Below are 69,074 nucleotides of genomic sequence, written 5' to 3'. Positions count from 1 at the left end.
ACGTTTCGCAGCTCGCATAGACCAGAAATGATGGGAACACTGAGAAACAGTTCGACTGTTCGAGCTCGACTGCTGCTCTTACACGTTCGCAAGGTTGGGCAGTTCGGACAGCTCCCTGGGGATCGGTCCCGTCAGGCGGTTGTGGTCGATGCGCCTGTCGAAGGACACGGCCAGGCATTCGGCGATTTCACGTCAGTTCGCATGTTACAGAAAATTGGAAGGGTACTGCATGGGTTCAGAAAATTGTGGTTCGATCTGAGACTTACAGGAACCGCAGGGACTTGAGGTTCCCGAGCGTCCTGGGCAGGTGCCCTGAGATGTCGTTGTTGTACAGGTCCATGCTGATCAGGTTCTTCAGGTCGCCGAACTCTTCCGGGATCGGGCCCTGGAGATTGTTACCGCTCATTTCCCTGGTCATGCGCCCCCAAAAATTGTTACTATACTGCATTCACTGACATGGATCAGGATTCAGAAAGATTTACATGTACTGCAGCTGCTCCAGTTTCCCAAGCTCCGCCGGCAGAGGACCCGACAGTCTCATGTTGGCGAGCTCTCTGTCCAACAAGCAATTTCGAGAGAAACATTAGACGAACACATCTTGTTGAAATTTAAATCCAAAACAAATCTAAGCTCCCTCCGTCCAGAAAAAAAACTAAGCTCCGTCCAAAATCTGCACACTCAGCGTTGTTTGTTCGCTGAGTGGGCCGTGTTTGCCAGAAGGCCCGATCCATACAAAGTATAAGCCCAGCCCATTCATCCCCTCGTAAACCATCACAGTTGCCTACAGCAGCGAAGTGGCTAGATCACACTCACATGCGGTTGACGCGGTTGTCGTCGTTGCAACCGACGTGAACCCACGTGCACGGGTTCACCAGATTGGGGTCCCAGCTCGCGAGCACGCCGTCGGGGTCCTCTACGCTATGGCGCAGGGCCATCAGCGCGTCTCCTTCCTCGTTCGCCGCCACCGGTGCCAAGGACACCGCCATGAGGACGGCGGCGCACGCCGCCAGGGACAGGGTTCTTTTGGCTACAGGCGCCGCCATGGCCGTCGACGATGTAGCTAGTGTGAGGAGTGGGGTGAACAATGAGTGTTGCAAGGCAGGCGTGCTGTGGCCTGTGGTGACTGTGTGCTCTTAAGGCGTGGTCTTAGGTGGCTTTTATAGTGGGAGGAAGGCTTAAGAGTCAGGGTAGATGGTTGCGAACTGTGCTTTGAACTGCGGGTCTTAGGTGGTTCGTAAAGCCGGAAGGCGTGGCTTGGAGCCACGGTGGGTGGCTTCAGTTACGACTCTAGCGGGAATGCTACACTTACCGAGAAACATACGTGGTTTATATGGTGTGGGTTTCCGTTGCGTCACTGGCAGTGGGCCTTCGACCGGAGTTACGATACACCGATAGGTTGTTGAGCACTGTGTGGTAAAATTATATGTGCGTTTTATTCATCGTGTAGTAGCTTCCATTCTCTACCATCCAGACCCCACCTGATTTGATCAAAAACCACCAGTAGAAAAACAACATTCCATCCTCAACAAAAGTTTCAGTTATTTTTATCCGAAACTAAAGAGGTTTTAGTTCTGGAGCTAAATTTTTTAATCCGTAGAGACACCTTTAGTCCTGGTTGTTAACGTTAACAACCAGGACTAAAGGATCCCCACGAGTTACTACAAAAAGATTGCATCCCCTACTTAGTTAGATGTGCTGTGTATGTGAGATGGTAAGAAAGCTACACGTGAGGCTTTAGATCGTGGGTTCGAATCCCACGCACCGCATATGCACATATTTCACGTGAAAAATCACATGATTTATGACTTGCGATGTGCGAGTGTGAGGGGCCTCCTAGGAATTTAGCATATTTTTTTGACGCAAAACTTTACCAACTAGAAGGTCTTTAGTCCCGGGTGAAAGACCCGGGATTAAAGATGGGAACCTTTAGTCCCGATTTATTAGTCTCCCAATTCGATTTTCCCAACCGGAGCTATGCTCGTTTTTCTACCAGTGAACTTAGGCGACAGGTGCACTCCAGGTCATATATAGTGCGTGGCAATCGATACACACCAAAACGTTAGTTGTTCAATGTCGGGATGATGTTCGCCAATCAATTAGTTTGGAAGAACTACATAAATAACTAAAAAAAATAAGCTACAAACATACGTATTTAAAGAAATTTGTTTCGTGACATTAGACGGCTAGCAGTTCTATAACTAGTCTAATGAATTTTGGACGTTATTAGCATGATTTGTGTACACGCTTAACAACTCTGGTTTTCTTTGACAACTACATTCAAATATTAGATTTTGTGCTATAAGATTGACGCAATGGATTTGCGTTATCTCACGATTGTATTGCAATGCAAGAGAGATTAATATCCAAAAGTGTAATACTTTTGCTATAAATTTTAGTTGCAACCTATTAGTACCTACCGTAAACAAAAATGATGAACCATTAGTAAATGGTTGTCAAGATTTATCTTGGATGCCCTTCTTCGTCTGTGATGTTAACTCTATGTTGCATTATACAAGTAACATCTCTGAGCCCTGGGTGAGTCGGCCAGATCCTTCCCTTTTGTTCTATTTCCGCTACGATAAAGATCCTCTGTTAATTAAGTGTACAAACTTAGCATGCAAATTCGGACTTGCCATATGCTTGTTGTTGCGTGGTTTGATTTGCGGTTTTAGTTTTTTTTTCAAGTGAGAGGCAGGCTTTGAAGCCAAGGTGGGTTGCTTCAGTAGTTCAGTTACTACTCTAGTAGAAAATACTTTACTTGTAGAGAAACATATATGGCATAAGTGATATAGATTTCCGCTGTATCACTGACCGTGGGCCCTCAACCAAGGTTGTACTATACCAATAGTAGGTTGTCAAGAACTATGGCAGAATGGTATGTCCATTTGGATTTATCTTTGTGGTTGATCCCATTTCCCTACCGTCCGAGATCCACCCGTTTTTGTTAGAAACTATGGGCTACAGTTGTACTCGGCATACATACCAAAATATATGTTGTCCGGTGTAGAAGTGGCGTTCCCAGGCATTAGGTTTGGAAGAACAACATAAATGACATATATTTTTAAGCTTTAATTTGTTGCTGCATCTAGCCGGCTAGTTCTATAACTAGCAGAAACTTATATGGAATCAATGGGTTGACAAGAACTATGAGGCAGAATTGTATGTACATTTTGTTCGTCTTTGTGGTGGCTCTCATTTCCTACCATCTAAAACCCACACCTCTTCTCTTATCTATCTCTATCTCTATCTCTTCGCCTTTCGGTCCGTTCGGTCCGCCCCCGATCGATCAGCACCCCTCCGTTCCTGCAAACGCGCTCGCGCTAATCGCTTACGCCGTTGATCCATTCTACCCCCTCCGAGACGTCCCTTGCCTCCTACTATGATCGCGCCTCCATCTCTGGCCCTCCGATCGAACCCTAGGTGCCCTCCCTCATCACCTCACGCAGACATTCGAGGCCGTATCGCCTCCGTCATCAACCCCATGCCACCATCACCTCCACCCTGCGCCACCATCATATCCACCTTGCCCCGTCATTTCATCCAACCAGCACCCATGACTCCGTCAAGCCACACCGCCACAGCCCTTTCTAACATTCAAAATGAGATCCCCGCTGCATCCTTTTTCGTTTTCTGTATTTTCCATCGAAATCCGTCGCTCGTACATCATTCTAGCTTTTCTCCGGCAAACTCCGGCCATGCACGGCACATGGCCCCACCGTTTGGTCGTCGTCAGTTTGGATGGGAGGAAGAAGATGAACCTGCGACCTTTAGATCGAAAATCAACGGATTACGCTAGATGAAGGCCATACCCTTTCGCGTGGACATGGTGCACCGTAGACCATACACTAACACACGGGTAGCATCTGGCCACCTCCGGTCGGTCCACGCTGACAAGTGGGCCACGCGCACGTCATCGTCCCCCCATCCCCAATCCCCATCTACAATGCACAGGTGCTGCCCCTACATCCTCGCTTCGCTTGCCGCCGCAGCCTCCCCTCACGCCAGCCCCGCGACGCGGGATCCTGCACCGTGAGGCTCGGGTCGAGCACGTGGCACGAGAAGGGCCTGCCCCTCGCCAGGAGTTGGCGCCGACGCCAACGTAGGAGATGGCGACAGAGTGGCAGCCGTGGTGGAATGCGAGGAAGATCTCACCGAGCACCCTCCCTGCGATCTTGCCGTGGTGGAGGAGGAGGTGGAGGTCCATGGCGAGCTTGCACCCGGATGGCAGGCCCCGCCGCAGCATGTCCAGCACGTCGCTTACCACCCGCCACAGCCGCCATGCCACACCTGGCTCTGCCGCCGCCATCATGCCCTGCTGCTGCAACTTGCTGCTGCTTCCCAGCAGCCATTCCTTGCTTCTACTCTTCTCTCGCTCCCTCTCTCCGCTCCGACTTCGTCGGCGAGTGCTTGAAGCTGAGCCCTTGATTTGATCCATGGCAAGTAGGGTAAGCACCAGAAACATCCGCTCGATTTGATTTGATTCGATTCACAAGAAGCCGAGAAGACAATCACCAACGATGCCTCTGTCAATCCTTGAGAATGTGACTCCGTGCATTTTGGGCAATATCTTTACCTCTTTCTTTCTTTGATCAACTGATCTAATCAGTATAATCCTAATTATACTACCATATATATTTCTTTAGAGAGTACAGCAAGGGGAGGAGACTAGGGAATCAGTCAATCCAATCACCTATTCGGGAATCAGCCAATTAGAACCAAGGTGCCCATTGAAGTTCATACTTTAGTATATAGCTAAGACATTTTGCCCTACCTCACTGAATTGTGTCATTATGTTTTCTTTATTTTTCAAGCACATGGCATGGTCATATCATCTAGAAAATATCCATTTGGTAGTGAGAAAAGAAGAAGAGGAAATGAATAGATATGTTTATAGAGCACAGAGAGGAGCCAAATACATATCAGTTCAAAACCAAAGGAAGTTATTTGGGTAATGATGTACCTGAATCTTTGCCTCTATCAATCTTGTGCACTGAAGATCGTAATGGTGGCATGAATTAATTTCTTTTGGTTAACATTGTATGCCAGAGATAAATTGTGTTACTGTTCAAGTTAGTTTGAATAATTCATGTTGTAATCTTCAAAATTTCTACATCTCACACTAGATGCTTTAGTTTTTATCTGCTTCTTGTTTGTCGGTCACACTAGATTGTAATATAGCTTCAGTTTGCTTATGGTAAGTCAAGGTATATCTTTCTCACTAATCAATCACTGATTCCATATATCTAAAAGGTGAACTAATTTGAGACTTATTTGTTCAATTGAAGGGACAAACCAGCTTTTGGCCATTCAATTACCATTTGTGAGATAGTGAGAGCATCACTGCGGTAGGCGAAAACCTTTGAGATATTAGGTGAGGCCATTCACTCATATATATGCTGTCTGGTCACACTATTCGTGAGCTCCATGATCCTAATATTTTAATTTTCTGAGTTTGATCATTGGTAACTTAGGCACACTGGTTGACTGTGTCTCATTGGCATCATTTGGGAGGCCATTTTGTTGGTCAGTGCCAGCTTTGGTATCGTGCTTGTTTATTCTTTAGCATTATTATGTTTTGAGGGTAATTATGAAGAGGAAGAAAACCCTCATGATCTAGGTATTGAATCAAAACAATTTCTACCGTATAAGGTTGCCATGTATATTTTCCTACCAGCTGGGCATATGAGGTCTTGCTATGTGTTCCTTCTTCATCACAATTCACAAGTATTACTTTAGAAAATAGTTGCATGAACAATGCTGGCTATTTTGTTCCTCTGATAATTTGTGGAGTTAATTTGGTGCATCTCATAGTTCGTTGAAATGCATTCGTGAAAATTCTGTCTTTATGTGTGTACAATGCAGTTTGATTAATATTTATGATTGCATTATGGTGTCTCATTTTGTGCTCATGCCCAATGCACTTCCTGTTAGTGCATTGTTAACACCTTTAGACTGACCTATGCATTGTTCAGGCTCGGCTATATATTAAATTATTCTTCTAATGATAAATTGAATATATTTTCCTTAGGTGAATCTTCTGCCAAAAATGAGGGCTGCCAGTCTGGCATGATCCGGTGGATCTACATAAGGTATCGTGATATCTGATTTTCTAGTTGATCAATTCAATCCAATCAAAATCCTGTGGTTCTCCTTGTTGATCCAATTTTTTGGCATGCATACATTCAAAAGTTCTCTAGTTAAACTTTCTGGCTGATCCAAATGAGATGCTATGCATTCTTTCAAAAGGTTCAGGTTAAAACTGATCGAAATGAGATGCTATGCATTCTTTCAAAAGGTTCAAGTTAAAACTTTTTAGTATATTTGAATTAGCATATTGTCATGTTTAATCTATCAGAGTTGACTTCATTTTGTAAATGAAGCTAAAGGGTAGAGCAATCCATGTTGAAGGTAGTGTGCATGAAAGTGTTCTGTCAGAAGACTTGTGGCGTCCAATAGAAATGAATTATGATGTTTTGATTCAAATGTGTTTTATCAAAGTCTTTTGTATGGTTTGGCAATATCTTCTGGATATATTCTAACAAGATTTGGTCAGAAAGGACTAGCTGGTAATTCATTTGCAATAATAAGAAAGTGAAGAAATTTGGTCCAGTTAGTAAGAACCAGTACAGAATAATTTGTTATATGTGCAGGGAGGTGTAACCACAAGAATGTCTATTTGTAACTGACCCATGTGGGGGCCGAATCCAACGCCATAGGAACACACCATGTAACTCCTCATGGTTGACCTGCCCTTGGATTCCTTCAATTTGTTCATGTAAAATCTAACAATTTTGATTAGTTCGCTTGCATAGCTTATCTTTTTTGAAACAAACAGTGATATCCTTTGTTTGCTCTGCTCAACACACCAATATGATATCAAAGATATGGAAATGTAGGTAGTTAGCTATATGAATGTAAGGTTCTCAATTTTGTGATCTGATTTGCAGTGATAAGATCATTTAATGGAGTTTGTGAAGAACTTGGGGATATTTGATTAAATGTTCAACTAATCGCTGAACAACTTGCAATGTTATGGTATTGGTTATACACATCTTCTGTTAAATTTATGTTAGATTTCTCTATTTTTGTGAATTTAAAGACATGTGTGATAATGTGTGAAAAAACTATTGAAGGGCAGGAGAATTCAAATAGACTGTTGTTACTAATTTGTGATGAGCTCGTCCATTCATGCTTGCATTTTATTAAACGAAGTAGCCATGAGAATTTTAAAAAATGTGCATTCATATGTTGCCTTAGATTGATTAATTTAATTTTTTCACGTCCTTTCGCATAACATGATGAAATGCTATACTTATTTTGCCCGTCGCAACACACGGGCACAAACTTAGTTTTTCTCAAAAACCGGGGGCGACAACTGAACTCATTCTTTCAAAAAAAAAACTATACTCGTGCACAATGCATACACAGATATCAAAGTATGTGTTGTTCAATGTAGAAGTGGCGGTGCCAGTCAAACAACAGAAATGACTAAATACTTTTTAGCTACAAACATAAGCATTTTATAGAAATCTGTTGGTGCACCTAGGCAACTAGTTCTATAACTAGATGAAAAATGCTTCTCTCCTATGGAATTGCAGTTGTTATGCGCATGATTCGTTTATATGGATTTCATTTTCCATTATCATGATTATATTGCCGTGAACATTATATGTAAGAGAGATTAATGGCCAAAAAGTGTAATTCCTTTTTCTATTAATTTTGGTTGTAATCGTAACCTATTGCTACCTAATCCAGAGACAAAAATGTTGGTAAATGGTTTTCCATGACTTCTCTAATAATTTGATCCTGGATGCCACTTCTTCGTCTGTGTGATACAACTCTACGTGACATTTATACATGTGAATGGGGACTTGTCATATACTTGGCTATGCACTGCTTACCAATCGCAGATTTGATGTTTCAGGTCAACAAATCATTGGTTAATACCTGGGAAAAACCATCGTGAAATAATATTCCCGCAGGGTGATTTCTTTTAGGTTGATATCATCCAATGCTATTTTCTAGGCATTAACCAATGATTTGTTGACCAAATAATCCAAATGTGAAGAATGTGAAGCATCACACCCCCAAGGCCCCAACACAACTCACTGTTACACAAAGTACTTCCTCTCTGTTTCAAAAGGCACCGTTTCAAAACATAAAGCATGGTTTTACCTGTAATGGTCTCTGACACTACAATATTGGCTTTTGATCTCTCTTGGATTATAATGCTCACGGCATAGGAAATTCAAATCCATTGCATCAATTTTCTATCACGAAATCTAATGTCGAACTAGTTGTCAATCAAAGATAATGAAGTTTGAGTCTTGGAAATTGGAATACGCCCACGCCTTCAAGAAAAGGAGATGATGGGAAAAGGGAGTGCCAATTCAACAAAGGTTGTTCCTTTCTCTGCAAGCATAAGGTAAAATAACTCCCAGAAGGGGAAATTCACTTCCTAATTCACAATGGGGGTTTTGGTTTGCAGAATATGTCATGCCAGTGGACCACCTTTGGATGTTTCAGCGATTCTTGCCTAGCTGAGCCCAGTGTGCAGGTCTTTGTCCTCACATATGCTAATTTTTTTTAGCAACTTAGGGAGTCTGTACAAGTTATTTTTGAGATTTAGCTTCAATATGAACTAGATTATAAATCTGAATCCAAACCCCCCCAATCAAGTAATCCCTTAGTGTGCAGCATCAATGCTTGTCTGAAAGCATTTTACTGGCATGAGAAAGTGAAAACGTTTGAGCAAAAGAAACGATTATTCTTTGCCAATTGCCACTTGCTAGTTGCTCCATGTTGCAACGACGCAAAAATTATTTCGGCGCTCCTGTGAAAAATGTCAAAAAGGTAGAATATATGCTTTCCCTTTGTTCTGCTGCAACTCCTTGAAAGATTCTCTCAAACAAGTTCTTTTGATTGCAGGCAGCACTACAACTGAAATTTTATGAACGACCTAACATGGGAACCTTCCAAACAGCCGAATGCCAAATTGAAGGGAGCATTGTACAGTGCTCAGTGCATGACACCGAAACCTTCACCAGTAAACAGTAAGAAACAAGTCAATCATCTGGTCCAGCGTAATGCAGAGTTGCTCAGGCTTCCAGCTGACTGACTACTTGGAATGTTGCTGGCTGCCTGGCTGCATCTTGAGACATGAAACAAAGTCGATATAAGTAACAGCGATTTTGGAAATGGTTCAACATAGAAAACCAACATCACACACCTCTTCACAGCAAATGTATTGCGTGTAAACATGTTCTCTTTCTTGCTACATGGTTCAACTCAGGGCCAAGGAAATGCTTGCTACAAACTCTGTAACACCATCCTCATAATCACAGGAGTTGTATGATGAATACTACATTGACAACAACAACTGGCCGTGGCTCCAGGGATCAGGTGCAGGTCCGGAAGATCCGAACAACATTCTGTTGTTAAGATGATATATATTCACATGCGAGTGAGATCATCCAGTGGAGAGGTCAACTATGAAGAATTCCTGTCAAGGAAGGCTTTGCTTTTATGACTTGCTCATACCAGGGTCTGCTTTGAACTCCTCTACTGGGAATGCAACGCCGCATATGTTTTTCCCACAGATTTCTTGATCCCATGGACCGATCAGATGGGATTCAAATTCTGGTTGAATCGTATCACGCTCTGAATCCGGTGACAGTGCATCCATTCTTGGTTTCTTGGGAGAAGGCTGCGTGCTCTCAGGGTACTCATCTAAGCTTGGAGGTGAATGCAAAAGCTTCTGATCCTCAGAAGCTTTGATTGATCCACCAAGCTTTTGTTGCTCCTCTATGATCATTTGCAGGTATCTTCCTTGAGCTTCAATTCTCAGCTGCAATTGCCTTTGAACCTGAAAATATAACGTGTGGTGAAATTGATCTGACCGAAAAGAGACTTCCCAAGGAAAATTCAGATTGATATTGAAGCTAAAAGAATTCACAAACTACAAAAAATAAGAAAATAAAATAACTGACAGCAATAAGTAATTGACAACTAAACAGTACAGCCATGATAAGGAAACACCCTAAGGTGTAACTTGAAAATAATAAGTAAATGAACCGAAACATCGGCTTGTAGAAGTAAGCCCCAGCTAAGTAGGATTGGCTGGCAAATTAGACGATATAAAAACAAACGTTATGATGTAAATTCGCTAACATCTCAACAGACCTCAAGTTGCTCGTGTAGCCGCTTCTGAACCTCCATTTGCATCTTTAACGCTTCATTGATTTGTAATCCTCTGAAACATGTCAGAATATTTGGTTAACTACGTAATTCCTAAGAACTTGGCACACACAAGACACAACTGAGTAAAAAGATAACTTACGGTGCAGAATCCGTGTTAGAGAGGGAATCACTCGAATCCTTTTTTTCATCCTTGGAACCTACATGAGATTCCATCATAACATAAAATTAATAACTGTTTAGTTCCTGGGTTTGATATTAGGGAAGAGGAACAGGCAGCAGAAGAAAAATTGGACAGAAGAAGTTCACCTTCAGCAGGAGATTCTGGTATATACTTTGCAAGGCGATACTTCTACACACCACCAAGGAAAGAGCAAGTATTAGTTGCAATGAAACATTTTTGAAATCTGTTTCCTTAAGAGAAAATATTCACCTGCAAATGGCTCTTTACATGATAAATTGTGATCCCTGGTACACCCATCACAGTGAGCACCCCTTTAGGTGTAGCTCCTGAAGAAATATGATAAGAGTCTTAGATACAGAGTACTGCAATCCCAAAAACATCAAGTACCGTTATGATAACCTTCTAGCTTATCACTAGTCAAGTTCAGATTAAATTAATAGAGTCAGATATGTGCCACATGCAATACTCAAAGCTGTTCCCCAACTGACAAGGATCACAGTTCTCAAGGCACAAGCATTTTCCAATGTGATTGGATTTAATAACATGGCACATACAGTTACAGAGGGTCTAGATAACAAGTGCACATGAATTTCGGAAAGTGTGCAGCAATCTGATCCTAAACATTGACACGCTTGAGTTAATTAAAATTCAAGTTTGCTAACATATATGACATGTGTAGTGCATTCAAGTGATATACTACTAATATGCACCCAATACTTTGCAAGATTTGACTCCTTCATTTTATGCCATCAGTGCAGAACATTTGTGCAGATGGCAGTTTACGCAATGAGTTTACGCAATGCATCAAGTTCAACGACAATGACAAATACTCGACAGAGAATAGAATACCCACTATCTGGTCCACCAAGCTGGGCGATGGCATCCACAAAGCGATTATGGAGATCTGAGGTCCATCTTAGACGTTGTTTCCCACTTCCTACAGGATTAGCAGGGTTGCTTATGTTGGATCCACCAATAGCTCCAATATTACTTGCATGCTCATTATTCTGAGCCCTCTGCGGAGCAAAGGGCACAGAAAAATTCTTAGCATGATACATCATGTGAACACTGCAACGATTAAAAGGAGATGTCATTCACACAAGTAAGGCCAAACATAGTGAGAAAAATTAGGATAATTAAGCTATATTCGAACACCTAAAGTTTATATCTCTTCGAAGACATCAAGTTGATGCAAAAATGTCAAAAAAGCACATGAAAGTCTCACATCATTTCATTGTATTATTGCCCTTACCACAGCTAAAATATCTCTTTTTTTTGTATAAGTGAATGAGATGAGCAACGTTAACACATCTCACATCTGGGCATTAGAATTAGAAATTAAATCAACACATTTCAGAGCTAAGAGTTACAGCTGTATATAAAATATTTGCAAACATAGACATGAAACAAACATTCCAGATCACCCAAAAACGAGACAACAAGAGTCCAAGACAGCCTAACCACTGAGCTCCAAATGGCAGGCAGACTAAATTTTAGCAAGGATTACCAGTAAAGACGCGGAAGCTGAAACTAGACTCTGATAGCAACAAAACTAATAATAGAGCACTCGAGAACTGCCAGATGGCTTCAAGGCTAGAACTAATTTTGGTGACCCCAAAATGCCCAAAGAAGTCTTGAACACCCACCACCCCAGGGCTGGAGCCCATCCAAGCTGAGGTTTTCAAACAGATTATAATCGCTAGATGTTTGTACAACAGGTGCACCAGGGAAATTAAAGTGGATCGGGACGTGATCACAGCCTAGGCAAATACACACCGCCAATCCAGCCTTTTTCCAGCATCGAATTGACGAAAAAACTTCGAATCCGCAAACAACCCGCAATCCAAAACCATAGCAAGTAGAGAAATGCAAGAAGACTCGTAATCGGAACCGTCCCCATCGTCCATCGAGCCAAGGCTCGTCGCAGAAGGTTCAGGCCAACCACCACCCAGACGATCCTTTCTCTCACTACCGTTTACCCAGTCCAAAGACGACTAACAGACGCCGAGCCTCATCCTAATTCCGACCAAAATTACCTCCTCATAATAACTATTCACCAAAGCCGTAGCTAAAAAACCAATCCACCTGAGCTCACAACCACCAAACACTAGCAAGCCACAGCACCTCCCGCGCCGCGAGCAGCTCGCGACACGCGACGTCGGGAGCCACACCGAATTCAGCAGCAGACCGTTCCATCCGAGCGGCAATCAAGCGGCGAAACTGAGCGAGAGAGAACGGGGGGCGGACGCACCAGCAGTCTCGGGAGGCGCCGGGGCTTCCGTCGCCGGGCCGCGGGGATCAGGCCGGCCGGGCGCGCGTGCTTTGGGGGAAGGCTGCGTGCTCGTGGGGGCGGGGAATTGAATGCCACAGCAGGGCCGGATGCGGATTCCCCAATCGGGGTCAAAAAGGGGCGGAGGAGATGGGCGGGGAAGCTTGGGGAGGTGGAGGGGGAGGCGCGCGAGGGGAAAGCGCCTGGGCGGTGGTGTCCGGCGAAAGCGACGCGGGGGAGGCCGAGGGAGGGAGGGAGGGAGGCCTGGGAATTTGGGGGGATTTTTCCTTCCCGTCCGCCGCTGGCGGTGGTTAGGGTTCCGCGCGAACCGACCGGGCCCGGAGAGCGGGAGGCGGACCGGGTCTAGTCTAACCTGCGGGCGGGCCGGAGGCAGTTGTTGGCGTCAGTGAAGTGTGAGCTGAAGCAGTGAAGAAGAAGTGAATATTTGGATACTACGTACTAAATTTTAACAGTGTCACATCGGATGTTCGGATACTAATTAGGAGGACTAAACATGAGCTAATTATAAAACTAATTGCAGAACCCCTGGGCTAATTCGCGAGACGAATCTATTAAATCTAATTAATCCATCATTAGCAAATGGTTACTGTAGTACTACATTGTCAAATCATGGACTAATTAGGTTTAATAGATTCGTCTCGCGAATTAGACTCCATCTATGCAATTAGTTTTATGATTAGTCTATATTTAATACTCCTAATTAGTATTCAAACATCCGATGTGACAGATGCTAAACTTTAATGGGTGAAATCCAAACACCCCAGGTCTCTCTCCTCTTCCCGTGTGGCCATTTCCGTTTATTTTCTTTTCCCTCCCAGAATCCATGGCTTTTCTCCTAGAACACAGCCAGTCAGCCAGAGCTGCAGATACTGACGTACTGTGTACCGCGCGTGCTCTTTACCTATTGACCCCTGTCAAAGTCAATCCCGTGCTCCTGATTTCAAGTGTCAAACTGATACGGCGCGCCTGACGTACGGTGAGATCCTCCGGCTAGATCAATCTGCTGCTGCCTGCTGCCGCTCCTCGCCGAGGAAAAGAAAATGTTGGAACGGCATTCCAGTAGAGGAGATGCCCTCGTCTCGTCTCATGATCCCATCTCATGAGCACTGACGAAAACGACTGAAAGTTAAAACTGAAAACCGGCCTGCTGCCAAAAAAAAAAAAAAAGTGGTGGCGGAGGGCGAGATCTATCTCAGAAGTAGGAGCGACGCAAGCCATCTCGGGACAATCATGGCCTCGGAGGAAAGGATGGGAGGCCAAGGCCATCATCGCCTTATCTCCCGGCAAAGGAGGGAGGGGGGAAACGCGACGTCCGGCGGTGACCCGTGGAATCATTGCGAGCATACTACTACACCCGCCCTGCCTGCGCCCCTGGGGCCATGTTTAGCGAGCGGATCGTCGTTAACAATGACACGGTGGGGGAAAGAAATGAGACGTCAGTGCAGGGCGGTGCAGCGCAGCTGTGGATTCTGTGTAGCAGTGTAGGGGCCGGGGCGGCCGGCGGGGGATGGAGATTGGAGAGCATGCCTGGGAGAGCGGGAGGGGCCTTGTGTGGACGGGGACCCCCCGGGCGTGGCCGTGGATTCGACCGGTCGGGACGGCGACGTTATCGGTTGGAAAAGCGTCGTGGAAAGCCGTCCCCTACGGCCCCTACGGCCTGCCCGATCGCCCAACGAACGACCACAACCTGGGAAACTAATATTTTCTTCGTCTGAAAATAAAGGAAAATACTGTTATAAATTAAATCATTTGAAATTTAATCAAATTTGTAAATAAAAAAAGGAAAATACTGTTATATGCGGCAATCTGGGAAGGAACACGGACGCAGGCTGCCCAGCTCCAAGTCCTTGAGCTTCGGATCCAAGAACAAGCGAAATATTCTGCCATAGTTAGCTCAGTTAAACCAACTCTCGCCGGTGATTCATTCATTTGGCCATAGACTAGAGCTGCCTTTGATTCCTCAGTATTTTTTTCAGATCGACCAAGCCAAGCCTCATTGGCAGACGATAAACCAAGCTCGCTGGTTTGGCCGGACGTGAAGGGCAGCTTAAACTAATCGAACAGAACAAGAGGAGCCGCAGTGGCGGCGGCTGGCGACTTTTGTTGTTTACGTTGTTGCAAAGCCAAGGTGCTAAGCGCATGGCATAAACAGATGAGATTGAGATGCGAGGCGAGGCTGGTGACCACTCTCTTCCCCTTTTGTCTTTTCCAAGGGGGCTCCCCTTTGTTCGTTACGAGAGCGCCCTAGCAGAAGAGCAAGAGAATCGTCCTATGCGGTGGTGGCCGACGGGCGGACCACGGAGCACAAAGCCTGGTCCTTTTTGTCTTGGAGGAGGGGATGATGGCCTGATGGGCTGTTGGACTGCGACTGCATGGGAGAGGGACTGACTGGCTCTCATGGCGTGTGGGGCGTGAACGACAAGCGGCTAGCACCTACTAGCAGTGAAGCGACGTGGACGCAGTAGGGGGCGTTGAAAATTGGAGCGATGGGTGTAGTAGAGAGGGTGTATGTGCTCGAGTTGTCACTCCTGTCAGGTGTCCAGTCAGCATGCAGTAGCCGTGCAACCAAAGGCCGTCCGCCCATGCCTGGTCCAGTCTCACGCGAAGGCGTCAGGGACTCGAGAGCTGCCTGCTGCCACCTACTGCGTCCTATCGAAAACAATCTCGCGCGACGCCCATCTCTCCTCTGACTGACTCGTGTTTCTACGGGACGACGCCCACACCACACGGGTGTGGCCCGCACGCGCTCAAAGCCGTACGAGCGAAGCCATGCCCTTTGGGAGCTGGAACCGGAACCTATATACACCCTCGATCATCCCGTGAACACTGGAACCACTTCCGACGGGTCATTTCCGTTCCGTTCACGTCGTGGCACTACTCCTCAGCAACCCGCATCCCTCCGCCCGGCGGACCATAACCTGTCGCACCAGAATGCTTGACCCCGGCCGCACCATGGGTCCGCCGCGGCAGCGCACGACACGGACGGGGCAGCAACGGGCGCGCAGGCGCAGGCGCCACCACGACCGGTGCACGATGAGTTGGGCCGAGGCTCCGCCGCCGCCAGCCTTGTTGTCGCTCGCTTAGGCGGGCCGAGGCTCGCGAGTTGGGCCACGAACCCGTCCACCACCACCACCACCTGCGCCGAGCTCGTTGACAAAAGGCCGGCGGGCCGTCACAGAACCAACCAGCAAGACAAACCAAGCGCCCCGGCCCTTCTTCTTCTGGCGGCGCGCCAGTGTTCTTTCTTGGCGCCTAACGGCAGCCGCCGTGGTCCTGGCACCGACATCCCAGCAACAACATAGACCGAGCACACAGATCGGATCGGTCCGTGCCGTCCGCCGACGAACGAACGCAAGGAACCGGCCGGAGAGCGTGGCCAATGAAAGAAACCAGCGTGACCGCAGATAATGAAAGAGAGCTGCACGTCTGCCAAGTTCTTTCCGGTCATTATTGGTACCGTGCACCGGCTAGCCTCTCCCGACAGCAGTGAAACACACACGCACACCGCAAGATATTCAATGTTTCGCAACTGTTTTTACGAGTGGCCGACACCTTAATTTAAGCACTCTTTGGTGTGTTTTTTTCCTCTCAAGTGACCCATGATTTTCCTACTACCATATAAGTTTCTATATTTTTGTGACATGGGATCTTACTATTGACTACTATACCAACGCCATAAATTTCCAACAAATTGATTCTTTATAGTATGCATGGTACATACTCATCAATTGAAATTGTTGAAAACCTTCGAGATACTCGCAAACAAACTGTTAGAAGATGTTATCAGTCTTCTGGTACAGTATACATGTAAATGCTCTTTGCAAAAAAAAAAGAAAGAAAAAGAGGCAGAGCATGTATATGCTATAGCTCACGTGAGCAGGAAGCTAATAAGAAGCTTTGCAACTGAATGAGGAGTAAATTAGGATGAGATGCCGATCTTTATGACTGTCTTGAGATGAGAGTTTACGCTAGAGACTGTTTAACGATTTGGATTTATACAATGATCGCCAAATGAAACGAAGCGTGTGCAAATCAATCCGAAACCATATATATAGCTGCATTTGTTGCAAAATCACTGAAACTACACTAGCTGTAATTTTATGTCGTCACATGTTTTTTTAGAACAGCGAAGAAGGGAATGAGGAGTGAGCTGAGTCATAATCGAAATGAATTTAAACAAGACAAATAGCGCCCCCAGTGATTAAGGGCTGATCCTTTTTCATATGTGTTTGTGTTTTTCACCCAAACAGTTAGAATTTAGTTTATGTTTGGAAATTTTTCTGAAATTTCTTGGGTATAGTAGTTTGCATGCAACTGAGTAGTTGATTCAAGCCGAAAATGTTTGCAGTCATCTATACATAAATAATTAAAATGCAAACAGATTGCAACTGTATTTCCATCTGTGCATGCACGATTATTCTTCCAGAGATCGAGCAGCAATATCATACACACATGAAATGCAAAAGGTCTCCTTTTATTTGGAGGACCAAGCCAGCAGCAATGGCAATAACATATCCATTTGCTTCAGTTTTCAGTGACGACTTAGCTAGACTGCCACTGTACTTAATTAGCAACTAATGCATGCGCAGGCATATATATGCTCATGATCGAAGCATGCTCGGATATTTTCTTTTGAGAACAGCTACCTCTAAAGTAGAGCTAGCTACAGCCTTACAAGTTACAACCATAGCCACATATACACAGAGCACAACAGATTTAAACTAATTAAGCTTTGCATCAAAAGTCAGCAATCTTTCAAATCATTCCTCTGTATATTTAATATAAGTACCAAATGGATTGGTGTCAAGCAAGTACGGATCAATGAGATGCCAGTATTTTCGGAAACAAAGGAGAGGCAAAGGAATCTGATTCCCCCTGGTTCATTCAAACACTTAACTAATAATCCCCCCCCCCCCCTGAGCATTTCATCTTTAATTTGTTGGTCTCCAAGAAGAACCAATACACAGTAAGCAAGAAAGCGATCGAAATGTTAACTCAAATACCTGATGACCAACCCCGTTACCATTTCATCGATCATTGTAGACTGAAAACCACCAATTAGCTCCCAATCAAATCGGATTATGTGGCGCCCACAACATACAGTGCTGGTGTAGTACACTGATTGTCTAATTGCCGATGGCAGTGTGACAGAGACTGCATATTGGGAGCTATAGCAGCGTACAGAGAATTCAATTCAGTTCAGCTCGATCGAGCCTGCACATACGATACAGTTCGTCCATATCCTCATGCGAGATGCAATACACACACATATCGTGTACCCCTACCACGCGATTGGGATCATCACAGCTCGCCGTCGCCGTGCGGGCCGTAGAGGAACGTCGGCGGCGAGAACACGGAGTAGCTGTTGTCGATCAGCTGCGGCGCGAAGCTGTCCTCGTCGTCGTCGTAATAAGCCGCCGGCACCGAGGCGTGGGCCGCGCCGGCGGCTGAGGCGGCGTCCGACGACGGGGTGCTGACGGGGCTGGGCAGCGCGCCCGACTGGGGCCCCACCGGGCTGCCCCCGCTGCTGTCGTCGGCGCCGTCGACGTCGATTATTGCGGCGCTGCCGCTGCCGCCGCTGTACTTGTACGGGTCGGCGTGGCGGCCGGTGAGTTCCTGCACCAGCGCGCGGAAGCCCGCCGCGCTGGTCGTCACCCGCATGGGGTTGCCGATGTACACCACCTTGATCGGCGGCTTCTTCCCGCCGGCGCCGCCGGCAGCAGCCTTCCCCTTGCGCTTGCCCGAGCTGGTGCTGGCCGACGCGCCCTGGCGAGCATTGCTCCTGGAACCGTATTGCTTCCTGGGAACCCCGTCCATGGCCGGCCGATCTGCGGATCAGAGGACCGCGCTGATCGAAGGGGCTATAATGGGGAGGAGGCGAGCTCTATCTTGTGGTGCAGGTGCACAGGGGATGGTGGTGGAGTGGTGATGGTTGTGGCGAGCGAGGAACGGGGAGTATAAGATGGTGGATGAGCTTCCCGATTTAGTAGCCATGAAAGGACAGCAGCAACGGAAGAATTAGTACGTATAGTGGTACAATTTACAAACGGGTGTTTAGAAACGGTGGCTCTGGTTTGAGAGCTAAGTGAAACCCCTATGGACTGGGAATGGAATTGGTATCCATGTGGGGTGGGGGACTGGGGGAGGAGATGGAGGAAATTGGCTAAGTCCACCAGGTGCTTCACTCGGAATGGCTCACTAAAATAAGTGCATCCCTGCATTGAATATATTGCCCCAAATTTTATGAAGTGAGTCATACCTTAAGAATAGGTAATAAAAAACACGCTATTGAACTTATTTATATTTATTTTTTTACAACTCTATACTACACATGTCTGAAATCATCCTCTGATTTTGCTGATGAGATTAGTGATGATGTTTTTTTTTATGCTGCTAGGTTAGAAAAAAGCACCATATAGCTGCCAAGTTTAGAAGAGTGCTTAGGAAGGTAGGCATGCAAGGCGGAGGATATTAGTTGCGATGAAAGAGCAATGGGGATGCTGCCTACCATGGTTGTGTAGTGGATGGATGGTGGGCAAGGTTGGGGTAGGGAAAACAAAGGTTTTGATTCATGCGGCGGTGAGCTAATGTCGCGGATCCAGTGACACGAGCGCTGCTGGAGATGGAGGTGAGTAAGCAGTGCGGGAAGTGAGCTCAGCGGCTTAGCAAGGAAGAAAGAGTTGAAGCTGTCTCATATAGCTGAAGGTTTAAGAAAGTTTGTGGCCCATTGTATAGAAATTCAACGGCTTAGAACATTTAACTAGAAAGGGATAATCAGGTGTTGATATGGTTAAAAACATCCTTTTATTTTTTAGATGAAGGAAATACAACTTCCGGTTGCTATTATTAATATGATGGCGTAACATCAAGGATACATATTGTCAATAGACCTCTATCATCTAGAGAAACTTAAATAGAATATATGAAACAATAAATTGAAGTAGAAAACTGCATTGACTAGCTAGATACTACCTGATACGTCATAACTTCTAAGCTCTTTGTTTGTTGCTACAATTTCCAGCCTTCACAGTCTTCAAATATAGAATGCCAACACTTGATTAGCATAAGAAGACACCTAATCTTCCTATACGTCAACTAGTTGCCAAAGCTGAAACACAATTCAAGATCCATGTTGTTTCTGCATACTGTTAATACGGTTAACACGAAACCCAAGTCAGAATCATACATGATGGACTTTAATTATGTCAACTCATGAAATCATATACTTGGGCTCTTTGCATCTAGAAACAACATGGTTTCAAATGCCCACTTAACAATGTCGTGCAAGAAATAGACCGTCGATCCAATGAGCTAGAAATTCGGCTATTACACATATTTGCGGTTGCTTCTAAGAACTAGAAATAATGATCGATGAGGGAATTTGGAGAGTTCAAAACTTGAATTTTTAATTGCACCAAATGAGCTTAGCAATTACACCTATAAATAAATGTAATTCTATCTTAACTTGACTGCCGGCATAAATGAGTGTTGTTTTAAGTGTAGGCATAAATGAGTGTTTTTTAGGTATAGGCATAAATGAGTGTAACTAGAAGTCCAGGTGTTAGAGTCGTCTATTCTAACGTCCAAATTTTGTTTCATTTCCTCCACGCGTGCTAATTAGTAGGAAGAAAGAGGAAAGAAAAGACAACGTAGACATTCGGAGTGTGGCTAGTAGAGCAAATACCCGGTCATAATGTATCTTTCCTCTCTTTTGGAAAAAAAAACAAGGGAAGTTAACCTTTGACGCCGGCCAAGCTCGGGCAGTGCTTGGAGTGAGCCTAGCAATTCGAGGCGTGCGGCCAAGGGGAATCTGATGCGGGGTTGCAGCTGATTAACGCAGCAGGATGAAACGGGAACAAAGGCATGCGGGGAGCGACCCCATCAGCAATGAATGCACTATGCAGCCCGCGGCCACGTGGCCGGCTCCCATAGGGCGTCATCCCTCACGTCAGCCTCGGGCCCCGCGCTGACGTTGGACTGCAACCAATCGGCACCCGCTCTTTTTCTCACCGCCCGCCATTGCTTACCCGCGCATCTGTACTCGCCCTACCCTGCGCCTGACAGGCGGGGCCGGGATCAGACGTGGCCTCCGAGAAAGGCGCGAATGCGACGAATGGCCGAGGCGTCCCAGGCCCAAAAGAGCAGACGGGATTTACCCGGGCCCACACCGTGAGGGGCCCGCCTGGCAAGTGGTACAGATCAAGTGCGCGCCCCAAATCAGCAAATCAAATCTACATCACTTCGTGGATAATTGTCACAGACAGATATTTGGTTTAAGAGTAGTTTTGACTGTACTCTTTATTATCTTTAAATAAAATGAAAAATGAAGCATTTAGCTAGTGGAGTGTGGAGTGCCGGGGCACACTCTGCGCATGCTTAAGGTTAGCACATGATAAACTGCGACCGAGAATTGAAATCGTGGCCCTTCCACCACCTAGATGGCTAGATGTTCTTCGTGACAGAGTTTTATTCCCTTTTTCTTTGCAGCGGTGCTTCCAAAAGGATGGATGGGAGCTCTTGCAATTAGTCTAGTTCGTCTTAAGGTCTAGTCAACCGAAGAGGGTAGACACAGATGTGATTTTCAAGTAGTAGGATTTTTTTTTCCGTATTGATACATACTGCACTGAATGTGATCGAGAAGCTGTTTCCCACAAACTTATTCTCGTCTTACTTAATAAAACTAGGGTAGAACATGATAATAATTTATATTGTTCGTGGAAAACGAAAAGATTTTTCAAAATCTTGTGTAGTTACAACTATTTGCATCGATACTTAAAACGCGTAGTTGTTAAAGTGGCCAAACTGTTTATTACAATAAAAGGAGACTAGTTGATGTAGCAGTACGTGGAAACATGCAGCAAAATCCTATTCGTGATTCTCAAAACAGTGGGTGAAGATATTTTGCAACGAGAGGTTCAGCTATAACCAACAAGATTGCTTACAAAAATTATAGATATTTAAAACACTAGTATTTCTCATGTTTCCAATTGAGGAACTAAATGCCATAAAATTAATCACAAACTATCAACGTTTTACCACTTTGGTAGAATAACGTTAGGATATGTGAGTGTCTAAGGGAACTGCCCCAACCGGTATGCTTACATCATTGGCAAAAGTTTCCATCAGGCCTTCATTCGGCTTTCTATAATGGGGGTGAAACTGAAAGAAGAAGCAAAGTACTTAAAGATGAGCAAAAGTGTGAAGTTTGGACCACGAGGCAGTCATAGCCATATAGAGCGGCAATAATTGATAAGCTGTCAGCATTCAGCAGTCACCATTCTAATGTATATAGCAACCATGATAAAGCTAATTCCAAGATTTAGACATAACGCTTAATCTGCAATCCAAAGGGTTCCGCATCCATTAACAATAAGTTCGATATTATACTTCTTTATCAAACATGACGGAGTGCAGACATTCATTAAGAAGAGGACAGTAAGTCTTATACATGTAACAATAATAATGCCTAGACCGAGCGAGTCAAGGCTTAGGAATTGAAAAGAAAATGACCACTTTCAATAGTTGGAACTTGGAACAAGAAAACTCCTTACGTTACCGTAGTTCCACAAGTTTTTCTTGCAACTACCCTTCTCAGTTTTTCGAGACAAGGCTTTGCTCCATTTCCATTACAACGAACGGAAATAGCAGCTACGCTTCTCATATAGAGCCCAACTTTGAAAGCTACCCGTTTCATATCTTCATGGAATGGAGTGAAGGCGAAGCATCCTAGTGCAGGCGCCATTTTCAACTCTCAATACCGTTCAAACTAAAAGCTCGATCGAGATCATATGTTCCCATTCGTTAATTTTTACAATGCTGTAGGTTCAGTGTGATTTCTTTCAAATCATTGCCTAGAGCTACGGCTGATGTCAACAGACAACTCAAAGTGTTCTGTCTGGTGAAATGTTTAGTTGGATGGTCAAACCCAAACCTTTACTCGAAAGAATGGTCGTTATGGCGATTGGTTTAGAATTAACATAATTCCTATAAACATGATAAGAACAAACCAAGAAAAGATATTTACATAATTTTTTGAATAAGATGAATGTTCAAATTTATTGTCCAAAAGTCAACAAATAATGGTACACATTTAGAAAAGGATGAAGTATTAACTAGCCGAATAATTAGCAGTCTGGTGCCATTTCTTTTTTTGGGAAGAAAACTTTCCAACGAGTAAGCCCATACTGCCAATGGAGATCCATCATGCTGATCTGTTCCAAGGATACATCCACTACGCCAGAAAAGTTTTCTGTGGTGGTCAAAACATGTTGCGCTGGCGGTTTGAGCGCTCGCCAGCAAGCTTGAGTCAGTAGAAATGGTGATCTGTGCTGACGGGTGCTCAACCGCCAACACAAATATATCTTGCGCTGACGGGTGCTTGTATCACTCGCCAGCACTGCTTTTCCACGGTAACTAAAGCACCGCTAGTGGCCGCAGCCACCGGCAGCAGCGCTGCAGGCGTACGGCAATAAAACAAATTCTACTCGACTGCAGCTGGCCGCGCCGCCCGTCCCTCCACTGCCAAGAACAGCTGACAACTCCGCTGATCACAACGCGTGATGCCATAGCTCCTCGCCGCCGTTCCTCTGCAGCGTTGCAGGCGCCGTCCGTCCCTCCACTGCTAAGAGCAGCTGACAACTCCGCTGAACGCAACGCGTGACGCCATAGCTCCTAGCCGTCGTTCCTCCATGAGAGCCGTACGCACCATTTTTAGCCGCTTCTCTGCACCGGGTGGGCAATCACATTGCCGTAGTCGTCCTATGCCTACTTTGCATCTGAGAACAAAATAGCAGAGGAAAATTGATTTAAAACAAAAAAACAAGCAAATCAATCCTCCGCCAGCAAATCTCAAGCACATCACGCGACAGGAGGCAACTGGAAAGTGAAAGCATACATCATACCTGGAGATCTCTCAAAGTCCATGAAAGAAGAGATGACCTTCGGGCACACATCGGGTGCTGGCCGCACCGCCTTGGCTGCCAGTGGATGCGGTATTGCACCTCCACTAGCCCTACCGAAAGCTAGCCTCACGCCATCTGTGCATGTCGGCCCCCGCTAGACGTCGGCCCTCGTGCCGTTAGCCCTCGAGCCGGCCGCTCGCATCGGGCCTTGCCGATCGCCGGCCTCGCATCGCACATGTGCATCACGCCAACCTCGCGCCGCCCACCCTCGAGCCGACCGTTCGGCCTGAGCGAGAGAGCACCTGAGGCCACCGCGCCCACTGTTGCCGTTGCGCTGCCTCACCAGCCCCCGCGCCCACGTGTCCGCCACCCGACCACCGCTCCCGTCGATGCCCGCAGGCCGACCACATCTACCCTGCGCCACTCGCCGCTGTGCCACCCACTGGCCCCTGTAGCTCCTGGAGAGATAAGGGAAAAAGAGATGTGAGGCTAGGAGAGCAGCAGTGAAAGATGAGAGAGAGAGAGGAGAGTAGATAAGGTAGAGGCACGGGCGCTCAAGCCCACCATTTTTTCGCTGCGTGCTTTGCATCCAAAATTCTTTGATCTTTGTACTGGCAGGTGATGTATATGCGCTAGTCCCCCGCCAATATAATTCTATCTACATTTTTTTCTTTTTTTCTATTAATTTTTTAGGCGTGAATTAGTTTAAAAGTTATTGAATCTTCTACAACAGTCTTATCCATGTAAAAATTATATTAGGATATATATGATAATTGTTATTCTAAGTTAGTTGACAAACTTAAAGTGTGACTTGAGTTATATGAAATATTGTTAGTGAAGTATATATTTGTGAAAAATGTATAGTCTAATTTTTGTAAAACATATTGAAACTTATATGTCAAGGTTGTGTACTCACAGAATGACTCCCTACCAAGTTATATAATTTTCGGACCATATTTAGATACTATTAGAATTTTTACCCATCAAAAGATGTAATAGAAGTGATAAATATACTAACAAACTTGTGAAATTCCTCGTGTACTTTCATGGGTTAAGCTAAAATGGAACATGTTTCCTTATTATCATTTTTCTGAAATTTTTTGAATCTTATTTGTGGAAATTTTAGTTCAAATATCAATTAATTTCAATAAACATGGTTATAATTATTTAAATCTTAGAAAATTGAAATTCACTTCTTAAATTTTTGAAACTTCTACACAACTGCATATACATAGTCTAATACATATTAAAAATATGTTGGCATAAGTTTTTGGATAATTAGAAACGTTTAGCCCTTCCCATCAATATAAATTGAAATGCATTTGTGCTGACGGGTGACATAAACATCCGCTAGCACAAATAGCCTCCATTTATTCTGACGGGTGGTTATGTCACCCGCCAACTCAAATGCATTTGTAGTGATGGGTTTTATCATGCTAGCCAATAGACTTTTTATGCTGGCGGGTGGCAAGTGGTGCCAGCACAAATCTGTACAGAATGCTGGGGCCGTGCGTAGTGATGACCACGTGAGTAGGGTTCCCGGGAGCTTAACCAGCCAGACATTTCAGGCTTTGAATTTGACTGGTACAGTGCGTGGATAGCCATGGCCCAGCGCAGTCACGTTATCCCGCTATTCAGTTTTGTACCGAAACAAACAGGGCTGTACAGAATGCTGGGGCCATGCGGTTGTTGCTCCGTCCGGCTGCACGATCGGCACCAGCAGAGCTCAGATTCGTGATCGGTTTGGCCATGCTTCGAGTATTGGGTCTGTTCTGCTCTATTCGTCCGATACAGTTGGAGCAAACCACACGTCAGCCTCCAGCTCAGCATCTGCGTCCTGTTCGGCTATACACACATACCTGTCGAGTGTCGTTTGATACCAACCGATCGAGCACACGTCACCTAGTGCTACACGGACAGTGGCATTGACATGTTGTTCTCTAGACTGTAGACTGCCTTGTAGAATCCGTTCCTGAAACAATGGACCAACAATGTATGACAGCACGACATGTACACAATATGGACAGTTGTATTATACACACGAGTAGCATACACATGAGAACAAATTCGATCGGCACCCACTAGGCATTTCTCACAAAGTTGGCTACGTCCAACATGCCAGATCGAGAACGCGTGCGTTCTGTTGCTTCTCCTTGCCGCCCACCATTTCAGCCGTGCAAATCTGTTGCCCGCCGCCACGCCGCGCGCGCCTCTCACGGTCACAGGACGACGTCGCGCCGCTTCTTGGGGTTGGTGGATGGCTGGTCCGGGTCCCCTTTCCTCATCATCGCCGCGAACTCGGTGTAGTTGATCCGCCCGTCCTGCACGCACGGAAGCATTATTCCGAGCCGATCGTACCAGGGCAGCGTGTTCGGCAGCAACGCCATCTAGCCAGCAGGCCTTGTGATAGTGTGCAAGCAAGAACATGCTGATGGGTGATGAGCAGCAGATGAGAGTGTTGTGGGTGGCTTACGTTGTCGGCGTCCACTTCGGCGACGATGTCCTTGATGTCCCGGCCGTCGAGCAGACCCTTCTCCCTCAGGGCCTGCTCGAGCTCCTCCATCGTGATGTACCTGTGAGGCAGAGGATGGCAGCGTGCATGAGCTCCATGTAACTGACTGCATCGCAACGGTAATTGCATCAAGATTCAGGAGCCAGGAATAATATAATGTACCCGCTGTTGTCCTTGTCGAAGTACTGGAACGCGGTGTAGAGGTGCTCGTCCCGGTCCATCCGGTTCATGTGCATCGTCGCCGTGATGAACTCCTCGTAGTCGATCGTCCCGTTCCCGTCCGCGTCGGCCTGCGATCAAAAGCGCTTCATCAATCATGTCTGAAGATTCTGAATTTTACGGTGCAATGGGTTTCAGCAGGTTGCATTGATATGATCTTACAGCCTCCATGAGCTGCTGGACTTCGGCCTCGCTGAGCTTGGTGCCCTTCTTGGCCAGCCCTCTGCGCAGCTCGTCCACGGTTATCGTGCCGCTGTTGTCGGAGTCCATGCTCTTGAACATCTCCTTGAGCCCCCTGATCTCCTCCTCCGACAGGCATCCGGCGATAACCTGTATGAAAAGAATTGAGGAGAACAGAATCGATTTCATGGTGATGAACATTCTCATCCAGATTTCAGACTGGCTGGAACAAAAGACGCACCCTTAGCGCTGCCTTCTTGAACTGGTTCATAGCTCTGAACTGCTTGAGCCGGCCGAGAACAGCGTTGTCCAGCGGCGTGTCAGGCGCCTCGCCATCCTCCTTGATCCACGGATGATCTGAACAGACGCCATTTCAGTACATGGCAAAAATGAAGCTAGGACGTAGCATTTGCAATGCTCATGATCAGCGTAAAGTGAAACACTTACTGAGGACGTCGTGTGCAGAAATCCGCTGCTTGGGGTCAGGGTTGAGCATCTTCCTGACGAGGTCCTTGGCGCCCTGCGAAATGCGCGGCCATGGGTCGCTGGTGAAGTCAACCTGCCCTCTCAGGATGGCGTTGAAGATACCGTGCTCCGATTCTGTATCAGCGTCATGATGAATTGATGATTATTCAGGCAATGCGAGTAATAAGATCATGAACCATTTTTCTTAGACGATCGACGAAGCAAGCTGCCTAAGATAGCTTGCCTGCCCAGAATGGCGGAACACCGCAGAGCAGGATGTAGACGATGACGCCGACGCTCCAGATGTCCGCCTCCGGGCCGTAGCTGCGCTTGAGCACCTCCGGCGCGATGTAGTATGCGCTGCCGACGATGTCCCTGAACACCTCCCCTTCCTTGAAGAAGACGGAGAGGCCGAAGTCGGTGGCCTTGAGCGGCGCGTCCTCGTCCTTGCTGAGGAGGAGGAAGTTCTCGGGCTTGAGGTCCCGGTGGATGACCCCCATGGTGTGGCAGGTGTGCACGATCTCGACGATGGTGCGGAGCAGCGACGCGGCGGCGCGCTCCGTGTAGTGGCCCTTGGTGATGATCCGGTCGAAGAGCTCCCCGCCGGCGCAGAGCTCCATGACGAGGTGCACCGAGTTCTTGTCCTCGTAGGCGCCCTTGAGCTCCACGACGCCCGGCTGGCCGGAGAGGTGGTACATGATCTGGACCTCGCGGCGGACGTCCTCGATGTCTTCCTTGGTCGAGAGCTTGCGCTTGCTGATGGTCTTGCACGCGAACTTCTGCCCCGTGGCCTTGTGCGTGCACAGCGACGTGACGCCGAACTGCCCGCGGCCGAGCTCCTTGCCGACGGTGTAGGTGCTCTTGACGTCCTCCATGGGCCGGCCCAGCACGGGGCCGACGGGGGCCGGGGGCCTGGCCGGCGTGGGCGCCGAGGTCGCCGAGACCGCGCCGGCGGACGGCGGGGGAACGGTGGCGCTGCCCACGGGGCGGCTGGAGCCGGCGTAGGAGGGGTCCGGCGGCGGCGCGGGCGCCGCGGACGACGACCCCGGGCAGCAGCAGTTGCCCATGTCGGCCGGCGCCGGCGGCGAGGGGGGGACGGCGGGCGGGCGGGCGACACGGGGGCCTCTCGCTCGCTCGCTCGCGCGCCGGGGAAGCGGACGCGCAGCGAACCGGGGAGATTTTCCGGGTGCGCGATGGGGTGCGGAACCTTTTCCGGGGGCGCGCGAGGGGTGGCCATGAAAGGGAAGGCTGGGAGGGAATGGCGGGAAGGTAACGGCTGCTTGGTCTGGCTTCGGTTGCCTTCTCTTTGCTCGACACAGAAAAACAACAGAAGCTTCCGTGGCGGTGGGCCCACGAGATTCTTGCGGGCCCCTGCTGACGTCACAGCTTCGGTAGCTTACATCAGCGACTTGTTTTTTTTGGGGGGTAAATCCCGGAAGTCCGGAAGGACGCACGGCGTTGTCAAAACCGCGCCCAGGGCGGATTCAGGGTGCAAGTGGGGCGATCGCGCCGGGCCTCCAATTCCGAGGGGCCACTCTAAGCAGCAATTACTCTATACTTTTCGAGTGGCCACTCTAAGTAGCAATTAGTCTAGTTATAATCTAATTTTTTTCACGTCAAGCCCAATAGCTTACAGTAGATGCTTGGCCAGTTTGGGTTTCAATTCTATTATCCTCGCATTGCAGCATGCATTAATGCTTATGGTAATTACATTATGAAGTATAAATACATTTTTGTTATTTGCATTTTGGAAATATGGGGCTACCATTTTATATTTCGCACCCGGGCCTCGTAAACTTACGGTACGAGCCTGGACGGATTCTGTATAGAAGGATTGTTGTCCCAGGACTAGCAATGATTTTCAGCTCGACAATATAGACATAAGTAGAGTAGTGATCAGTTATGCCTTTTTCCTCCAGAGATTTGAGGGTTTCATGAAGCAGTAGCAGTATAATGGGATGATTTTTCGACCTTCTACTCTCAGGCAGTATCTTTTTTAAGCATGTACAATGAAACTGCTTAGAGCAGTGGATTGAAGTGTTATGAGAAGGATTGGAGAGGAAATTAGTTATTTTAGACTTAATCCTCTCCGTTCCACTTCAATACTCTTCTATCCAAATAAGCGAGGTGCTTAGAGAAAGAGAGAGAAACGTTTTTTTACCGTATCATTAGCATCCGGTGTTTAAAGGTTGATAGAATGCTTAAATTTGCATCGGCGCTTCATGTGTGCTAACAATGCGGTTGATCCTATTTAAGTACCAGCTTGCATTTTAGGGATTTGTTTTTTATACCGATGCTTAATGATGTGATTTTTAAGCACTTACATCTAAGCAACTTGCATCATCATGACCACTTCGCCGCCGTCCTGCGTTCTCCCTCGTTGGCGTTGCTGGGTGCCAGAACGCCATGGCGGGTGGAGGCCGCGCGCATGGTGCTCGACGGAACGTCCCGTACGGGACGGCCCCCACGCCAATGCCAACAGCGCACAGTCACGTGGCGTTCGCGTGACGCGACGAAGTGATGCGACCGTGAGGATGGTCCGGGGAGCAGCAGGGGAGCCGGCGTGGCGGGGGCGAGACCACAACCATGCACGAGCCGTGGCAGAGCTGCTTGGCGCGCCGTGCGAGTGCGCGGGCATCCTCGACACTCCGTTGCATCTCTCCGTCCACTGGTGCGTACGCTGCTCCGATCCATCCGATCCTTTGCCATTGCCCGGTCCTCGATAGCTTGAGTTTGGCGTGCGAGCTAGACGCGGACATTGCAGGTGCGAGCACTCTCCCAATCAGGCTGCAGCTTTTGCAAACTTTTTGGTGGATAGATTTCTCAAGATTCTCGGTTTGCATCAGGTCCAGCAAACTCTTGCGCGGGGGTGGGGGGTGTAGGCCGCGCTGCCTAATCCACGCAGTCCCGTTTTGCCCCATTACTGAATACTGACTGACTGGAGCAAAAGGTTCAGAGGCACATGCCGCTATGCCGCTACGCTATGGTATGGACGTAACTGTTCACTGAAAACTGCAACGCGCCCGTTGTGGACGGAAAAAGAAGTTTTGCCGCTGTCTACACATTTTCGTGATAGACTGCAATTCATGGTGGACTGGTGGTTACTGAATGCGTGCTGGACCTAGGACACGTATGGCAGGCCTAGAGATATTACTAGGGAATATATGTTCTATACACGATGTGCTACAGATATACCATATGTACAGGGACTTCAGAAGTCACAACACTACTCAGCTGCACATATGCCATCCAACTCGCCCGGGTTTCTGGCATTGAGGAGTCTGCAAGATCGGTTTGGAAGACATTGGCAACCCAACCACAGGTATGCTGCTAAATTCTCAATTTGCCGATGCAACCTGGTTTTGAACTATTCTGCTGAACAAGTAGTTTCAATTTTTCGGCTGCGCCAATTCGTTGTGTTAAGGAATTTTTTGGATGCTTAAGTTGATCCACTGGATAAATTCACAGTCTCGTTTTGCTCCCTGTTCTTTTGCTTATGATCATATCTTCCCATGCTCCAGCATTTTGGAATACTATTTAGCTGTTCTTTTGCTGAAGCTGGAATGTTGTCTTCAGAGCTCTTGTTCAATCCAGCCAACTAATCCCTTTCAGTTCGCTAGTTAGAGTAAGGTGTGCCTGTCATATTCTGTTCGTACCTGGTGAGTTGGTGACTGTTCCCAGTTTTCAAGAATGAGATACAATGGCTGTCTTAAGCTTTTATATGGTTCAAATTTATAGATTTTTCAATCTATTCTTTGTACTGTTGGAAGTGCTGCAGCCTGCAGCACCTGAAGTTGGACTTCAGTACATATAAGAGGAGAACAACCAAATCTGTCGGCTTGAGTTCTAAACAACAGGAAACACTGAGAGCTGGGAAGAGTCTGAGATGGCTTATGCAAGCCCTGGGACTGATACATCGACAGATCTAGATACTGACGAGAAGAATCAAATGGTACATACTGTTCTGAAAATATTTTTTTGTACAATTTCGTAGATGGTCAGTGCTTTACTAATGTGGATGTTAAACTTTTTCTTTAGGAGACAATACCATAAATTTTACATGAGTAAAACTTGAAAGTTTCTTTTGATGATTATGTCTTTTGAAATTTTAATGTATTATTCCTAAATAGAAAACACATGATTGTTGTTTTTCTATTCTGATGCAATTTTCAAGTCAAACAGTAGGAATTAATTTGCATTCAAGTAAAGTTACTTGATTCTTGGTATATACTGAACTTGTTTACTTATCAGTTGGAACTAGGACGGCTTGCTTCCCTTACAGCTTCCGGTTCTGGTGACAAATCAAACGACAAGCTAGGTCAAAAGGTATTTAAACTCTACACATTCACTGAAGGGACCATCTGCTGATTCTGTTGTTACATAACATACTACTCTTTTTACTGAGTTAATGGTAGGCACTCCGCCGTCTGGCCCAAAACCGTGAAGCTGCTAGGAAAAGCCGTCTAAGAAAGAAGGTAGTTTCATGTACCTGATGGTGGATCTCATTAGTATTTTCCTTGTGCATAAGGAATGCTCTTAAACTAAATTATTTATCCATTTCTTCATCCTCAGGCATATGTTGAGCAACTTGAGAATAGCAGGCTGAAACTTGCTCAACTGGAGCAGGAACTCCAGCGTGCTCGCAAACAGGTATGTTTGTCATCTTTTGATTTTTTGGATTCGACAAAAATCTGCAGTACCTGATGGCCAAATTGAACTTTTAGTAATTTCCTGCTTGTTCAGGGCATTTTTATTCCTACTCCGGGAGACCAGCCTCATTCAACTAGTGAAAATGGTAATTTGCTATTTTTTTGTGTTAAATGTTTAGGTCACACTATACAGTATCCGAATTAAGTTGTTTATCGTATTTCTTGGAGCTCTGGCATTTGACATGGGCTATGCACGGTGGCAAGAGGATCACAAGAAGCAGATAGATGAATTGAGGACTGCACTCAATGCACATGCCAGTGATGACGATCTTCGGCGTATTACTGATAGCATCATGGCTCACTACTGCGAAGCTTTCAGGCTTAAGGGTGCAGCAGCCAAGGCAGACGCTTTTCACGTGCTGTCAGCAATGTGGAAAACCCCTGTTGAGAGGTGTTTTCTATGGCTAGGTGGATTTCGACCGTCAGAGCTTCTTAAGGTTTATGATCTCTCTCACTTGTTCTTCACTGTATTGATGTACTTCTGTCAAAGCTGAAAGACACTCAGGGTTGTTTCTTACACTGATGGTTTTTTTTTTTTGGTTTTGTATTTTTACCACAGTTGCTTGCTAGTCATCTGGAACCCCTTACTGAGCAGCAGCTTGCCAGTATATGCAACCTGCAACAGTCCTCGCAACAGGCTGAGGAAGATCTTTCTCAGGGGGTGAAAGCACTGCAACAGTCGGTCGCGAAAACCCTTGCATCAGGACCCCTGTGTCCTGCAGGTTCTTCTGGTAGTGCTGCAGATTGCTCGGGGCAGATGGCAGTGGCAATTGGGGAGCTTGGCACTCTAGTAAACTTCCTTGAGGAGGTACACCTCCTTCAAACCATGGAACTTGTCATCAGTTCATCGCATCTTGTTTCTCGTTGATCAATGTGCTGTGATTGGTAAATTTACAGAAGCTTCTCATTTTTGGGGGGATCAAGATTGACGATCTCGTACCTTGCAGGCTGACAATCTGCGACTCCAGACTCTTCAGCAAATGCAGCGCATATTGACCACCCGCCAATCTGCGCGGGCGCTGCTTGCAATCAGCGACTATTCCTCCCGGCTACGCGCTCTGAGCTCTCTCTGGATTGCCCGTCCACGGGAATGAATTCAGTTGGCTCATCAGTTGGTCATGAGTGGGCACATCAATTTGTCATCAGTGACACATCAATGGGTATTCGATATCATTCAATAAATCTTGCTTGTGAACAGGAGTTTAGTCATTCCTTTCCCCGTGTGCCAACTATGTAAATATAAACATCCCCTTGTGCCAACTATGTAAAATGGGAATGTATTGCTTGTGAACAGGATTTAGAATTTTGCGTGTAATTTCGTTCATCACTTTAGTTTGCTGGTTTCATGTACATCCAGGCGACCAGGCATCCAGCAAATATAGAAGAGGAGAAAAAGGATGAAGCAGTTGTATCTGAACATCACTATAGCAACCGGTAATAGTCAACCACGGTTTTATTATCACTGCAAAAACACGATACGCTAAATTCAGAAAGGAGAGGAGCTACATAAGACGGTACCCTGCTGCTACTGCTGCACAATACAAAACTCAGGGGCGTGAAACTCAAAGTACATCACGATGAAGTAGCGAATCCGCTGGAACCTAGCGCGTGGCTGAACCCTATATCCGTTTCAGAACCTTCTCAGCAGCCTCGATAGTTTTCTCGATATCCTGGGAGGTGTGCGCCAGGCTGGTGAAACCCGCCTCGAACTGGGAGGGCGCCAGGTACACGCCCTCTTCCAGCATGCCCCGGTAGAACCTCCCGAACTTCTCGGTGTCACTCTTCTTGGCGTCCGCAAAGTTGTGAACTGGTCCGCCAGTGAAGAATACACCAAACATTCCTCTGATGTGTCCTCCACACATTTCGTGCCCTGTTTTGGCACCGGCATCCAGTATCCCACGGACGAGGTCACCAGTGATCTTGTCCAAGTATTCGTAAGTGCCGGGCTCCATCAGACGCTTGAGCGTGTGAATTCCAGCAGTCATGGCAAGTGGGTTTCCACTGAGAGTTCCTGCCTGGTACATTGGCCCTGCTGGGGCGACCATCTCCATGATTTCCCTCCTCCCACCATAAGCACCAACAGGGAGACCACCACCGATAACCTTACCCATGGTTGTCACGTCAGGGGTGATCCCAAAGTACTCTTGAGCCCCACCATAAGCCAAACGGAAACCGGTCATCACTTCATCAAAGACCAGGAGTGCACCATTCTGTTTGGTCAAGTCACGGAGGGCATTGAGAAAACCAGGCTGTGGCGGAATGAAGCCAGCATTGCCAACAACTGGCTCAAGGAAAACGGCAGCAATCTCCCCTTTGTTGTCCTCGAACAATTTCTTCACTGCCTCAGCATCATTGTATGCTGCTGTTAAAGTCTCACAGGTGGCTCCCTTGGGGACTCCAGGGGAGTCTGGGAGACCAAGGGTAGCAACACCACTGCCAGCTTTGACAAGGAAGGAATCAGCATGGCCATGGTAGCAGCCTTCAAACTTGATAATCTTCTCCCGCCCAGTGAACGCACGCACAAGGCGGAGTGCTCCCATGCAGGCTTCTGTCCCTGAATTGACAAAGCGGACCATTTCGACACTTGGTACGGCAGCGATGACCATCTCAGCCAATACATTCTCCAGCAGACATGGAGCACCAAAGCTAGTTCCTTTCTTTAGAGTTTCAATCAATGCAGCATTCACCTGAATCAAACAACATAAGTATGATGATTTTGGACTTAGCTTAGTCAATTCCTAAGCCAGCTTATATGAAATGTTACAGAATCAAGCATAGTTTTTTTCCTCCAATATTCAATAGTGGTTCAAAAATCATGCTATAAGTTAGCATATATTTGAATGTGAAGTAAAGTCACAATGTTTCACCAGTTTGATCTACAAAATCTGACTAAGAGAATTTTCATGACACATGTACAGCTTCAGAAAGTGTAGTATATTCAGAAGTGGGATGGAGATTAGTCAAATTAATACAATTAAATATTATAGCAAATAGAAGCAAGCTTTTCTGTCCAAAAAACATACACTCTTGCATAGGAAACACAGAAGCAAACCCACAGATTAACTAACAAGAAACATGTTCATACATTTCACATAACACAGTTACACAGATTATCAATGCCATACCTTATCATCTGCATGACCAATGATTGCAGGACCCCAGGAACCAACATAATCAATATATTCATTCCCATCCACATCCCACATACGAGAACCCTTTACAGAGTCAAAAACAATAGGCTGCCCACCAACAGATTTGAAGGCACGGACTGGCGAATTAACGCCTCCGGGCATCAACTCCTGAGAAACAGTGAAACATCAATTAATAAAATAGTAAAACATCATGAATGAAGAAAAAAATGTTAACAGCCAGAACTGACTGAGATATCAGATGGTGAAAAATACTAGTTAATACTGGCCCTGGTTATGAAAGACTCCACCATTTCATGAATTTTACATCCAATCTGGGTTGTACTCACATCTATCAGTGTAGCTTACCAGCTATAGATCCAAGATCTGGAGCATGACTCACAAAGAAATGGCTACTAGCTTTGACACATTAAAGTATCCCTTAAAGTAATGGGTGCTGCACCTAAGCAATGCATCGCAGCACAATTTCTTACAGAGATCATTCCACCTTCATGGATGTCACATGTATCAATTTGGTTCAGGAACGTAGTTGACCTTACTAGCTCACAATGCCGGTCCCATGCCCCCATCCAGACCTTTCCCAGCCCCCGGTTTCCATGTTCCAACCCATCTTTGACAATCCACCTCTAATTGCGTTACCGGCAACCCATGGGCGGAAATAAAGAAAAAGAAAACCAACCCAATCGACCGCAATTTCCACAGGCGAATCATTCCCCAAAGGTGGCCGCGAGCGCACGTCTCTTTCTTCGCAATTCACACCTCAATAGGCCACAAGGCTCTCCCAAACGAAAGGGAACCCTGGAGGAAGGCATTGAGGATGCGGCAAAGCGAAGGAATCGGAGAGGACCGGTACCTTGGCGGCGTTGAAGATCTCCTCGGACTTCTGCACCGTGTACGCCTTCTCGCCCTTCTCGACGGATATCGCGGCCCGCACCACCGACGGCCGAGCGCGGCGCCCGGCCAGGGCCCTCCTTGGGGTGGACGGCCGGGCCGAGATCCCGGAAGCCACGGCGGCGGCTGCTGCTCCGGCCATGTGGCTCGCGCTGGGCTTTCTCCTCTCGAGCGAGGTCGGTCGGGAGGGGGGAGCAGATGAGGAGGGGGATAAGAAATTCTGGAGGGGTTTGGTGCGATTGGGTCTTAAAAGCTCACGCGGGCCCACCAAACCATGACCTCGTCTCTTCTGTTTTTTTTTTCCCTTTCAAGACGAAACCAGGAAAGAGAGCAGCAGCGTGTAGCCTGCCTGGGCCGAAAAAATTTTAGGGGCCTGCCTCGGCTGGAGAGCGGGCTTGAAGCCCGCTAGGTTAAGTTATTGTACAGCCCGTGTACAACACGCTAAGTCATATACACGCCCATGTACAGCGCCAAGTTATTCAAGTTTAAATTAAATTTAAATTATACTGTGTACTAGGGTTCCGTGTACATTGTAAAATAACTGCGTGTCTTCTAAGGTAAAAAAATTATTTTTGTTGAAATTTGTACTGCTCCGTTAAGCCTCATAGCTCTCGTTTTCTTGTCAAGCAAAAAGAAAAAGGGAAAAATCCGGAACCCATCATATTTCATTAACCGGTGGGCACAGCCAAACCAGGGGCGCTAGTCAAGTGCGGCTGGACCAAATACTGGACAAAATTTGAGCAGATCGTTGCAAGATCCTGGAGAATACCTGGACAAGCTTAATATCTGTGTCAAAGATGTTTTTTTTTTCCTTCAGTAAGAAATAAACTGCATTTTTTTAATGGAAAGAATTGAAGATGAAGAATTCATGAAGGATTTTTCTCAAACAAGGAACGCAAAGTCAAATCCATAGCAGAACAAAGAGAGATTCGCTAAAAGTTACTGTGATTAATCGAGCAACTGTATTGTCAAAGCAGAAGTGTAGAATTGAAGATGTGGAAGCATTCATGAAGGATTTTTCTCAAACGAGGGAAACGAAGCCAAATTCATAGCAGAACAGAGATTGATTTACTAAAATTTACTGCGATTAATCGAGCAACTGTATTGTCAAAGCAGAAGTGTCTGCACTCTTTCCTTCACTGGTGTCCAACAACAACTAGAAAGCTCAGAGAACAAACGAAGAAACAACATGTAGAAACTAACAAGCTGACTTAAAAGAACAACAGTGTGTGAACATAAAAAGCAACAAACTTGGCTTCTGACCTTTCGGCATTTTAACATAAAAAGCTTAAAAGACTAGCAGGTGTGAACATGAAGAGTGCTAAGCAAGTGTAGCAAAACACGCACCTTCATCCATCAGGCACGTTATCCACTGAGCTGAGACTTGTGTGCACCTTATGATTCAGTCAATGTTGCTAGGTGTTGAGTAGCTGTAGGCCTGTAGCCGGAGCTGCTTTTCAAGATTTTCCATCCAATTCCAGCCCTACATGGTTGACTAGTGACAGTAGAAGGATATACAGTCCAACATGTTCCTTTCGTTGGTCTTTCCAGGAAGTTGCCAGGATTGATTCCTTAGCTTGAGTTCATACGAGGAAGCACAATTATACATAACATAACAGTGATGAATTGATTTTTTTTTGAAACGAGCCAACAAGAGAGCTGCTGCTATATTAAAAGAGAGGAAAAGCCCGACAGGTCATATACAAACGTACTATACAGGTTGTACACTCACATCCCCAAAACGGGGAGGCAGAACTCCGCTAAGACAACTAGTACAAAACGGACGCCTATCCTAAGAGAAAGTCCCAAGTGTTTAGCTCCCACAGCGACCCCACATTGCAGCTTGGTTCTTGATGCCGTCGGTTATCTGGGTAACCGTCTTTTGTTTGTGTTGGAAGATCCTCCGATTTCTCTCTAGCCAGATCTCCCAAAGAACGAGGATAATGAGGGTCCGCAACCCTTTCCCCGTTCCCCCCGACCATCGGGCTAGCTAGATTATGTATGGAGTCATGCCTATCCCAGCGGCTTGGATCAACGTTAGGGCATTACGTCCATGTGTTAATTTCCGTCCAAAATTAGCTGTGTGAAACTGCAATCGGTGAAAACGTGATACCCTGTTTCCTGCGCCGTGCTGCAAAGGGCGCAGGTTGGGAATTGATCACTTGTCCACTTCAGTGCTTGGCTGCATATAAGTCCTCACCGATACTTGCGATTGCGGTGCTCCATAAACAATATCTGAGATATATATCAAACAACTCAAATGAACTATACAAGTCATAGAAACACATGTACTGCATGGATAATTTTTTATGAAATAAACCATGCCTAGATCTCGTGGTTGAATTGAGTGCAAAATTAACATACGTCACAGATCCGACAACAGTTTCTAGAACCTATTTGCCAGCTGTTGCAGTAGCATGACAAAACAACAATATCAGAAGATTTATATTGCTTAAATTCTACTGGTAGCATGAGCAACGACTTCAGGGTCAATGGTAGAGAAAACTAAGTGTGCCCTCAAGCTCCCCCCCACCAGTATTCCCCATTTGCATCGCTAGGAGAGAGAGACAGTAGGCAAACCAAAGAGGGAAAAAACTATGCCGATTGGAGAAGCTGTGCTGTCTGCCTTCATGCAGGTACTTTTTGATAAAGTGATCTCAGCTGCTATTGGTGAGCTGAAATTCCCTCCAGACGTCACAGAGGAGCTGCAGAAATTATCGAGCAGCCTGTCGACAATTAAAGTTCATGTTGAAGATGCCGAGGAGCGGCAACTGAAGGATAAGGCCGCACGCAGCTGGCTTGCCAAGCTCAAGGAAGTCGCATATGAGATGGATGACTTGCTTGATGAATATGCAGCTGAGGCCCTCCAGTCCAAACTAGAAGGTCCGTCCAACCATGGCCATCTGAAGAAGGTTAGGAGCTGTTTCTGCTGCTTTTGGTTGGACAATTGTTTATTTAACCATAAGATAGTGCAGCAAATAAGGAAGATCGAGGAGAAGTTTGATAGGCTTGTCAAAGAAAGGCAGATTTTTGGTTCAATCATGATCAGTGGGACTGAAAGGCAGGAGATAAAAGAAAGGCCCAAGACAAGTTCACTGATTGATGACTCCAGTGTGTTTGGAAGAGAAGAAGATAAAGAGACCATCGTGAAGATGTTGCTAACCCCTAATAACTCAAATCATGCCAGCCTTTCCATTCTTCCCATAGTGGGTATGGGAGGACTAGGAAAGACCACTCTAACACAGCTTGTCTACAATGATGCAAGAGTAAAGGAGCATTTCCATTTAAGGTTGTGGTTGTGTGTTTCTGAGAATTTTGATGAGATGAAGCTTACAAAGGAAACCATTGAATCAGTTGCGAGTGGGTTCTCATCGGCCACAACAAACATGAACTTGCTTCAAGAAGACCTCTCAAAAAAGCTTCAAGGTAAAAGGTTTCTTCTAGTCCTTGATGATGTGTGGAATGAGGATCCTTTAAAATGGGACAGGTATCGCTGTGCTCTACTTACTGGGGAAAAGGGAAGCAGGATTGTAGTTACAACACGAAACAACCATGTGGGGAAACTAATGGGCGGGATGACTCCTTATCATCTAAAGCAGTTATCAGACAATGATTGCTGGCAGTTGTTCAAGAACCATGCATTTGTTGACGGTGACGCCAGTGCACACCCAGAATTGGAAATAATAGGCAAGGGCATTGTGAAGAAGTTGAAAGGCCTGCCACTAGCTGCAAAAGCAATAGGCAGTTTATTATGTACCAAGGACACAGAGGGTGATTGGAAAAACATATTAAAGAGTGAAATATGGGAGCTACCATCAGATAAGAACAATATACTGCCAGCTCTCAGATTGAGTTACAGTCATTTGCCTGCCATACTGAAGCAATGTTTTGCATTTTGTTCAGTCTTCCCCAAAGATTATATGTTTGAGAGAGGGAGATTGGTTCAGATCTGGATGGCCCTTGGGTTCATTCAGCCTCAAGGAAGTAGAAGGATGGAAGATATTGGGAGTAGCTATTTTGATGAATTAGTAAACAGGTCCTTCTTCCAACACCACAAAGATGGATATGTGATGCATGATGCCATGCATGACCTAGCCCAGTCTGTCTCTGTTGACGAATGCATAAGGCTGGATGACCCACCAAGAAGCCCTGTAAGAAGTTCTAGGCATCTATCATTCTCTTGTCACAATAGAAGTTGTACTTCATTTGAAGCTTTTCCTGAATTTAAAAGAGCTCGCACACTGCTACTGCTAAATGGATATAAATCAATGACGAGTTCTATCCCCAAAGATCTGTTCTGCAAGCTAAAATACCTCCACGTGCTTGAATTGCACCGACGAGACATTACTGAGCTGCCAGAATCTATTGGAAATTTAAAAATGCTTCGATATTTGAACCTTTCAGGAACTGGCATAACAAGGCTGCCCTCATCCATTGGTAGACTCTTCAGCTTGCAAACACTGAAGTTGCAACCCTGCCATGTATTAGATTACCTTCCAGAGAGCATAACCAATCTTGTAAATCTGCGATGCCTAGAAGCAAGACCAGAAGTGATCGCTGGCATAGCTGGAATAGGGAACTTGACTTGCCTTCAACATTTGGAAGAATTTGTTGTCCGTAAGGACAAAGGATACAAGATCAGTGAATTGAAGGAGATGCAGGGGATCACAGGACATATATGCATTAAGAATCTCGAGAATGTGGCTAGTGCGGAAGAGGCAAATGAAGCTTTACTAAGCAAGAAGACATACATCAACACTCTGCATCTTGTATGGTCCAATACGAGGCGCCTGACTTCAAAGAAAGCAGATAAAGATATGCAGGTACTTGAATACCTCCAACCGCATCATGAACTCAGTGAGCTGACAGTCAAGGCCTTTGAAGGCTTCTACTTTCCAAGTTGGTTAAGTAGACTCACTCACTTGCAAAATATCCACCTGTCTGACTGTACAAATTGTTCAGTTCTACCAGCGCTTGGAGTGCTGCCCCTACTCAAATTCTTAGTTATTGGGGGCTTCCATGGCATTATTCAGATCAATCAAGAGTTTTCAGGAACTAGTGGAGTTAAAGGGTTTCCATCACTGAAGGAACTCGTATTTGAAGATATGTCTAATCTAGAAACATGGGCTTCTGTACAAGACGGTCAGTTGCTTCCATCGCTCACAGAACTTGCAGTGATTGACTGCCCACTACTAGCGGAATTCCCATCTTTCCCATCATCAGTAGTGAAGCTCAAAATTTCTGAAACAGGATTCACTATTCTTCCAGAAATACACACTCCAAGCTCTCAGTTTCCATCATCTTTGGCATGCCTACAGATTCACCAGTGCCCAAACCTTACATCCTTAGAGCATGGACTCCTTTGCCAGAAATTATTGATGCTCCAGCAATTAACCATCACCAGCTGCCCAGAATTAACTGACCTGCCAGTTGAAGGATTCAGAGGCCTGACTGCTCTTAAGAGTATTCATATTTATGATTGTCCAAAGCTGGAACTATCACGACAGCATAGCTTGCTGCCCTCCATCCTTGAAGATCTACGCATCAGTTCATGCACCAATCTAATTAATCCTCTTCTTCAAGAGATTGATGAGATCTCCTCATTGACAAATCTTGCCATCACTGATTGTGCCAGCCTTCACTATTTTCCAGTAAAGCTCCCTGCCACTCTGCAAAAGTTGGAGATATTCCACTGCAGTAATCTGAGATGCTTGCCTCCTGGGCTAGAAGAAGCGTCGTGTTTAACAGCTATGACCATTGTGAAATGTCCTCTTATACCATGCTTGCCAGAACAGGCCCTCCCACAGTCACTGAAAGAATTGTACATCAAAGAATGCCCACTGATAACAGAGAGTTGCCAGGGAGAAGATTGGCATAAAATTGCTCATGTACCAACCATAGAGATTGAAGATGATGATAGTGCAATGAATGACTGGAGCATAAAAAGAAGATTATCCTGAAAGCATCATGAAAACACAACTGAGGTACGAACTAGATGCATCTTATGCTTCTGTAGGTTTGAATGTACTTTATATGTCAAGCCAAAAGCAGTAAGAAAAATTCTATAAACCTGTATCAGCAGCAATGTAGAACATGCAATCTTTGGGTTTGAACGCAGCATTATACCTTAGAACAACACAGCTGGAGAAATAGCCATTTCCAAATAAGAAAACTAAAATGAACCAATAAAGCACAACACTGTTCATCGCTACTATCACGAAAGCCTAATGTTTAATGTTTCTTAAAAGTTCCTTGGTCGGCAATTGTTTGCTTCACATCAGCCATCATGGCCCAAATTATATATTCTCAGGAAACAAAACTAACATTTTAACTGTGCCACGAGCAAGTTGTTCGTGTGTGCATGCATAGCAACACGTTTACAGAATATACTATCCAGGGCACTATACCACTAAAATATTTGTCGAGATACTGATAACGATATCCCATACTTGAGTACTGAAGCTATTGCAGCTCTCCATTGAATATGTAAAAAGGATTTAGATTTCTCATTTGTATACCTCTCTTTTTTATTTACCACTATTCTTAGTGTAAATTTGCAATACAGAGATTTTACCACTATTCTAATTTAACTGTCAGGGGGTGGTGAATTTTTCACCTATGATATGAAGAGAGAAAGCAAAGGTGATCTAATCGTGATCATCCCTGGGGTGCCAGCCACTAGCGCCAAACAACTTCATCACTCGGAGGAAGCCAATGGAGATCAGGGGTCTCATCTACGAATCAGCAAGCCGCGAATCAACCCGAGAACTCACCGTCTCCAAAGAGAAAGCCGCGTTCCAGATTGGCCGCACTCCTTCCTCTCCCATCCTCCAGGGGCTCCAATTTGTGGGGGCTGCGAGCGGCCGGAGGCGCACGCCGAAGCGGCTGCGGGCCGGAGGTGTTGGCTGGGCATCGCCGCACGCCCGCCCCGGGGAAAGCTGGTTTATGTTGCTTGCCTTGCTGGTGCGCCGCCGCCGGTGAGCCCCGTGGGGGCGTGGCGTGGCGTGGCGGCATGCGAAGAGTATTAATCCGGCCCAGCGAACGGTAAATAAGACGTGTGGGCGTGTGGCCCATCAAGCGAGACAGCATGGGCTGGGCTAGTGGATGGTGGCCTCCTTGCCGATTTAAAGGGATGAAGGTCACCAATGCCAAAAGAAGGTCTCGCGTAGTCGTGTTTGACTGTTTGCATTGCGTTGTTTGGAGTAGGCAAAATGGATGTTTGGATCTGTCAACGAGGGTAAGTTCGTACTTTAATTTTAAAATCAGCCAATCCAATTTATTTTTTTTTAAAAAAACTCATCTTTAAACTTGTCTTTATGCTGATGTTGGGCTGATACAAAAGGTACTTTTTCCCTTGGCTCCTTCTTCCTCTCCTCAATTTCCGTCGCTAAATACAATAACAGTATTATCCAAACCAAGTATGAGCACATAAATATTCACACATATTTATTGAGAGAGTATGAATAGTTTGAATGTATATCGTACCATGTGTATGTGAGCACGTGTTGATTTTAGAGTATGTGTACATATATTGAGTTGTATATGTACCAAAAGAGTATGAGTAAATACTTATTTGAGTATATAAATTTTTCATATTGAATTCTTATGAGCATAAGCATGACTTTAAAGAGTATTAGTACATTTTTTGAAATCATATTATGTGTTAATTAACAAATATATTTTTGTGTGTATATATTAAGGGAATATGAGCACATATATGTTTGGCCTACATGGACAAGGGCAAAATGATTTTTCGCATTAGTCTCATGCCAACAAAGTGTACGGACGAGTTGGACATAAAAACAAAAGTTGAGGGGAAGTTGAGGGACAAACTTGGTCCTCAGGTTGAAGTTAAGGGATCAAAATGCCTATTTCAACTTTGTAGGATACCTCAATCAGTTAACCGCAGCTATCAGGTGTCGTCATCAATGCCGATTTTAGTGTTTCTGTAAAAAAAAAACATTGCGCCAAGCATATGATGGCAAAGGCGTCCTGATGCATCCGGGAGTATTCTGCAAAGACCTTCAGCGGGGCATAGTGGCAGAGTCAAGGACGCGGTCAAGGCGAATGGACGCACGCGGTCTAGCCGTGTAGGAAAAAGGGCAAAGGCGGCGGGAGTCGGGCCACTCAACGGAAGCGACCTCTCTGTCTCAGGAAGCACCGGTCAGTCAACGTCTCCAGTCTCTTCCCCCTTTCGTAGTTTTTTTACTATACACAAAAGAGGCAAAAATGTAGAGTAAATTTGAGCACCCTGCTAGAAGGTAGGATGCCAAATAAATCTGGGACGCTAAATTTTGAAGTTGATAAAACAGTTAACTATGATAACTTTCTTAACCACCAATGCCAATGGCACTTTAGAAAATTGGAAAATAGTACACCCAAGTTTCATCTACACGAAATATCTGCCCCCCCCCCCTCTCTCTCTCTCTCACTAACTCTAGTGCCATGTTATAAAATTTATTTATGTGACATTCATTTAATTATAATGAACCCCATCGGGCAGGTCCAGCAAGAAAACCAATAGATGGTGTTGAGGCTCTAAACTTGCTCCGATGAGAATCTTCCATCATAGTCATAATTTATGTTCCTAATTTAAGGAGTCCAATCAATTTGTTTGGGCAAGTGGTTCCTAATTTCATGTGACTTTTGAGTTATCTGGAATTATCAAGTATAATTTTTATTAGCAAAAAAGTACATAAATAAAATCAGTTTTTTCAAATTGACCGATCAAGCAACTAATCATCGAGTAGTCATGACTAATCAGGCATGTCTAGTCAAGCGACTTGCTTTAGAGCGTATAACTTGGACTTCAGCTCAGTAGTAAGCCTACCTGGTAAGCCCACATCTGATCGGTTTCTTGATCGGTTCCTTACCTAGCCCGATTTGCAGCTGCCACCATTCACGGAGATGGAAAATCTCTAGTTTATCTAGCTCTGTGCTCTACTTGATTGTTTGTATTTTCCAATTTTCACTTGTAGATATAGGTACTCTGCCTTAAAGTGGCAACTGACTAAGTCGTTACAGACTGTCATGTCCCAATTTTTAACTTGCATATGCAGGTATTCTGCCTCAAAAAGGCAACATACTAGACTATAAATTGCCCTGGACTGAGTGGTCGACTAGCCCAAAACTAATCACGATTAATCAATGTCTAGTCACAATGAATCGCGCGACTAGGCTCGATTTAATGATTTGAAAATATTGAATAAAATTACATATTGTTTAGTCTAACAAATGTTATCTCTTATTCACCTATTACACATTATATAGCCTAAAATTAGAGGATTTATTAATGGTTGGAAAAATGAGAGCCGTCCATTCAGAGTAATCGCACGTTGGAAAGATATGAAGTATCTCTATAGCATGATTTTAGTTGAATACATAAATGTGTGCTCATTTTAGAAATGACAGGAAACATGGGAACGAACGTTAAAAACTATTCCACCCAAAGTAGCAGAAATGAAACAAAATTTGCATGGGCATGACAAAAAAGCAAAACCAATAAACATTTATGTGTCTAGACCGGATAAAATGCCAAAAAGAGGGCACAGAGGCTTATAGCTAAGATGCTCCTTAAATATAATAAGAGGCTATGGGAAAGAACGTGATGTTTAGTTGTACCATTCAAATGATGAATGGTATTCCCAAAAGGCTGAAACAGCTACGGTTCAGAATTTTCCACTACGACTACGACAGGTGCAGGAAGCAGCCGCACGGTCAGGAATACAGCTCTCATTGTCTCAATTCCTGTTGCTGATGAATGCTGTCTATATCTGCGAGAAGAACAGAAAACCAAACAAGCATGTGCAGATTGCAAGAGACGGTAAGTGCCGAAGAAGCAACGTCTCAGGTCGTCAGCGTATCTGACGAACAATGTGACGCAACCGTTAGGCTTGACTCTTTCATTTCCTCTTGTAAACAGGATATGGAGATGATGAAGAATGGGAATCCAGTACGATTGAGTACTCTGCGAGCTGCCACTGACAACTTTTCAGAAGAAAATAAGTAATTTTAATCCTCGAGCCTGAAAATTAATGGGTATACTGCCTAGTACATGCCTAATAGTCTTTCTCGCGAGACATACGATGGTCTGACCTCAAGGTTCTTCAGGGCACGCTAGAAGATGGGCAGGAAATTGCAGTGAAGAAATTGTCGAAAATCTCACAGCAAGGGCATGTCGAAATGAAGAACGAGGTCGTCCTGGCTGCAAAGCTCCAGCACAAAAACTTGGTGCGCCTACTCGGCTTCTGCATCGAGGAAGGAGAGAAGCTCCTTGTCTACGAGTTCCTCAGCAACAAGAGCCTCGATAAAATCATTTCCGGTGAATGAATCAGATGAACATAATTCTACTATCATTTCATGTCATGTCACTCGATCGGTCTTTTTTTTTTTTTTTGCTAAGTGAAAAAAAAACTTTTCAGGTCCTGCAGGTGAACAGGAGCTAAGCTGGGGGCAGAGGAAAAATATCATCGAAGGGATCGGCAGAAGGCTGATTCAAGGTTGACGGTTATCCACCGGGATCTCAAGGCTGGCAACATCTTGCTTGACGCGGACATGAACCCCAAGATCTCGGTCTTTGGCTTGGCAAGGTCGTTTAGCATCGATGCGAGCGTAGCAAACACAAACCACGTTGCTGGAACTCAGTAAGTTAATTTGGTGCCTCCGAGTTCCTTTTGTTTTTACTCCAGAAGTGCCAGTCTCTGATTTCCATTAGCAAGGATTTTACCATCTATCTGTATCACCTGACATGTCGTGTCTTCGAGATGCAGTGGATACATGGCACCAGAGTACGCCCAGCACGGCATCTTCTCTGCCAAGTCAGATGTTCTCAGCTACGGCGTCCTTGTCCTGGAGATCATCACCGGCCGGCGTGCTTATGAACATCTCCTAGAATGTGTAAGCTCTAACATTTGAATGAGAGCAAGCGTTACAGTTTGAGTATAGTAGCAGCTTACTGCAATAGAGAGTGAGAGAGCAGTGGCGAATCTAGGACAAAATTTTGAATATCACAAAAGCCTAATAAAGTGTCTTCGAAACATTTTGAAATCCACAGTTAAAGACGAAATTTGCAACACAATAATTCAAATTAGTAAGATGGCCCGCGCAAATAGCGTGGGTAGCTAGCTTTTCTCCATGCTAACATTTGGTCTTTTTTTACTTGAAAAAATGTTCAAATAATTTTTTTATTCCACTTTGTTATATTTTGTCCAAATGGTCGTGACCAAGTTATCGTCCTTTTTATAATAATATTTTTTAGCCCAAGACATGAATTCGTGATAAAATGGAATACCGATGTTGAAATATAGTTTTTTATGTTCAAGTAATATAACTTTTTTTTCTTCTTATGATGTTAATTAGTTTTTGTTACTATTAGAAATTGTATTAGGTTTTAATAAGAAGATATAGGTGACTTAATAGTTTTTAAATAGTCAGTTATTGAGAGGAATTGGCAAATGCAGTCCAGTCGCACTTAGCCCAATTATTATGTCTAATTGAGCTATAGTTTCTAGCATATAATTTACTCGTGTCTTCAATCTTGTGTTGGTGGATGCATTCATTGGTGAGTTGACAAAGCTACCCTTCAGCCACACTGGCATTGCATATTCACTTTTTTACATAGGTGGTGTGATATGATGTTGAGAGGTTGACCTTCTTGAATTTCCTCCGATCTTCCACTCTGCCAACCCTATTTACTACGTTTTTAGATGCTGTTTTTGACCTTATTTTCTCATCTGACTTCATCAAGATCTTCGGCCGGGTGCTTTTATCTCTACGGTACATAGCATTTTCCATCGATCGAGTAGATATATCTTTTTCGTGTGGTACTCTCTTGAAGATTTCACAATTTTTTGTTTTTTTGTAAAATTAATTGTGCAAGGAAACTAACTAACCGGGAACACTTAGTGCACTCTTTTAGATTTTATTTGTAATGTTATTATGCTTTTATTTTAAATTTTCTTATTTTATTATAAAATAATATATTTTATATTCCATATATGTATGCTTTTGTAGGAGAAGTTATTGTAATATAATTTCAATATAGTATAATTTTAAATGAATTTGCAAATAAAGTTATATGGAGATTGTCCAATGCTATTATTTTGGCCCATCGACCTAGACCAATGCTCTACCTATTTTTTATCCTTTTTTCCCTCCTCAGATTCGTTTCCCTTCCTGGTAACTGAGCAGCCCTGCAACTTCAATTGTGTACCTCTTCTTGGAGCTGTGACGGAGCATCCAAGAGGTGTGGTTTGAGTTTTCTGCCTTGTCTACTTTCCAGGGCTTGCTAGCTGTGCCAATCCTTACTTCTTCCTATTCTCTAACGACACTCTCAACATCATCGTCTTCTTTGACGGGGTCTTTGGTGCAATATGCCTAGCCCGTTTTACTACTTATTACATCGTCTTCTTTGACGGGATCTTTGGTGCAATATGCCTAGCCCGTTTTACTACTTATTAAGACCGAGTATGCCGTCCGCTTTGTTGGCGGCATCAGCTTCTCTTCCCGTTGGAGATCAGGCCATCCACTTTTGTCACATTCTGGATGTGAATGAAGTTATTATCTTTGATTCCTCTAGGTCATGATGCTAAAGACATAATTTCATATCTGCATCAATTTGTGTAAAATCATTACTTGTGTGGGTGCCAACATTCGTAGTCGAATGCACCATCCATGGCACAGCCCCAGTTTCCATGGTGAGAGGTGTCATCTATGATGCCTCTTCCATCAATGATCTGCACTGTGCGTGGCGGCTTCATAGAATTTAAAACCTTCCTCTCCTAATTCAGATTTAGCTATTAACTAATTATATTATACATGGTCTCACTTTCCAATCTCAATGATCATTCTAATTCCAAAACTAGTTATTTATTAATTATATTTTTTTCATAGACACTTTAATTATTTGTCTGTTTTGCTTCCCAATTTGTATACAATTCAATTACTAATATGTTGTGTTTTTAAATTCTAAATTTATCTATTTATTAATCGTATTCAACATTGACCCTTTGGGTTTAGTGAAGACTGCAGATCTCCATAAATTCAGCAATGTGTATCTGCTCATATTTTTATGGGAATTGTAATGAAATATTTCTAGGCTTTCTATGTGGAATTACTATTCTTTGTCTACCATAAAATCAGGAGAAAGAATACATCATTGCATATTGAGGATTAGTATTCATCCACGTTGCCACAAAGCTACCCAGCCTGATCATCCATGATTGTTTTGTCTCTATACAACACCTTGGACAATTAGCAAGGGGAGTTCTGATTCCCCGTCAATTCAGCAGAAACATTTTCTTTCCATGTGCAGAACCTTCAGCTCGCTCTGCCTGTTTGCTCATTAAGGCAGAGGTGGTCACCGAAGCAAACCCTTCTAGTCTATCATTGTCTCTCCCTGCTGCTCACTCTTCGCGACCTTCTTATCCACTTCAACGCGCACGCCAAAACGCAAGAGAGCTCTCGGTGCGGGGCTTGAAGGAGGACACGGACCTAGAGACATTCACATAAGGATAGGGAAGCGACAAATAGCATGGAGTGAAGAGCAACGATGGATGAATTGTCGATGATAAAGACCAACTCACAGTTTCTCGGCATCTAAACAACAGCTTGCCTTAGCAGCTTCATGAAATTCCTGACGGCATAATTTCATGGTGCCCACCCACCGGTTGTGGCACGGGCCGGCGGGCCGCAACTTAATCATCTAGCCAGAAGTTTATTTTTTTATAAGAGACGTCTGGTTATTCATCTCGACTGTTATCGTTGGGCTCGCTATTTTCTACTTGTACGTCGTCATTGCATCCTTCGTCTAAGGCAAATTGTCAATTACAAACTCGTGGGTCTTTTCATATTGAAATTACATCGCATCTTTACTATGGTCACGACTGTCTTTCGCCCTATCTTTTGATTATCGTCACGACCACATCTCGTGAGAAGGGCAAGACTCAGCTACGACCTGCGAAGGAGACACGATGCCCTTGCTGCTGGGTTTTTTTTTATAAAGTTCCTGCTGGGGTTAAATAAACTAAGGTTATATACATGCCTCGAGGTCCACTATAGATTTAATTTGGGTACAAAGAAGCATACCCATTTAAACAGTTATGAGAGGCAGGATATTCCTTTTCCTAATGTGAAGGGTTAAAGGGTCCGGATAGATTTTAAATCAGGAGTTGGCATTGAATCTATATTGCTATAATCAGATCCATGAAAATTGACGATACATGTAGTTTTCTTTTTTTTAATTCTGAATTTTTAACTTATTAGTCGTATTTGATATATGGAGCCTTTAAATTATTTTAGACTGTCAGATCTTTATAAAATCCAACGGTGTATATTCTTCTCTTTTTGGATTAACGTGAGAATTTCTAGACCATCTCAATGAACGTGGTGGCTTCTTTTAACACTATTGTATTAAGATAATAGATAAGATTACAATGCTATTTCTTTTCTTCGGATCAATGCTATTTCTTTTCTTCGGATCTATGTTTTTCTAATGGTCATGAAAGTCTCTTTCTTTCAACCATAAGGATTTTTGGTGATTTTGCGCCTACTTTGAAGTGTAATTGTGTTTTTACCCTTATTTTTTTAATTTTGTGATTTTGCCTCAACGATTCACAAGTCAATGCGATTTTACCCTTTGTCTTTGCGTATTTGCCCCTGTTTTGATCGTTGACTAGGGGCAAAATCGTATTGATTTGTGAATAGTTGAGGGTAAAATCACAAAGTTGAGAAAACGAGAGCAAAATCACAATTCCACATCAAAGTAGAGTTAAGAACACAAATACCCCAAAAAAATGATCAAGAAAGTCTCCGCTATATCATCATCGTTTGAAGAAAGTGTCTCGCTCAATGGAGATGACTAAACAATAATCCAAAAGATAATGGCTCATCCTAATTCTCTTTCTTGCCCTTCGACTGTACAATGCGAGCGCCATGAAATTACAAATCGCAATGGAGCCTACAATCCGCGGCAGTACAACAACCTTATGCCTATCAATTATCATGGCTACCCATCCTGCAACACAAAATCCGAGCTAATTAGCTTGCTAGAATGCTATCTTGTCGCTTGGTGCTTGCAAATCGCAGAGAGTGCCCTGGCTAGCTTCTTCCTCCTTGCTGGGCACTAGCAAGTGCGCCAGCCGAGGGTGCCGATGCGTGCACGCCGCTGTTCACCGGATCCAATACGTTGCTGCCGAAGCACGCACCATCGCCTCCAGACTCCGTCCCTAACTGCCGCCCGGACTTGGCCTGCGCAGCCGCGCGCGCCGAGCCGCCCACCCCAAAGCCCAAACCTGCTGCTTGCTTCGTTGGGACTTGGGAGGGCTAAATCCAGAAGGTTATTTGGGCTGATTCTTAGAATGGGCCTCGGCCCACCCTTTATCTAACTCTGGCCATGCATGGGCGGGCACAGCCAGGTTTGGAGTCACTGGAGCCTTGGGAGCGTGAACCAGCTGCTCGGCGGATACCCGGCCGACGAGCCGGGTAAGCATGAGATGCTGAAGCTACATCGGCCTGCTCTGCGTCCAAGAGGATCCGCAACTCCGGCCCACCATGGCATCCGTTCTCCACATGATCAAACACCGCATCATGACAATGTCGGCGCCAACCAAACCGGCCTTCGTGAGCCTTGGACCTGGAGAGAGGCAGAGGGCGGCAGCTCCGGAGTCATCGATCAACGAAGCTTCTGTCTCTGACTTGGAGCCGCGTTGATGGGTCAGCATGGACACCGTCGATCAATCAATTCTTAAAAAGGCTGCTCAAAGGTAAAAGGGCACAAAAGAGTGACTTGATGTGTTCAATTCAGAAATAGGGGTGTTTGTTCCACGGGTCAAGGTTTAGTCCATGTCACATCAAATGATTAGGTACTAATTAGGAGGACTAAATATGAACTAATTATAAAATCAATTGCACAGACGGAGGCTAATTCGCAAGACGAATCTATTAAATCTAATTACTCCATGATTTGGCAATGTGATGCTACAGTAAATATGTGCTAATCATGAATTAATTAGACTTAATAGATTCGTCTCGCGAATTAGCCTCCATTTGTGCGATTGGTTTTGTAATTAGTCTATGTTAATACTCCTAATTAGTATCTAAACATTCGATGTGACACGACTAGTGGAACTAAACACCCCCTTAGGTTCCACGAACTAAAGTTTAGTCCATATCACATCGGGGGTGTTTGGTTCCACGGACAAATCTACTATCTCGGGATATCTTTTGGTAGGTTTGCGGGTATAAAACACCGACACAAGGTATGGCAGCATGTTTGATCATTTATGTTTGTGCTTCTGCGGTCAAAGAGGAGAAATTGCCCAATAACAACCAAAGTACAGCATCCGGATCGTCAAGGATGGGGGAAGAGGAAGACAATAGACAGATTTAGTTTGGTGGCAGCAAACGGGAACAGCGATTGCTGAGGACGATTTTGTGCCTGCTGGGCCGCCGATGGATGCGCCAAATCCAACCAAAAATGATCCTTTTGTTTTGTGAAGACAAAAGGCAACTTGATCTACGAAGAATTTATTGGTCCAAGGTTTCCAACAAAAATAATCAAATCCCTCGTACAAAACCTGTTTAAAAACAACACAAACAAAGGCGTAATTCAAAACTAGACTAGATGAAAGTTCGAGCCCATCAATCACTGTTCGTTGATCGATCGACGTCGTCCATGCTGCCGAGTACAGATGATCTATCAACGCGGCTCCAAGTCAGAAACGGAAACGTCATTGATGGAGTGCTCTCGAGACCCAACGGTGTTGTTCCTCACGGTCCCCTGCGCGTCCGCACGTCCGGGAACCGCGTACGCTGGCGCGGCGGGCGCCGGCAGCGTGATGGAGCGGCTGTTGAGCATGACGACGACGGACGCCATGCTGGGCCGGAGCTGCGGATCCTCCTGGACGCAGAGCAGCCCGACATGGATGCACCTCAGCATCTCCTGCGGCCGCCGGCCCTCGCCGGGGCACCCCTCGAGCAGCGGCTGCACGCTCCCGCGGCTCCAGTGCCTCCAGACCTGCCCATGCATGTCAAGGATTAATCGTCCATTAATCCAGCACGAAACAAAGTTTTAATTGAGGGATCCGTTCGAATGTTAATCACATAGGTGAGCAGATCTTCAGAGGGTCCAGACGCATGCGTGAAGGTGTTGCGCCGGCCAGTGACGATCTCCAGGACGAGGACGCCGTAGCTGAAAACGTCTGATTTCGCCGAGAAGATGCCGTGCAGGGCGTACTCCGGCGACATGTACCCGCTGCGTTTCAAAGACGTGCACGGTAACACAAATGAATGGTACTACCATTACCATAGTACCACTACTATATACTACATCCATGCTCGTGATCGCCATGGGTTAAATACTGGAACTCGGGGGCTGGCGGCAAACTTACTAGGTCCTGCCCTCAAAAAAAAAAACTTACTAGGTCCCGGCAATGCGGCTGGTGTTTCCGACGCTCGAGTCGATGTTGAACAGCTTGGCCAAGCCGAAGTCGGAGATCTTGGGGTTCATGTCCGCGTCCAGCAATATGTTGCTCGCCTTGAGATCGCGGTGGATGATGGTCAACCTCGAGTCCTCGTGGAGGTAAAGGAGCCCTCGGCCGATCCCCTCGATAATCTTCTGCCTCAGTCCCCAGCCCAGCTCCTGCTGCCGAGCAGGATCTGCCAGTTCAATTTACTGAAATCGTTAGCGAACGGAATGTCCTAGTCATCTGGACCAAAATGACAGTATTATTAGGATTATGGTTGTCTGAATGCAGCACCGAAGAGGATCTTGTCTAGGCTGTTGTTGGTTAGGAACTCGTAGACGAGGAGCCTCTCGTGTTCCTCGATGCAGCAGCCGAGCAGTCGCACCAAGTTCCTGTGCTGGAGCTTTGCCAACAGAAAAACCTCGTTCTTCATCTCCACTTGTCCTTGCTGCGAAGTTGCTGACAATCTCTTCACTGCAATGTCCTGCCCGTTTTGCAGTGTACCCTGAAGAACATTGAGACCATAGTATCATCAACTATTCGTTCGTGCGAGGTCAGGTTTCTGGGATTAATTTTCAGGTTCCAGGTATAAAAGTTTGTTACTTTGTAGACATGCCCAAACCCGCCTTCGCCCAGCTTGTTTTCTTCTGAAAAGTTGTCGGTGGCAGCTCGCAGCGTGCTCAAATCATACAATAGAGACTCTGAGCTTCTCATTTCTTCAGCATCTGAATGCACTGTTCATAAAAGAACTCGAAAAACTCAAGTTACTCTGAACATTGCACTACAATATTCGTCAAATATACTGGCATTGTTTCAGCACTTACTGTTGCTTGCAACCGGCACATGCTTGCGTGGTTTTCTGTTCCTCTTGCAGAGACAGGCAGAAACTAGCAGCAGCACTAGCAGCCCAACAGCGACAGGAATTGACACGAGAAGAGCCGTCGTGACCGTGCGACTACTCCCTGCACAGACCGTGATGTTCGTCCAAGATTCAAGCTCGTTTCAAAAAATTCAGAACCGAAGTTACTTCAAACTTATCGCATTGTTCGGTCATGCCCAACACCTAAAATTCAACTATGATACTACTTCCGTCCCAAAATACTATTTATTTTATTTTTTAGACACATTATATAACTATACATCTAGGTGCATATCAAAATCTATATATTTAGAAAAATCAAACACAAATTTGGGAGGGAGAGGGTAATAAAGAGCAAAATGTTTTTCAACAACAATGACGTCACGACTCTCCAAAAAGATGGAGACAGTTCATCTTATGGCACGGGTATTTTTCAAGAGCAAAACTTATCATTTTTGCCCAGTCAAGACGCCAGAGTGTTTTACGGTACGGGTGATGCCGTGTTGGACGCGTCGACGAAGCGACAACAGCAGAGTACAGAGCCACAGCAACTGTCAACTATCAAGCGCGTAAGGAAAGTGATTGGACTACGGGAGATAGGAGACCTTGAACTCACCGTTGCTTCCTGGGCCCGAGTGATCGCTGCCGTTGACGGGCCCTCCTCCCGGGGTCGGCGCCGGCGACATCGCGGCCTCGGCGGCATGGGCGTTGTAGAACGGGTACACCTCGTACCGGACGGAGCAGGTCCGGAAGATGACCCGGCCGCCCTGCTTCCGGTCGCAGCAGCTCGGGATGGACGCGACGGCTCTGGTGAGGCAGCGGTTGCAGTCGTCGGCGGCGAGGTCCCGCGTGCACTGCGCCATGCCGAAGATGTTCACGAAGGGCGTGAGGCCTGTCTCGCCGGCCGCGAACATTTGCGGGGACGCGTACGCCACCTTCGCCGTGAGGTTACCCATCAGCGCGCCGAGCCGCGAACTGAACTCCTCCGGCTGCGTCATGTTCTGCGTGTTACACATGCAGGCCCACGCCGACGTGTCGACGACGCCGGAGAAGCTCGCGTTGGAGTGCCGCAGAAGGCAGCCGTCGTTGATGAGCATGGCGCTCTTCTGGCCGGGGCACATGGCGGTCATGTCCCGCGCCGAGCCGTCGAGGCACGCGCGGCAGTCCGACGCGTTGAGGTCGGCGCGGCACTGCGCGAGGCCGTACGCCTGGTCGGGCGCGGAGCCTGTGACGTTCTCGGCGAACCCGGAGGACGCGGCCACGGCGGCGGGGAGGAAGGAGAGGAGTGCGATGAGGTTGGCCTGGAACGCGCTGCCGCGCGTGTAGTTCGTGTTGCTCGGGCAGTCGTCGAACTGTATCCCTCGCTTGTCGGCGTTGGTGGTTAAGGCGAAGAGGGAGGAGCTGAGGAGGAGGAGGGGGAGCAGCCTGGACATGGCTCCCGCTCCCGTGGAAGGTGGCTGCATGCTAGTTTCTGTAACGTGCTCTGCTTTCCACGTGCTAAACTGCTGTCTGCTATATCCTAGTGCCTCCTAACCTTTTACCACCCTGTGCATTGCAATAAGACCAAACTGCCCATAAGATTTGCTGAAAATTACCGGGCATCCCTCGCTAAGCCACGCTCAGAGAAATTATAGACACGCTATCCAGAGATCAAACAGAACAAACTCAGTTTCTATAATCCTTAATTATAGACACGCTCAGTTTCTATCTAGCTAACCAAGCGAGCTCTTAGACGAGAAACAACAAAACAGAAAGAAAAGATGTTTTTTGTTTTGAATGACTACTCAACATTCTGAGTGATTTTCGTTGACGCGTCAGTCAATTTTTCGGCTATTCAGAACGTGACACGTAGCAGGGGGGGGGGGGGGGGGTTGGGCGCTGTCTAGGAAACGGCTAATGCTAATAGCAAAATCAGCAGGATAATGATGTGCCGGTCTAGAAGAAAAAATTGACTGGAAAAAAATAAGCTGCAACTATCGAAATTTAAAAGACACTGGCTGATACATTTGTCTAGGAAAATAAAATAGAACGTACTACAAAACCCACTGGGCGCAGGCTAGGAAAATAAAATAGAAAACCAGATAACAAAGTAACACATTCAATCTGCTATTTGAAATATAGAATCAAGCCACGTAGCATTTGTTGGTTAACAAAAATTGAAGAGAAACAAAGAAAGAGAAGTCAATTTGCTAACCAATACCATTAGAAAATTTGAGTGGAAAACTAGAATAGTATCAATCAAAAAATGAAGACAACAAACATGGAAACAAAAATAATGTACTACAGTAGTATACTTAGGTTTTATGGTCTTGCCACTGCATTTCACACGTGCAATTAAATATAATAGCATTATTCACACATACAATTAAATATAATAACATTCGCGTGCACAATTAAATAGAAAAACAAAAATAATCAAACATACCTTGAACATACATAACATTATATATTCTTCCACTAATTTGATCTAACCTAAAGACATTACACCCCGCGAAACAAAAAAAATAATCTTCTTGTCAAGGAAGCACGGCGCCACCTCGGTGAAAAAAAAAAGGAAAAATGAGACACGAAAACACACGCATGCTAGTCCGGATGACAGAGCACAAGTGAGTAACAAGTAGAAGAATATTTGAACTTCATAGGTTCATAAAAAAAATTAGATGCACATAACATGTTTAGCTCCTTTTAGCGGATCCAGATCAAACCACCGTTAGTATCCAACCCATCCTTTACACGCTAACAGGCTGTATTCGTCTCACTCGACAGCCGTCGCTGGCCATGATGATCAGACCGTTAGGCCGTATTGGGCCCCTTTACATGGGCCGGCATGAAATCTGGAGCCCCTTGTTCCTCCAGCAGGGCCAAAAAATTCGGGCCTTTCTCCTCTCGATTCGAGCCGTAGGCCCTTCCCTTGTTCGTTCTCGGCATTCGCGTTTTTGCCGAAGAATTCAGCGTGCGACTTCTCTCTCTATCGATGGTCTCAGAGTCTCATGCAGCTATGACAAATAGAGAATTCTGAAGACATCCCAACGTCAACCTTCAATAGTTCAGACATTGTACGTGCAGGACCTTCTAGAAAACCAAGTGGTGTTTTCTACGGTCATCTCGTGCCGCTCCAGAATTAAGAAGTCGTCGATGCAGTCGGCCATCCCGGTATACGTAAACACGTCGAGAAGCCAACGACCACCTGACGTTCAGCGTTCAGTTCTTCAGAGGCAGACATCCCCACAAATCCAAGCACACCGGTTGGACTTCAGCCATGTAATACTGCCGCTACTTCGTTGATCATGATGAGCCCAATCACGTAGTCTAGAAACCGTGTACCTTTTCCTCTCTCACGACGCGCCACTGTGCCAAGCAGTACTATGTTGCATTGCAGCACAGTGCGCGGTTAGTTGGTACGTTAGCATCGGAACTTTCCCTTTCTGGTCCTGTACGTCATCGTCCAAGCTAATCTAGGACAACAGTTAACGTCCGGCCGGCTCCAGTCTAACGCCTCGATCAACAGCTATGCTCTACCAACCGTCCGCCCCCCCCCCCCTCCTCTCCCTCTCCTCCCCTCACCCCACCATGCCAAAAGGTCGTCCTCCGGTCACTTCCCAAGGTCGCTCGCCGCCGCGTCCCACCCCCACCCCCAGCCCGCGCCGGCGGCACTCCCGACGCCGGCATCCTTCTTTGCATCGCCTCGCTCTCTCTCCTCCCCTCCCCTCCTCCCATGGTGCCCAGACAAACCCTAGATCTGGGTGGGTCCGGCGCCACCTCCGCCTCCGGTGCCGGCGGGTTGCGGTGGGCGCTGGGGCTGAGATCGACTGCATCGCAGCCGCCTCCCCTGCCTTCGGTGCCAGCGGGCACCAAGGCTTGGCTCGACCACGCTTGGCTCGACCATCTCGACAGCCTGGGCCCCATCCCACCGGTGGGGGGCTGCCGCCCCCGCGCCCGGTGCCGCCATTGCCTCCCCTGCATGCACCTCCAGTGGGTGCGACGGGCGCCAGTGCCGGGTTTGGCTGCGCCTGGTTCGGCCGTTCCGACGTCCTGGGTTGCTGCCCCTGCTCCCGACGGCGTCGCTGCCCCTCCCTACGCTCTAGGGACGGGATGACTGGGAACGGCGCCGCCATGGTCGCGATGCCCGGCGCTTGCGGCTTGGTGGATGCGGAGGATGCGGGGGGTTGATGAATGGCCGTGGCCCGCATGGGGGTGGAGGCGGTCCCCTAGCCCGCCAGTCGCTGGATCCGCTCTTCTCGATGGCTAGAGGGAGAGAGAAGTTTCTCCTATTCGCCTCCGAATCGCCCTCGCCGTCGTTGCCTCCTGCTGCCGCCACCACCTACCTCCTAGCCGCACCTAGGTCGTGTTCAGTTGCTCCCCATGGTCGCCGCCCTCGCCGGTGGTCTCCGCCGGAGGGTCTTCCGCCAGATCTGCCCCCCTCCCTCCCGACCCGGATTCGTCGCTCACTCTTCGTTGTCGATGCTGGTCGCTCGTTGTCAGCCATACATCTATGGACCCACCGGAAGGTTTGGACAGTTCTACAATACGGGGTTGTACACCGAGACATGTTAGACATGGAGACGGTGCAGGACGGCTTGGTCTACGTGGAGGACAAGGACTAGTCGAGGATTAGGAAACTACTCGTAGCAATTAGAGTAGGACTCTCTAGTCAAATCTAACTAGTACTCTTGTAAACAACTGAACTGTAACCCTGCCCCGGCAATATAAGGTGAGGCAGAGACTCCCTCCAAACAAGTTCAATCAATACAATCCAACCAACACACAGGATGTAGGGTATTACATGACATAAGCGATCCAAACCTGTCTAAATCATGTGCTCGAGTTCACCTTCGAGTTCCTAATCTCGGCGAGCCCCACGCATAAAACACTACCTCGGGTACCCCCTCGGTAGGTTGCTGGGTCTAAACATCGACAATTGACACTCTAGGTAGGGGATCTTACTAAAGATCCACTGGCGAACTCGATGGCTCAAGACATCATTATGCCAAACATCACGTTCAAAGCAGGCGTGACGTTCATATTCGGCTCCTGGGTCTGCGTCGCGGATGGCACTGGAAATTTCCACCGCCACATCACGCCGACCCCGGAAGAGAAGTAGTACGACATCAACCTTCATCACCAAGTTTTGGAGGATTTCGTTGAAAACAAAATCTTCGACCTCTTCTGAGGCTCAAGGGACGAGTCCAAGTACAACTCGACTTCTCCCACCAGTTGGACTGGTTCCCCACGAGCTGACACTTAAGCCATCGTGTGAATCGGTCTACGATACAAGTCAATTCCCTTTTGGACTCCGAAACTTGGGTGCTGTCTACCAAGCTACCCTGTCCAGATTTCAGTCCAACTCGGATTAGATTGAGGACCTTGACTACTACTTGGATCCAAACGAGGAAATCCCTTTATTAGGTTCGCAGTAGGGCCTGGTAATCACATCTACTCCACAAGGCAGATTCGTCTACTGGCCCAACATGAAGCTATCTGATCTCACGAAGGACGATGAGCCACGCCTTGTTGCATACCTCGATACTCTCCCATACCAAGAGGGTACCCTTCTGTCTCCTATCTACGAAGAGAACGGCCCTACAGAGATTCTCACGTCAAGCTCAGGTAGTTTTTCTCCGGAGCGAGAACTACTCGTCATCGTTGCTCCTCAAGAGGGCGACGGCGAAGAGCCACCAGAAAGGCATCCGCGATGCGAGCGCCATCCAGATGATGTGTCGGCGAATGAGCTCACTGCCAATGTAAAAGGAGAAGAGACTGAAAGTCAAAGGAACCGTCGACGAGCAAGAAATACAGCACAAGCAGATCATCGCCGACGCCTTGCATCTGACCTACTGATTATGAACTTGGATCACGCGTTTGAAGTAGACTAATCACGTCACCATCACACTTATCTCGCCACAATCGCATCCATTGACCTGATTACTCGGGAAATGCCTCAAACCATGTACACCAGGCAATTGGCTCTATTGGCGGAGCATGCATATGAGCAACTCGATCAATAGAGCCTGATACACTCAGTTCGACACACCTCATCCTAGCACAATAGTAGTGGCATGCATCCAAGTTGTAATGAGAATGCTAGGCCTAGTCGCAATGAGGATGCCAGATCTAGTCAAGATGAGGTTCTCAGAATTGAGAACCCCAGACCAAGTCAACACAAGGTAGAAGGTAGTCTGGCGGGACCCTCGGGAGGCCGTGGCCATCGAGGGCCCCATCCACAGCCTGAGCAACCAACACGCGACCTCCGTCAGAAGCTCAACAAGAATCTCGATGCTCGTGACATCATCGAAGGGCGCCACCGTGAACGCGAGTAGGAAGTCGACTACTCGGGAGAAGACTTTGATGGGTTTCCCACCTTCTCAAAATGAGTACGCAAGACGGTTCTACCCGACAAGTTTAAACCTCCGGGTATTACCAAGTACGACAGTAAGCAGGATCCAGTCCAATGGCTGTGGTGCTACTCGTTGTCAGTTTAGGTGGCAGGAGAACATGATGACACCAAAGGCATCTACTTCCCCATTTGCATGGAGGCAGGGCCACTCACATGGCTTGAATATCTAGAAGGGAACTCCATTGACACGTGGAGTCAACTGAAGGTGGTGTTCACAAACAACTTCGCAGGGGCAATGCAACGTTCTGGCAACAGGATCGACTTGTCACAACTCAAACACAAACAAGACGAGACCCTGCGTAGTTATCTACACCGTTTCTTCAATAAGAAGGCCAATATCATGGACATCACAGAGTGGGACGATATAGATTGCTTCTAGAATGGTCTTTATGATCACCGAATGTTCCAAGATTTTGGCAGGAGACGCCCGGAGGATATCAAGTCTCTCAAGATTATGATACAAGCCTTGGCGGATGAAGCACACAAAGAGATCGAGCAGTTCAAGTATAGATGTAACAGAGGCCAGAACAACAACAACCAGAACAACAGCCAAAGCAACGACAAAAACTGCAATGATCGCCCCAACAACAACCGAGACAACTACTCGGGTGGCCAAAATTGCAAGAGGAAGCTAGACAATACTGTCACGGTGATATCCTAGCCCTCCAAGAAGAGCGGCGGAAATCAGCAAAGGACTCCGATCAAGGAGCTCCTGAAAAAGTAGTGCTAGCACCCACACTCCAAGCACTCTGCGATGGACTGCTATAGCCTTTGCAGGGTCATGAAAGATCTGTCGGAACCTTCTGAAGCAAAGGACAAGGGCAAGGCCAATGAAGAGGACTACGGCAATGTCAAATTCTAGAACCCGTCCAACACCATTAACGTTATCTTCGGCGGCACACCGAGTACTGCTACCAAGCGGTCCCTAAAACTACCCCTCCAAGAGATCATGTCCATTGAACCAGCAACGCCTACGTTCCTCAAATGGTCTGAGGTGCCAATCACCTTTTCAAGAAAGGATCAGTGGACTAGTTCCTCCGACCCAGGATGCTACCCTCTCGTCCTAGATCCAGTAGTCGCAGGCTCCAGACTCACAAAAGTACTCATCGATGGTGGCGGTGCAGTGGCCTCAATGTGCTCTTCGTCAAAACTTTAAAGAATATGGGCCTCGACATAACGGATATGCTCACCCCGACGAACTCTCCGTTCTACGGGATTATCCCAGGCAACACGGCTATACCCCTTGGTTAGGTGGTTTTGCCAGTTACCTTCGGGACCACTACCGGAGCGAGCACATCCGGTTTAAGGTGACTGATTTCAAAACATCGTATCATGCCATCCTTGGAAGACCAGCACTGGCCAAATTCATGGCCATCCTGCATTACGTGTACCTAGTACTCAAAATGTTGTGACCCAAGGGAGCACTCTCCCTGCGTGGAGACTTGAACAGATCATACAACTGAGATACAGAAACTGTGGAGCTAACAGCGACTCCTCAGGTGCCAAATTCGATGATGCAAGTCTTCGCCGCCTCCAAGAAACTGTCCTCGACAGAACTCGAGATCCTAGAGAAGAAGTCGGGGGCTACCAAGGTTAAACCAGCAAGTAAGGTTGATATCAAAGCCATTGATCTTGGCACAGGTGATAGCTCCAAGACTGCCCTGATTGGCTCAGGGCTGAACCCCAAATAGGAAGACGCGCTCATCAGCTTCCTCCGGGCCAACTGAGACATCTTTGCATGGAAGCCATCTGATATGCTGGGGGTGCCTAGGGAGTTGATCAAGCACTCACTGAATGTGGATCCCAAAGCCATGCTAAAGCGACAACGACTACGACAATTCGCCCAAGACAGAAGAGAAGCTAACGAAAAAGAGTTGGCCAAAATACTAGCAGCCAGCTTCGTAAAAGAAGTCTATCATCCAGAGAGGCTGGCTAACCCTGTCTTGATGCAGAAGAAGAACAATAATGAGTGGAGGATGTGTGTAGACTACAAGGACCTCAACAAGCACTGTCGAAAGGATCCCTTCGGGCTCCCTAGGATTGATCAAGTCATCGACTTGACGGCTGGATGTGCTCTACTTTGTTTTCTTGATTGCTACTCGGGGTATTACTAGTTAGCTATCAAAGAAGAAGATCAGATCAAGACCACGTTAATCACCCCGTACGGAGTTTTCTACTATTACACAATGTCCTTCGGGTTGAAGAACGCAGGCGCCACGTATCAACGAGCCATCTAGGAGTGCTTCAAAATACAACTACACCGCAACGTAGAGGCATACGTGGATGACGTGGTCATAAAGACCAGAAATCCTGATGACTTGATTGCGGATCTGGAAGAAACCTTCGCAAGCTTATGAGCATACCGGTGGAAATTGGACCCAACAAAATGTGTGTTTGGTGTACCCTCCGGAAAACTACTCAGGTTCATCATCAGTCATCAAGGAATCGAGGCTAATCCCTAAAAGATCACCGCCATCACAAATTTGCACGCCCCATCGTGTATCAAAGATGTCCAAAAGCTAACTAGATGTATGGCAGCCCTCAACAGATTCATCTCAAGACTTGGGGAATGGGGACTACCCTTTTTCAAACTACTCAAGCGGCACGATAAATTCCAGTGGACCGAGGAGGCAGATCAAGCCCTTCAACAACTTAAGGACTTCTTATCACAGCCACCAGTCCTCACAGCGCCTACTCCCAATGAAGACCTGCTACTTTACATCGCCGCGACTACTAATGTCGTCAGCACGGCAATCGTGGTCGAAAAACCATAACCAGGCCATGTATACAAAGTACAGAGGCTCGTCTACTTCGTCAGCGAGGTGTTGTCAGACTCCAAAACCAGGTACCCACCAGTTCAAAAGTTGCTATACGCAATACTACTCACCTCGCGGAAGCCATGACACTATTTTCAGGAACACAACATCTCCGTCATCACAAATGTCCCCTTGGGAGATATCCTCCACAATCGAGACATAATAGGAAGAATATCCAAGTGGGCAATAGAACTCGGAGCCTTGTCCCTGAAATTCAAGTCAAGGACTACCATCAAGTTGCAAGCACTAGTCGATTTCATGGCAGAGCGGCGGGAAAAAATCAAGTACCCACACCGGCAGAACGCCCAAAACATTGGGTCATGTACATCGATGGATCACTCAAGCTCGAGGGCGCCAGTGCAGGAGTACTCTTAATCTCTCCCAAACGCGAACAACTCAAATATGTGTTACAAATCTTCTGGGAGGTCTCCAACAATGAAGCCGAATACAAAGTGCTTCTGCACGGGCTCCGCCTGGCAGTCCCGCTAGGAATCAAGCGATTGTTGGTCTACGGTGACTCACTGGTGGTCATAAATTAAGTCAACGATGAGTGGGATTGCCACAAGGACAATATAGATGCATATTGCCTAGAAGTACGCAAGCTAGAGAACAAGTTCTCTAGCCTGGAGTTCCATCACGTGGCTCGTGATAACAACGTAGCTGCAGACGTCTTCTCCAAACTTGGATCTACTCGTGCACAAGTTCCAACAGGGGTCTTTATCCACGAATTACACAAGCCATCCATAGTAGAGCCGGCACCATTAAAAAACACCGGTCGAGGTCATGACGCACCAGACCGGGAGGTTATGATGATTGACGTAGACTGGAGAACCCCCTTAATCGACTACATCAAGGAGCACAAGTTGCCTCCCGACAAGATAGAAGTAGAGCAAGTCTCGCGGCGCAGTAAGAACTACGTTCTAGTTAGGGACAAGCTCTACAGATGAGGCGCATCATCAGGAGTACTCATGAAGTGCGTCTCACGACAAAATGACAAAGACATACTAGAAGAGATCCACAAGGGCATCCGTGGCAACCACGCATCGTCAAAAACGATCGTGGGTAAAGCTTTCAGAGCAGGATTCTAGTGGTCTACAGTTCTCGCTGACACTGAAGAACTAGTCTACCGGTGCCAGGGTTTTCAATTCTTCACCAAGCAGCAATATGTCCATGCCCACAAGTTGATCACTATACTTCCCTCCTAGCCCTTTGCATGCTGGGGGCTGGATATGATCAGCTCACTGCCTACGGCACCCGAAGGGTTCAACCGAGTACTCGTGACGATTGACAAGTTTACCAAGTGGATCGAGGTGAAGCCAGTAACTTGTCCCAAGGTAGATAGGTTACTCGACTTCCTCGACAAAATCGTCAATCGCTACGGCTTCCGTAGTCGCATCATCACAGACCTGGGCTCGAATTTCAACAATCATGAGTTCTAGGAGTACTGTGAGAACAACGGGATCGACGTCTGGTACGTCTCTGTCGTTCATCCATGGGCCAACGGCCAGGTTGAGCGCGCCAATGGGATGTTACTGGAATCTCTCAAGAAGAAAATACACAACATTGGCAACATCAAAGGAGGCAAGTGGCTCAAGGAGCTACCCAATGTCCTCTGGGGGCTTCGCACACAGCCATGCAAGCCCACAGGGTACTCACCCTACTTTCTGATCTACGGATCAGAAGTCGTCCTCCTCGTCGATGTCATGTGGAAATCTCCAGTAGTTGAGCAATATGAGAAAGGTGCGGCTGAAGAAACAAGGTGTCTAGACTTAGACAGCCTCAAAGAAGCTCGCTGTGCAGCACTCATCCAGTCAGCAAGATACCTTGAACGAATCCGCCGCTATTATGATCACAATGTCAAAGAGCGTTCGTTCAACACAGGCGACATGGTCCTCAAACGTATTCAAGACACCAAGGGGCTGCACAAGCTAAATTTATCCTGGGAGAGTCCTTTCATCGTCTCCAAGATCACTGGACCTGGGTCATACCGGCTCCAAACCCTCTCTGGCGAAGAAGTCGACAACTCGTGGAACATTGAACACTTGTGTCGATTCTAATCATAGTTTACATATTCATGTAAATTTGCCATCGACCTCAGTTGTATAATAACAATTCAATAAAAGCAGAGTCATTTTTTGTCGCAAATGACTAGTCTCTGCCTATTTGCAGCTCGCAAAAAGCAAAGTTCACCGAGCTATTGAGCTCCTTCGAGTACTATCACCGAACTCACGGCTTGTATTCACAAGTTTGCACATATATCTTTCGGGTTATTCAACTCATTGGATAGCAGCAACTTGCAACAAGCAAGCCTGTGCATAAAATTCCTAAGCTTGTTAGCTCCTTGGACAAATCTGTCCATCGACAGCCTTCATAAAAAGAAGTCATCAAGTAACTTGGGAGTTATCTGTACTACCCGAGATCTTATCTAGACAACCTTGTCTAGTCGCAACTTGTAATAACAAGTTTGCAGTTTCAGGCCTTTGGAGCACAACACCTGAACAACCCAAAGAGGTTGCAAAGGTAAGCTCTAGTTCACGAAGTCCTAAAGAGTCTACTTCGCAACAAGGAGTTACATCCTAAAATGTACTCTACATTGCGTATCTGAAGAGGCTCAAAAGAATAGCCTTGTGCGCAGACACTCACGACTACCACATGAGCAAATATTAGGGTAGTCCATGAGATGCACTAAATCGAAGATTTCAAAACAACTCGACAAGCAAACAGAAATTGCGACAAGACTTCAAATAATTTACATTTCATTTCATGACTTGTTCATGTTACACTAACATATTGTTTTTACTTAGCAAATTACTCAAGGTCTATCTAACCGGCTACCTCCTTGGCAATTGGAGCCATCTCCTGCAGGTACTGTTGGAACTGATCATCAGAGCAGTCTTCAACAATACCTTCCACCACAAGAGCCAAGTCAGCTTGCGGGTAGAAAGACTTCACCATCGCTAACAGCTGCTTGGAGATGGACTCCGCCGTCTTCTGGATGTAGCCAGTGATCTTCACGGGTACTTCCTTGAGTATCTCCGTCAAAGGATGGGGCTCCACGCTTGGGGGCTCAACCATTGTCAGCGATAGGCTGAGCGGCTTCTATCAGCTCTTTCAGAGCAAGTTTGGTTGCTGCCAACTCAGCCTCCTACGCTCGAAGTTTCGTCATCAAATCCACCAGTTGGACTTCTCCGTCGACACACAATTTCTTCTCCTTCTCCAGCTTGTGCTCCAGAGTCTCGTACTGACTGGTCAACTTAACATGTTGATCAGTGACTCGATAGTATGAGTTCTGCTAGTCCATAGCGTGACCTTGGAGATCTTTATTTTCCATGGTGAGCTCTGTAAGAACAAGGGCAAGGGATAAGTCAGTATTTTCAAGATAAAATCAGCACTCGAAGGACATCGGGAGGTGACACATCACCTTCCACCCGTTGGTTCAACGTCGTATTGCACTTTCGGAGGAGGTCCTTCTCCTTCACGGTTCTCTCGACGAGATTTTGGTACTCTACGACCTGCCCATCATACTTCATAAGTAGCCGGGAGGAATACTGATGCTCTTCGACTAGTTTCTATTCTAGTGCCTGGGCCCACATGATGGTGTCCACGTACCCCCAGATCATCTTTGACTTCTGGCAGGAGCGCTCGATCAGTTTTTGCAAAAAAAAAGAGCAAGTACTCGTGTAAGCAACGAGTACCAATTTCAAGACAAAGTCAACTGCAAAAAGTGAAACTTACCACTATATACTCGCCTACACGGTGGTGCATCTCCATCACTATGGCCTCAATCTCCATAGTGGACAGGGGGTCAACCAGCAGCTATCTAGGTCCACCCTGGGGCAATCCAGGTTTCATCATGCTCTCTGTGCTCCTCGACGTCCGGTGCACCGAGAGGGACCAGTGCCCGGCTAGTTGATGGCCTAGCCTCCGAAGGCAAGAGGGAGGCCTTGCTGTGACTAGTCAATGGCCCCGCCTCAGACGGCGGGACTATGGCTAGCACTTGGAGCACCCCAGCAGCCCCAACATCAGCCTCTGGCTCGGGGCTACAAGTGCAACCTCAACTTCACCAGTAGCTGCCACCTCCACCTCGACTTCTGGATTTAGCATGAGGGCTACCAACAGCTCCACCACCGTGGAAGTACTTGCCACAATGGGCTCAGCCACTGGCAGCTCAGGGGCTGGCACTATAGCAATGTTAAGCGACGATATGACATCATGCATAAGAGCCGCGATAAGGGATACCACACCTGAAGTGATTTCGGGCATGGGTTGCTCCTCTGGTGTTGGAATTGTAGGCTCCAAGGCAAGTCTGGGGTTGAGCGGCTACCGCCATCAGCTCTAGATTTTAGGCTTGGGCCCTCGATGTCCACACTGGCAGATTTTCTGCAACAAGACAAGTGTTAGAAACACACTGCACAGCGACATCAAGTTAAAATCAGTACTCGTTACTTACTTGGTGGCCCTCTTTATCTTAATGGAGGGCCCAGCTCCCAGACGTAGGGACTTGATGGTGGGTGACGACTTCTTCGGCGCGGCTAGTTGGGGTGCAGCTGAACCCTTGCCAGCCTTAGATGTCATCTCCATCCCTTGAGTAGTCTGCGCCGGGATGGGGTTAGCCCGTCTGGCAGGAGACTCCTTGTCATCCTCTAGCTCAATGACTTCTTTTATCATCAGCACCTTCTGCTGCACGACTTCTGTAGTCATTTTTTCTGCCTCTGTCTCCACCTCGACTACCTGCAACTCATCAATGTCAGCAACAAGTTAGGCATGGCAGAAAGGAAAACAACTTACAAGTACTCAATCTTCAGAATCTTCTCCTTCTTCGAAAGTGATTACTAGAGGGGCACTTCATCGGTGGACGATTCCTTCACCACCTGCTTGACGGCGACAATGCACGCCTTCTTTGGGGTTGGTGCCAATCCGACTTCCAGGTCATCCTTAGCTTCACGCTTGGACATCTCGGAAGACGACCCCGCCTTGTCAGAAAGATGAGGCTTGACAACGAACTTTTCAGTAGCTTCTAACTCAGAGCAACTGAAGGACGACCAATCCTCTGATTCCTCTTCCTTCTCCATCGCCTTCTGTATCACCGCAACACGTGGAGCGGCACTAGCGCCATTTGGTCCAGGTGGAGGAGGGTTGGAGCAGTACAAGTGGACTTCCTCCTGCAAATAGAAGACAAGTCAGTATATTAACATACACCAAAATTAGTACTCAGGGGTTGTAGGCCACGGGTACTTACATGGTTTGGTGGGTTGGTGGCGTAGTGTTCTCGCACGATCATCGGGATGCCCCTGATGTGCTTGAAGAAGCGTTTCAGCCGCGCCATCACTTCATCCATGGATAAGTCTTGCGACGTCATCTGTGACGGGTCATTTGGACCCGAGTAGTCGTACCCCCATGTGTAGCGCAGCTGCAGGGGTTGGACTCGCCTCCTCATGAAGCTAAAAACCACACCGATGCTGGCCATACCTTCCCTCTTGAGTGCGGCGATCTTCTCTATCAGCTCCGATAACTAGAAGCTGCCTGCAGTAGTCGGCTCATCCAACTAGTGGTTGTTCCATATTGGACGGTAGCCGGTCACCTTGGGAAGACGGAGCTCATGGTTTCTGTTGACGCCAGATTTTGACACGAGTAAAATCGGCGTCAGGAGAGAAAGAAATGTGAAGATGTTGCGAGATACAGAGGCGACAATTGGAAATCGGCCGAATGATGCTACAGTCAAGGATCGGCCAAATGATGCTACACTCAAGGATCGGCCGATTGATCCTTGGAGTTCCGCCTCGCCCGACCCCTGAGGTTTGGGATCGGACGCGCCCGACCCTCAAGGGAGGATCTCCGCCTCGTCC

General features: G+C 46.4%; 8 protein-coding genes across 10 annotated transcripts in view; 2 read left to right on the top strand and 6 right to left on the bottom strand.

The window, feature by feature from the left end:
- The window catches only part of LOC117850621 (leucine-rich repeat protein 1), a 1,645-nt gene extending 517 nt beyond the window's left edge, over positions 1-1,128 (bottom strand). The window contains exons 1-4 of the mRNA XM_034732478.1: positions 814-1,128; positions 483-554; positions 267-410; positions 83-154 (exon numbers count right to left, since the gene is read on the bottom strand). Of these exons, the coding sequence (XP_034588369.1) occupies positions 83-154; positions 267-410; positions 483-554; positions 814-1,043 (518 nt within the window). The 5' untranslated portion in view covers positions 1,044-1,128. The remainder of the gene's footprint in view (positions 1-82; positions 155-266; positions 411-482; positions 555-813) is intronic.
- A 7,708-nt stretch (positions 1,129-8,836) lies between these two features.
- Positions 8,837-12,884, bottom strand: LOC117849882 (myb family transcription factor PHL7). Of its 2 annotated transcripts, none has more exons than XM_072292722.1 (8): positions 12,633-12,884; positions 11,235-11,449; positions 10,631-10,707; positions 10,507-10,549; positions 10,340-10,397; positions 10,183-10,252; positions 9,230-9,865; positions 8,837-9,151 (listed from the first exon to the last, which is right to left on the bottom strand). In XM_072292722.1, exons 2-7 carry the CDS (start codon positions 11,440-11,442, stop codon positions 9,524-9,526), a joined length of 798 nt encoding a protein of 265 aa, XP_072148823.1. In that variant the 5' UTR covers positions 11,443-11,449; positions 12,633-12,884; the 3' UTR covers positions 8,837-9,151; positions 9,230-9,523. The 2 variants fall into 2 exon arrangements, with proteins under 2 accessions (XP_072148823.1, XP_072148824.1); XM_072292723.1 differs by having other exon boundaries at positions 8,837-9,145.
- Positions 12,885-17,655: 4,771 nt separating this feature from the next.
- On the bottom strand, positions 17,656-18,873 carry LOC117849883 (uncharacterized). The gene has a single exon (XM_034731615.2). It carries the CDS (start codon positions 18,486-18,488, stop codon positions 17,973-17,975), a length of 516 nt encoding a protein of 171 aa, XP_034587506.1. The 5' UTR covers positions 18,489-18,873; the 3' UTR covers positions 17,656-17,972.
- Positions 18,874-25,541: 6,668 nt separating this feature from the next.
- Positions 25,542-28,132, bottom strand: LOC117849881 (calcium-dependent protein kinase 2). Its single transcript, XM_034731612.2, has 7 exons — positions 27,193-28,132; positions 26,931-27,083; positions 26,725-26,840; positions 26,466-26,633; positions 26,247-26,374; positions 26,046-26,145; positions 25,542-25,893 (listed from the first exon to the last, which is right to left on the bottom strand). Exons 1-7 carry the CDS (start codon positions 28,013-28,015, stop codon positions 25,792-25,794), a joined length of 1,590 nt encoding a protein of 529 aa, XP_034587503.2. The 5' UTR covers positions 28,016-28,132; the 3' UTR covers positions 25,542-25,791.
- Positions 28,133-30,038: 1,906 nt separating this feature from the next.
- LOC117847003 (transcription factor TGAL1) lies at positions 30,039-33,387 on the top strand. 2 transcript variants are annotated; one of them, XM_034728139.2, is made up of 9 exons: positions 30,039-30,270; positions 30,727-30,900; positions 31,200-31,274; positions 31,364-31,423; positions 31,521-31,598; positions 31,692-31,743; positions 31,826-32,094; positions 32,217-32,465; positions 32,605-33,387. In XM_034728139.2, the coding sequence occupies exons 2-9, from the start codon at positions 30,835-30,837 to the stop codon at positions 32,749-32,751; spliced, it is 996 nt and encodes a 331-aa protein (XP_034584030.1). In that variant the 5' UTR covers positions 30,039-30,270; positions 30,727-30,834; the 3' UTR covers positions 32,752-33,387. The 2 variants fall into 2 exon arrangements, with proteins under 2 accessions (XP_034584030.1, XP_034584025.1); XM_034728134.2 differs by having other exon boundaries at positions 30,719-30,900.
- LOC117847001 (glutamate-1-semialdehyde 2,1-aminomutase, chloroplastic) lies at positions 33,056-35,900 on the bottom strand. Its single transcript, XM_034728133.2, has 3 exons — positions 35,660-35,900; positions 34,783-34,956; positions 33,056-34,344 (listed from the first exon to the last, which is right to left on the bottom strand). Exons 1-3 carry the CDS (start codon positions 35,837-35,839, stop codon positions 33,277-33,279), a joined length of 1,422 nt encoding a protein of 473 aa, XP_034584024.1. The 5' UTR covers positions 35,840-35,900; the 3' UTR covers positions 33,056-33,276.
- A 2,394-nt stretch (positions 35,901-38,294) lies between these two features.
- Positions 38,295-43,351, top strand: LOC140222362 (putative disease resistance protein RGA3). Its single transcript, XM_072292721.1, has 2 exons — positions 38,295-41,681; positions 42,295-43,351. Exon 1 carries the CDS (start codon positions 38,295-38,297, stop codon positions 41,655-41,657), a length of 3,363 nt encoding a protein of 1,120 aa, XP_072148822.1. The 3' UTR covers positions 41,658-41,681; positions 42,295-43,351.
- An 8,854-nt stretch (positions 43,352-52,205) lies between these two features.
- LOC117847885 (cysteine-rich receptor-like protein kinase 15) lies at positions 52,206-55,515 on the bottom strand. Its single transcript, XM_034729181.2, has 7 exons — positions 54,635-55,515; positions 53,984-54,121; positions 53,763-53,893; positions 53,454-53,664; positions 53,115-53,352; positions 52,798-52,948; positions 52,206-52,711 (listed from the first exon to the last, which is right to left on the bottom strand). Exons 1-7 carry the CDS (start codon positions 55,479-55,481, stop codon positions 52,394-52,396), a joined length of 2,034 nt encoding a protein of 677 aa, XP_034585072.1. The 5' UTR covers positions 55,482-55,515; the 3' UTR covers positions 52,206-52,393.
- Between the last annotated feature and the right edge of the window lie 13,559 nt (positions 55,516-69,074).

Source organism: Setaria viridis, chromosome 3 (assembly GCF_005286985.2).
Source record: "Setaria viridis chromosome 3, Setaria_viridis_v4.0, whole genome shotgun sequence".
In the NCBI taxonomy this organism is placed as follows: Eukaryota; Viridiplantae; Streptophyta; class Magnoliopsida; order Poales; family Poaceae; genus Setaria; species Setaria viridis.
This window is presented reverse-complemented; position numbering and strand designations above follow the sequence as displayed.

Coding starts and splice junctions, on each gene's coding strand:
- LOC117849882 (XM_072292722.1), bottom strand. CDS start 11,442: ATGATGTATCATGCTAAGAATTTTTCTGTGCCCTTTGCTCCGCAGAGG. Junction 10,708..11,234: donor CCAGCTTGGTGGACCAGATA/GTGGGTATTCTA, acceptor ATATTTCTTCAG/GAGCTACACCTAAAGGGGTG. Junction 10,550..10,630: donor ATGTAAAGAGCCATTTGCAG/GTGAATATTTTC, acceptor GGTGGTGTGTAG/AAGTATCGCCTTGCAAAGTA.
- LOC117849883 (XM_034731615.2), bottom strand. CDS start 18,488: ATGGACGGGGTTCCCAGGAAGCAATACGGTTCCAGGAGCAATGCTCGC.
- LOC117849881 (XM_034731612.2), bottom strand. CDS start 28,015: ATGGGCAACTGCTGCTGCCCGGGGTCGTCGTCCGCGGCGCCCGCGCCG. Junction 27,084..27,192: donor TGTTCCGCCATTCTGGGCAG/GCAAGCTATCTT, acceptor ACGCTGATACAG/AATCGGAGCACGGTATCTTC. Junction 26,375..26,465: donor TCCAGCAGCTCATGGAGGCT/GTAAGATCATAT, acceptor TTTTGATCGCAG/GCCGACGCGGACGGGAACGG.
- LOC117847003 (XM_034728139.2), top strand. CDS start 30,835: ATGGCTTATGCAAGCCCTGGGACTGATACATCGACAGATCTAGATACT. Junction 30,901..31,199: donor CTGACGAGAAGAATCAAATG/GTACATACTGTT, acceptor TTTACTTATCAG/TTGGAACTAGGACGGCTTGC. Junction 31,424..31,520: donor AAAGCCGTCTAAGAAAGAAG/GTAGTTTCATGT, acceptor CTTCATCCTCAG/GCATATGTTGAGCAACTTGA.
- LOC117847001 (XM_034728133.2), bottom strand. CDS start 35,839: ATGGCCGGAGCAGCAGCCGCCGCCGTGGCTTCCGGGATCTCGGCCCGG. Junction 34,957..35,659: donor AGATCTTCAACGCCGCCAAG/GTACCGGTCCTC, acceptor ACTGTTTCTCAG/GAGTTGATGCCCGGAGGCGT. Junction 34,345..34,782: donor TTGGTCATGCAGATGATAAG/GTATGGCATTGA, acceptor TGTTTGATTCAG/GTGAATGCTGCATTGATTGA.
- LOC140222362 (XM_072292721.1), top strand. CDS start 38,295: ATGCCGATTGGAGAAGCTGTGCTGTCTGCCTTCATGCAGGTACTTTTT.
- LOC117847885 (XM_034729181.2), bottom strand. CDS start 55,481: ATGCAGCCACCTTCCACGGGAGCGGGAGCCATGTCCAGGCTGCTCCCC. Junction 54,122..54,634: donor CTCGGGCCCAGGAAGCAACG/GTGAGTTCAAGG, acceptor CGGTCTGTGCAG/GGAGTAGTCGCACGGTCACG. Junction 52,712..52,797: donor CTGAAGATCTGCTCACCTAT/GTGATTAACATT, acceptor ATGCATGGGCAG/GTCTGGAGGCACTGGAGCCG.